At 33.7% G+C, this 71,288-nt stretch overlaps 9 protein-coding genes across 11 annotated transcripts in view; 6 read left to right on the top strand and 3 right to left on the bottom strand.

Annotated features, from left to right (window-relative positions):
- The window catches only part of LOC107855633 (phosphatidylinositol 4-kinase alpha 1), a 37,513-nt gene extending 27,268 nt beyond the window's left edge, over positions 1-10,245 (top strand). For both annotated transcript variants that reach the window (XM_047401259.1, XM_047401258.1), the window contains exons 25-26: positions 9,420-9,581; positions 9,670-10,245. In XM_047401259.1, the coding sequence (XP_047257215.1) occupies positions 9,420-9,581; positions 9,670-9,928 (421 nt within the window). In that variant the 3' untranslated portion in view covers positions 9,929-10,245. The remainder of the gene's footprint in view (positions 1-9,419; positions 9,582-9,669) is intronic.
- An 8,919-nt stretch (positions 10,246-19,164) lies between these two features.
- On the top strand, positions 19,165-19,756 carry LOC107850301 (ARGOS-like protein). The gene has a single exon (XM_047401257.1). It carries the CDS (start codon positions 19,306-19,308, stop codon positions 19,669-19,671), a length of 366 nt encoding a protein of 121 aa, XP_047257213.1. The 5' UTR covers positions 19,165-19,305; the 3' UTR covers positions 19,672-19,756.
- Positions 19,757-22,073: 2,317 nt separating this feature from the next.
- Positions 22,074-28,845, bottom strand: LOC107850302 (apyrase 2). Its single transcript, XM_016694722.2, has 9 exons — positions 28,264-28,845; positions 26,330-26,458; positions 26,181-26,237; positions 25,970-26,062; positions 23,651-23,856; positions 23,338-23,429; positions 22,838-23,055; positions 22,562-22,751; positions 22,074-22,466 (listed from the first exon to the last, which is right to left on the bottom strand). The coding sequence occupies exons 1-9, from the start codon at positions 28,594-28,596 to the stop codon at positions 22,357-22,359; spliced, it is 1,428 nt and encodes a 475-aa protein (XP_016550208.2). The 5' UTR covers positions 28,597-28,845; the 3' UTR covers positions 22,074-22,356.
- A 2,932-nt stretch (positions 28,846-31,777) lies between these two features.
- LOC107850303 (protein TIC 55, chloroplastic) lies at positions 31,778-36,107 on the top strand. Its single transcript, XM_016694724.2, is given in 4 exon segments — positions 31,778-31,902; positions 31,904-32,328; positions 34,441-34,543; positions 34,632-36,107. Coding segments are annotated over 4 exon segments (1,689 nt in total). The 5' UTR covers positions 31,778-31,875; the 3' UTR covers positions 35,766-36,107.
- Positions 36,108-37,861: 1,754 nt separating this feature from the next.
- LOC107851135 (40S ribosomal protein S10-1) lies at positions 37,862-41,858 on the top strand. 2 transcript variants are annotated; one of them, XM_016696061.2, is made up of 5 exons: positions 37,862-38,016; positions 40,265-40,313; positions 40,420-40,699; positions 40,793-40,928; positions 41,673-41,858. In XM_016696061.2, the coding sequence occupies exons 1-5, from the start codon at positions 38,014-38,016 to the stop codon at positions 41,754-41,756; spliced, it is 552 nt and encodes a 183-aa protein (XP_016551547.2). In that variant the 5' UTR covers positions 37,862-38,013; the 3' UTR covers positions 41,757-41,858. The 2 variants fall into 2 exon arrangements, with proteins under 2 accessions (XP_016551547.2, XP_047257212.1); XM_047401256.1 differs by lacking the exon at positions 37,862-38,016 and adding an exon at positions 39,993-40,149.
- Positions 41,859-42,267: 409 nt separating this feature from the next.
- On the bottom strand, positions 42,268-42,822 carry LOC107848845 (SAP30-binding protein). Its single transcript, XM_016693579.2, has one exon. The coding sequence runs from the start codon at positions 42,820-42,822 to the stop codon at positions 42,268-42,270; it is 555 nt and encodes a 184-aa protein (XP_016549065.2).
- A 4,514-nt stretch (positions 42,823-47,336) lies between these two features.
- LOC107849622 (peroxidase 46) lies at positions 47,337-51,561 on the top strand. Its single transcript, XM_016694177.2, has 4 exons — positions 47,337-47,702; positions 48,893-49,072; positions 49,627-49,792; positions 50,883-51,561. The coding sequence occupies exons 1-4, from the start codon at positions 47,445-47,447 to the stop codon at positions 51,296-51,298; spliced, it is 1,020 nt and encodes a 339-aa protein (XP_016549663.1). The 5' UTR covers positions 47,337-47,444; the 3' UTR covers positions 51,299-51,561.
- Positions 51,562-59,212: 7,651 nt separating this feature from the next.
- Positions 59,213-66,074, top strand: LOC107850922 (probable protein phosphatase 2C 59). Its single transcript, XM_047401255.1, has 9 exons — positions 59,213-59,528; positions 59,623-59,774; positions 61,897-62,024; positions 63,525-63,623; positions 63,715-63,873; positions 64,836-64,922; positions 65,011-65,102; positions 65,470-65,544; positions 65,692-66,074. Exons 2-9 carry the CDS (start codon positions 59,692-59,694, stop codon positions 65,848-65,850), a joined length of 882 nt encoding a protein of 293 aa, XP_047257211.1. The 5' UTR covers positions 59,213-59,528; positions 59,623-59,691; the 3' UTR covers positions 65,851-66,074.
- A 34-nt stretch (positions 66,075-66,108) lies between these two features.
- On the bottom strand, positions 66,109-68,358 carry LOC107850921 (pentatricopeptide repeat-containing protein At5g66520). The gene has a single exon (XM_016695758.2). It carries the CDS (start codon positions 68,241-68,243, stop codon positions 66,372-66,374), a length of 1,872 nt encoding a protein of 623 aa, XP_016551244.2. The 5' UTR covers positions 68,244-68,358; the 3' UTR covers positions 66,109-66,371.
- Between the last annotated feature and the right edge of the window lie 2,930 nt (positions 68,359-71,288).

Below are 71,288 nucleotides of genomic sequence, written 5' to 3'. Positions count from 1 at the left end.
ATTTTCTCATTAGTTCATTCCGATATTTGGGGTCCTAGTAGAGTCAGTTCACCAGTAGGATTTTGTTACTTTGTTACTTCCATCGATGATTTTTCAAGATGTACTTGGGTTTACTTAATGAAAGATTGTTCTGAGTTATTCTCTATATTCAAAAGTTTTTGTGCTGAAATACAAAATCAATTTGGTGTTTCTATTCGTGCTTTTCGTAGTGATAGTGTCTTAGAATACTTATCCTCCCAGTTTCAGGAGTTTATGACTCATCAAGGAATCATTCACCAAACATCATGTCCATACACCCCTAAGCAAAATGGTATAGCAGAAAGAAAAAATAGGCATCTCATTGAGACTGCTCGCACTCTTCTCATTGAATCCCATGTTCCACTGCGTTTTTGGGGCGATGCAGTCCTCACATCTTGCTATCTCATTAACAAAATGCCATCATCTTCGATCCAGAATAAGGTTCCCCATTCCATACTATTTCCTCAATCACGTCTCTACTCTATTCCGCCTCGTGTTTTTGGGAGCACATGTTTTGTTCATAACTTAGCCCCAGGAAAAGATAAATTAGCCCCTTGTGCTCTCAAATGTGTCTTCCTTGGTTACTCTTTTGTTCAAAAAGGGTATTGATGCTATTCACCTGATCTGGGTCGCTACTCTTTTGAATCTCAACCTTACTATACATCTTCTGATCATCTTAATATCTCTAAGGTTTTACCCATACCTCCAGTCTTACCCACACCAATCTTTGAGGAATCTACGGTTACTTCATCTCCAGCCACAGTGCCACCACTTTTGACTTATCACTGGCGCCCATGTCCAGTATCAGTCCCAGATGATTCATGTCCTGCGCCTGACGCTTCCCCTATTGCGGACCTGTCTCTTCCTAGGTAATCAGTTGCACTTCAAAAAGGTATAAGATCCACTCCTAATACTAATCCACATTATACTTTCTTGAGTTATCATCGTTTGTCATCACCCTATTATGCTTTTATATCATCTTTGTCCTCTATTTCCATTCCTAAGACTACAGGTGAAGCACTTTCCCATTCAGGATGGAAACATGCTATGATTGATGAGATGTCTGTTTTACGTACGAGTGGTACTCGGGAGCTTGTTTCCCTTCCTATAGGTAAATCTACTGTTGGTTGTCATTGGGTTTATACAGTCAAAGTTGGTCCAGATGGTCAAGTTGATCGGCTGAAGGCTCGCCTTGTTGCCAAAGAATATACACAGATATTTAGGCTTGATTATAGTGACACTTTCTCTCCCGTGGCTAAAATAGCATCAGTCCGTTTTTTTCTCTTTATGGCTGGCGTTCGTCATTCGCCTCTTTATCAGTTGGACATTAAAAATGTTTTTCTGCATGGTGATCTTGGGAAAGAAGTTTATATGGAGCAACCACCTGGTTTTGTTGCTCAGGGGGAGTTTAGTAGCCTTGTAAGTCGATTGTGCAAGTCACTCTATGGTTTGAAACAATCCCCTCGAACCTGGTTTGGAAAATTTAGCACAGTTATTCAGGAGTTTGGCATGATTCGTAGTGGAGCTGATCATTCAGTGTTTTATCGCCATTCTGAACCAAATCTGTGTATTTATTTGGTAGTTTATGTTGACGATATTGTTATCACCGGCAATAATCAAGATGGTATCACTAACTTGAAGCAACATCTCTTTCAGCATTTTCAGACTAAAGACCTTGGCAGATAGAAATACTTTCTAGGGATTGAGGTTGCTCAGTCCAGCTCAGGTATTGTTATTTCTCGACGCAAGTATACTTTAGACATTCTTAGGGAAACTGGAATGATGGGATGTCGACCCATTGACACTCCTATGGATCTAAATGCTAAACTTCTGCCAGGACAGGGGGAGCCACTCAGTGATCCTGGAAGGTATAGGCGGTTGGTTGGAAAGTTGAATTATCTCATAGTGACTAGACCTGACATCTCTTTTTCTGTGAGTGTTGTAAGTCAGTTTATGACTTCCCCCTGCGATAGTCATTGGGATGCATTTGTTCGGATTTTGCGATATATAAAGTCATCTCCAGGTAAAGGACTACTCTTCGAGGATCGAGGCCATGAGCATATCATTGGATATACAAATGTTGATTGGGCAGGATCACCCTCTTATAGACGTTCTACATCTGGATATTGTGTTTTAGTAGAAAGTAATTTGGTATCCTGGAAGAGTAAGAAACAGAGTATGGTTGCTCGATCTAGTGCCGAAGTAGAGTATCGAGCAATGGCTGCAGCAACTTGCGAGCTAGTTTGGATCAAGCAATTGCTGAGAGAATTAAAATTTGAAGAAACTGGTAAGATGGAACTTGTATGTGATAATCAGGCATTCCTTCATATTGCATCTAATCCAGTGTTCCATGAGAGGACCAAGCACATAGAGCTTGATTGTCACTTTGTCATAGAAAAGATACTTTAGGGAGATACTATTACAAAATTTGTGAAGTCAAGTGATCAACTTGCAGATATCTTCACCAAGTCCCTCACCAGTTCTCATATTAATTACATTTGTGACAAGCTTGGTACGTATGACTTGTATACACCAGCTTGAGGGGGAGTGTTAGAATATGAATAGGAATAACATATTGAATTCTACTTGGAAAGGGATTGTAATGTAGTGTCCTATTAGGAATTGGATTGGAATGTAGTGTCTATAAATAGGGTCTCAATGTAATAATTTAGAGACAACAATTCAATAATATTTTTCTCCATTATTTCTCGCTGTAGGTTTTTCGGAGATACATAGTAAACATTAGAGATTTTGCCACTTCGAACAAATGTCATTTTTTCTTCATCAACCCGCACTAGTGTAGTGACAGCTAGTGTGATGGGATATCTGTAATTATTCTTAGATCAGTGCTTGACTCTTAACAATAAGCTATACACTGAATAACTAAAAGCAGCAGAAGAAGAAGAAGAACAAAAGAATAACAGAGAAAAAGAAGATGTTTTGGAAGAGTAGAATGAGAGATTTCTGTATATTCAACTTGTTTCCATCAATAGTACATTGTTAGGTATTTATAGGAGAATCAACTGCTCCTATTTCTAACTCCTTCAACTAGCCGTTAACAATGAGTAACTAACTGTTTCAAGAAAACAGTTATAACAGAACTTCAACTTCCTAGATGTAGCAAACTTTTTTAGACTCTTCCATATTTTGTGATTTTCCTTTGTACTCAACACTTCCCCTCAAGCTAAGAAGGTGAAAAATTGTCACACATTCCTAGCTTGTGATTTAAATGCACTTGTTGAGCCTTGGTGAGACCTTTGGTTAGCATATCTGCAGGCTGATCTTGTTAGCAATGTAGTTTGTACTGATCATCCCTTGGCTTATCTTTTCTCTTATGAAAAAGCAGTCAATGCCAATGTGTTTAGTTTTTTCATGGTAAACTGGATTGACAGCTATTTGAATAGCTGATTTGTTGTCACTGAACACCTTGACCGGCAGTTTTACTTCCATTCCAATCTCCTTTAGTAATCCTAGTATCCAAACCAACTCAGTTGTTACAGCTGCTAAACTTCTGAATTCTGCCTCGGCTAAACTTCTGGAAATAGTTGCTTGTTTCTTTGACTTCCAACATACAACTGACTTCCCAATCCTTACAAAGTAACTAGTTACTGATCTCCTGGTTTAAGGACATGATGCCCAATATGCATCACAGTCTCACTCACCTGATCACTTGGTTCACTAGATAGTAAAACACTCTGACCAGGTTGATCTTTAACCTATCTTACAACTCTGATTGCAGCATCCATGTGAGACTTCTTTGGTTCTTGTAGAAATTGACTTAGTGTCTATACACTAAATGCAATATCAGGTCTAGTCATGGTAAGTATAGCAACTTGTCAATCAGTTTTTGATATGCACCTTGATCTGCAAGAGGGTCATCAGTAGGTTGTAACTATTTGATATGATCATCAAATTGTTTTGAGGTCAGTTTGACATTGTAGTCCATAGGAGTGACCACTGGTTTAGCTGCTGTCAACCCCAACTCTGATAGTAGTTCTAGAGTGTACTTCATCTGGTGCATTAGTTTCCCTTCGCTTGACCTTGCAAATTCTATGCCAAGGAAGAACCTTAACTCACCTAGATCCTTCATTTTGAAGCTTTGTTGTAGAATAACCTTTGCATCTTCTATCAATTTCAAGCTATCACCAATGATTAGCATGTCATCAACATACACAAGTACCAAAATGATTCCTTCTTATGTTCTTCTTATATACAGAGACAGATCATATTGGCTTTGAACAAACTAGGACCTCAGTAAGACTTCGGATAACTTTGTGTTCCATTGTCTTGGTGCTTGCTTTAAGCCATAAAGGGATTTGGTCAGTCTGCATACTAAATTCCCTCTGACTGGCAAATCCCTGAGGCAATTCCATGTACACTTCATCAGTGAAGTCACCATTTAAAAATGCATTGAACAGTTTTTCTTTGCAGCAGTAGCAAGTAGCAAGAACAGTTCTTAGTGTTTTCATCTTCACAACTGGTGAGAATGTTTCTTTGTAATCAATCCCTTCTTTTTGTCCATAGCTCTTTGCTACAAGTCTGGTTTTAAACCTCTCAACTTCACCTGAAGCCTTATATTTCACCACATATATCCACCTGTAACCAATAGCCTTCTTACCTTCAGGCAAGGGAACAATCTCCCAAGTGATTGGAATTCAAGGCTTCTATTTCATTTTTCATTGCTTCCACCCATCTAGGATCTTTGCAGGCCATGAGGCTTTCAATGCATAGCTCTTATAGGACTGAGGCAGTTTATCATATGACACATGATTAGCAATAGCATGAGGTACCTTCTTTGTATTTTTAGAGACAAAGTCATTCATCCATGCTGGTGACTTCCTTTGATCCTGAGATGAGAAGGTTGAGTTACAGCTTGTGTAGTATTAGGAACCCTCTGTAGTTGTTGTTCTTGTTGAGTAACCCCTTGACCTCTATTTGATCTTTTTTGATATACCTTGGTTTTTTGGACTGTCTAGGAGTAGGCACACTAGGGTGTAGCTGCTCTTGCTGGTGAACTGTGTTAGGAACCTCTTGAGATGAGACAGTTATAGGAGCCTGCAGAGGTGCCATAGCATCACTTGCTACTGGATATTGATCTTTTAATGGGAATACATGATAGTGAGTCTGGTCATCAACTGTTTCAAGCTTGAAAGGAAACACATCTTCCCTGAATGACACATCCCTACTAACAAAGAAAACATTAGTAGATATGTCATATAAGACATATCCCTTCTTAGTACTAGAATGGCCCATCAAAACGGTTGCTCTTGATCTTGGCATAAGCTTGTCAGACTCATTTAACACCTTAGCATAACAGAGACACCCTATTACTCTTAAGTGCTCACAGGACGGTTTAGTACCATACAACTTCTCATAGAGAGTGTAATAGGCAATACTGAGCTAGGTAACCTGTTTATGAGATAAACAACAGCTAGAACACAATGTCCCCCGAACTTAACAGGTATTGTTGCTTGAAACCTCAAGGCTCTTGTAACCTCCAGGATGTGTCTGTGCTTTCTCAGCCACACCATTTTGTTGAGGTGAATAAACACATAAGGTCTGATGTACAATACCCTTTGTTGCAAACAAACTACTGCACAATGAGTTTACATATTCAATTCCACGTCAGTTCTAATCATTCTCACAGTTTTGTCAAATTGAGTCTTAACATACTCAAGAAACTGTTGTATCTAAATGTACACATCTGACTTAAGTTTCAATAAGAACAACCAAGTGAATCTGGAACAATCATCAACCACTGTTAAGAAAAATCTGTTACCATTCATAGTTGGAACCTTATAAGGACCCCATAGATCCAGATATATGAGATCAAAACAACATACAGACTGAGTATTACGAGTATTACTTGTAAGGAAAGAAATTCTAGTTTGCTTGGCACAAGGACAGGCAATACACTTTTTTACTCTATCTTCTACTACATGAGAATCACTAGGAAGTAATTTTTAAAGTATATTAGAAGAGGCATGACCTAATCTTCTATGCCGCTAATCAACCTCAGCTTGAACCTTACTCTCATCAACTTTAGTAGAGACTTTTGTTGCTGCTGCAACCTTCCTTTCTTGAGACTTCACTAAGAGATACAGACCTCCATCAAGCTTACCAATCCCCCTCACCTTTCTAGTACAGAGATCCTAGAAAACATAGAAATCAGGGAAGGAGGAAGAAATCACTGAGCATTTCCATTCTTAGTTAGTTGAGACACTGAAAGCAAGCTGCATGTAAACTGAGGAATATGATACACATTTGTAATGCTGTTTTCAGCTGACAAATAACTAGATCCCACATGTGTAACCTCAGTCAGATCACCATTAGGTTATACACCTTCCTTGGTTTATCTAGTTGTGTGATTGACTCATCCATTAGTAAGTCTAACTTTTCAACCATATGATTTATGGCTACGGTATCAATTGTCCAATTTTTTGACTCATATGAGGCTAAAAATACACTAATACCTGCATTTGCAGCATTTGTTGTCTCAGTAGAAGTGTGTAGAAGTGTTAGCACAACTGTTTTTGTTGATCATGTTCAGGATTTGATCATATTGTTCCTTAGTAAAAGTAGTTGTTCTCATTTGACCTAGTTGATCCAGCTATAGTTCAGAATCTTCTTGATGACTTCCATCATTGAACCAGTGCTTTGGACAGATCTTGAATGAGAGCCTTTCCTTGTAGTTACTTCTGCAGTATCTTGAGACTCAGTAGTCACTTTGTATGCTGCATTTGTTCCTTCAGACCTGAACCTCTTTTTGAACTTGTGATCTTGAGGGTATCCAATTAATTTCCAACAATTCTCCTTAGTATGACCTTTTAGCTTACAAAAATCACACTGCATATTGTGTAGTTCTTGAATTTATGTCCCATTTCTTGTAAACATGGCTAAGTCAAGATTTCTACCAAAACCTGCAGGACCAGACCTTAGCACACCTGCATGAGTAGCTACAGCTTTGTGACTTTCATCACTAATTATCCTCTAGCTTGTGTATATGTTTCATTAAGTCCCATGAGAAACTGAAACAACTTCAGTTTTTGGAGATGTAGGACATACTCCTTGGATATTTCACAATCACATCCAGGAGTTGGCACAAGTGCATGCACAAGTGCCTCAAATTAAAAAAAAATGACAGCCCAGTGCACTAAAGCTACCGCTATGCACGGTGTCTGGGGCACAAGTGCCTCAAATTTTCCCCATAAATCCTTCAGTTTTGAGAAATAGCAGGACACAGAAGTTGTTCCTTGAGATAATGTTGCAATCTCCTTGTGCAGATTGAAAGTTCTAGCACCATCTACTTAATTGAACCTTTCAAACAACTCATTCCACACAACACTTGCAACTGATGCATACATGATTCCACCTAGTAACTCTTTTGATGCAAAGTTCATAATCCATGATAACACAATAGCATTCACTCTTTCCCGGTGATTGCCCAGTTCAGAAGAAAACTTTTCTTTAGTGTAAGAACCATCAACCTATCCTAACTTATTTCTTCCTAACAGGGCTATGCGCATAGATCTAAACCAGATAGAGAAATTTTCCACACCTGTCAACTGGAAAGAGATGATGTAAGAGATGATATGTATACCACTAACATCTAACATCTGATGGACTAAGAAAGAGTGGATGATTGTAATCCATTGCAGTTACAGCTCCTGCTCTTCTGGTTGATCCACCATCAATTTTGACACCACTAACACCATTTGCCATGACTTGAACCTTCAAATCTCGACTCAAGAACTCCTTCAAGAATCTGAGAAATCCAGATTTTGTGATTGAACACTTTCTTCAACTACAGAATCGACTGAGGTGGCTAGTTTTAGTCTAGCCAACCTGTCTCTGATACCATGTAATTATTCTTAGATCAATGCTTGACTCTTAACAATGAGAGCTATGCACTGAATAGCCAGAAGCAGAAGAAGAAGAAGATGTTTTGGAAGAGTAGAATGAGAGATTTCTGTATATTCAACTTATTCACATCAATAGTACATTGTTAGGTATTTATAGGAGAATCAACTACTATTTCTAACTCCTCCAACTAGCCGTTAAAAATGAGTAACTAACTGTTTCAAGAAAACAGTTATAACAGAATTTCAACTTCCTAGATGTAGCAAACTCTTCTAGACTCTTCCACAGCCTGTGATTTCCCTTTGTACTCAACAATATCTCATTGAATTTCAGATAAACACAAAATCTTTCCATGTATTATGTGTCATTGTCAGTTCACGAGATCTTTATCTTAACTCAAATTGAGTTCAAATTATCTTATGAAAGGACTGAAAATAAGAGGAGACCTCACTTTGGCCTTTAACAGATACACCCCAAGTCATCTAAGTGCAACAATGAATAAAGGTAATAATCCATCAATTTTCAAAAAAAAAATCAATGAGTAGGATCACATACATCAAAATGAATAATCATGAAAGCACAACTATTTTTATCATCACTCAAAGGGTAAGAGTTTCTAATATACTTGGAATAGACATTTAGCCCAACTCAACCCTAAAAGATAGCGGATGAGGTGAAGATTGCCCAAGACCATAAAATATGACCAAGAAACTTACCAACACCCGCACATGCCCAGGCTTGCAAACTGGAGCCTGGACAACATAATGTGGGGGTCAACATCAGAAACCAAGAACTGGGATGAAGCCAACTCTTTTAAGATTTTTAGAAGAAAGACTTTTTTGTGCTCTTTTTTAAAAAACTAATAATCCATTGATAAGTGGTTTCACCCGGACTTTATGATTCATGTATATCTTTACATCACCTGCGAAAGGATATTTATACAATAAATCCTGTAACTAATTATAGAAAGACGACCACGTATGACAAAAGGAAATTTTCTATTCCTGTAATTTCTTTAGAAAAAATAAAGTCATCTAAAATCATGCAATTAATTGGGAGAGTCAACAGTTTCCTCACTGTGCATTCCAGCTTGCATGTCAATGATGTGTCCGACAGTCTGGTTCTATTTTGATATTATTTGAAGATTTTATGAAGGCTGAGATTAAGAAAACATAGGAACTCAAAACATTTGTCTACTGTAAGATTGCTGATACACATTCGTTGATGATTAATGATAGTTGGTTGGGTAATATTGAGTCATCTTACGGGGTAGTGATATTATTTGAAGATTTGTATGAAGGCTGAGATTAAGAAAACATAGGAACTCAAACATTTGTCTACTGTAAGATTGCTGATACACATTCGTTGATGATTAATGATAGTTGGTTGGGTAATATTGGGTCATCTTACAGGGTAGTGGTAAGGTCTGCGTACACTCTATCCTCCCCAGACCTCTCTCACTTGTGGGATTTCACTAGGTAAGTTGTTGTTGTAGTAATGTTGAGTCATCTTACGAATTTCCTTTTTATATTGTTCTGCAGTGCTGGTAGGCTTGTCCATATTGATTTTGGTTTTATCTTGGAAATTTCTCCTGGTGGAAATATGAGATTTGAAAGCGCTCACTTCAAGCTGAGTCATGAGATGACCCAATTAATTGACCCATCCGGAGCAATGAAAAGTGAGACATGGTACCTCTTCGTAAGGTCAGCGATCTTCTTTGGGCCATTTGCTCTCTCCTTTTGGTATGAACTACTTTTTTCTTATGCTAAGGCTGGATTCGTTGTCTTTCAGTTTGTGTGTCAAGGGTTACCTTGCTGCACGTCGCTACATGGATGGGATAATAAATACAGTTTTGATGATGTTAGATAGCGGATTGCCTTGCTTTAGCAGGGGTGATCCTATAGGAAATCTTCGAAAGAGATTTCATCCTGAGATGACCGAGCGTGAAGCAGCTAATTACATGATTCGCGCATGTAGTGATGCATACAACAAGTGGACAACTGCTGGCTATGATTTGATACAATATATGCAGCAGGGCATTGAAAAGTGAGGGAGTCAGTTGCAGAGTTTCTCAGAAGCTGTATATTATGTTTACTTGTATTATATGAAAATGCAAATGTCTGTATCACATATATGTAATTCATTTTTTTCCGGGGCTGGGGTCTCTGTGTGGTAGAAGCGCGAATCTGCAAGCGACTCTCTAGTAAAATTTCAAAGTGTCGCGGAGATGAGTTGCTAGTGAATATTTTTGGTTTAGTATATACACTAATTAGCGTGTAAAAGCTAACGAAAGACATCTGTTTGTAATTTGTTGAGCGCGGTGATATTCTGGAAAAGGTAATTATTGTAATATAGTCAGTTAAATTACACTGGTACTATGTGTACTCTTTGATTTTAGATTTGACATACAACAGCTTGTAGACCTGTTTATTGACATGCTAGTTAAAATTTTCTGTGCTACACTTCAATTCTGGTGTAAAATGAAATGCAGACACTTTCCTTTTAATATTTAGTAACAATTTAACTTTAAAATAAAATGATTTATAGTCACAGAAACACGTAGACCATAAAAACACGTATATTTCTTAAACTTCCTGTCCGATCAAATAATCGAATGATGCCCGTGCTACTATTTGTGTTGTAGATTAGGTGAGGACGGAATTCTTTAGGGCAAACAACATAGATCTCAACAATTTGGAGCTTAATTACAAAAAAAAAAAATAAAAATTGACATTTTGCGTAATTATTGAAAATCTCGATTTTGGATCTGTCGAGATACATAATTAGCTCCCGATATATTCAACGAAGATATATTTTTTCCTATGTAAAGATACATAATTAGCTAGCTTTCAATACATTTTTCTGATATTGAGTCTGTCGTGATACATAATACATCCAATGAAGATATATTTTTTTCTTGTAAAGATACATAATTAGCTCCTAATACATTTTTTCTGACTTTGAGTCTTGTCAAGATACATAATTAGCTCCCCGATACATCCAAGGAAGATATATAATTAGTTGAGATTTTTATAATTACTTTGTAAGGGTATAGATTTGTGTAAATATGACAAGTCAATATCTATATTTATGTTATTTTCTCAATTCTTTATTACTAAGTAGTGGCAATTCATGCAAAGGAGTCATATTTGGGCCTATGCTCAAAATTGGAGCCCATTATTTAATGGTCTTTGGGCTAATGGTTTTCGAGTTCGTTTAAGAATAAGGCTTTTGCTCGGGCCAACCCACAACTCTTTTAGGGTTAGGCTTACAATTTTAAAGTACATCTAATTGGCGGGCCAATTCGCTGCAACTTATCTCCAAGGCCCGCGAGATTGAGCCGACCCATATTGACAGATCTACTCAAACTCTCGATGTTCAACTTGGAAGATTGAGATTGATCGATGCTCGTTTTCTTGCCTCATATTCGTTGATATCCGACCTCAATCTTTCTTCTTATGAACTACTAGATCAAGCTCGATCATGTATGCTTTGTACATGTACCAACAATAAGTAATATATATCAGCATAATATATCTAATCGATAACAGCAACAACAATATTCAAATAGTTAGTTATTAATTGCAATCGTCAATCAGAGATTTGAGCCACTGAGAATGAAAAAAAAAATGTTGGGAGCGGTGCCCCTACATATCATATATATGTCCTGCAAAGCGTGAATCTGAATTTAGTCAGACCTTAATACGAATACTGACCAACAGAAAAAAAAAAGTTAATTGCGATCTAAATTTGGTTCATGAACAATTGAAAACATATAGAGTATCATCAAGCTCATGTACACATTCACTTCATTCCTAAATTTAGGTTTCCCTTTATTCATTTGACTAATACTAGTTGTTTTCAAGAGGTTTGCCTAAGTTTAGGTATTCCTTTATCAAGAAAATCCTTTTTATGAAAAATCATGTCTTTTATGAAAAGTATTTTGTTGAAAAATCTGAAAATAAATAAATATTTTTAAAGATTAAAATTTTATTAGCAAATTGGAGAATGTTTTGATGATACTTTTGAGTGCTAGAGATTAATATTAATGTCTAAATGTTGAAAGTTATAATACATGAAAAATGACTTCCATCCATATGAGGAAATTAAAGTCATTTTAACTTATTTCACCAAAAGACATTTTTCTAAGAGCCAAATGTTAGAAATGACTTTTTTTTTGTTATGCAAAACTTTTCCGTAATTGCTAGTGGTTCGGGTTGTTTCCTTTTCGACGATGAAATTCATTTTGGATATTATCTCACTATCAAACTTTGTTTTTCTGTTATTTTGAGGTTATATCGCACTCTTGACTCGTATCAAAATGCAAATATGAGATTTCGAAGAAAACCAACTAGCTTTGAATGTGAGTTGCATTTCTCGCTTAAACATAATTAACTTATTGATTTTTCAACATAAGTCGTTCAGATCTCCACTTATAATTAGTTCACTCAAACTTTACTTTGACAACATTAGATTTTTATTCTAATTTTCTTATCAAATTTAAGGGTTTTTCCGTCTTAAAGAAAAAGTCAAAGCAGTACCATAATTAATTACTTTAAAAATATAATTATTTTCCATATTTTGCTAACTTCTTTCTTCGAAGAAGGGTTTTGTACCTCAAAATAAATTGAGGATCGCTCTTCTTGTTCCATAATACAATAACATCTACAATGTAGTCGTTTAAGAGTCTTGTTTATGGAAAGATTTTTTTCTCTCATAGTTTCTTTGATATTTTTATATTAGTTTTTATATACAGGTCAATTGACCAAATCATATAATAATTATACTTTTAGTATATTTTTCTTTATCGTCTGGATTATCATTTCTATAATTTACAAACTATAATCTTCCACCTGACGCCCTCTCAATTTCAAACCTAAGAGCATAGATAATTGCTAGATCACCTAAATTCAAATTCATAAGCAACAATAATTGTCTTGTAAGACTCGTTTTCACAATAACTTTAGTCATTAGTAAAGTTAATGCCTAAATGCATGTCATGAGCATGTTCTTGCATAGACATATACTGTAGGAAAATATAAAAGTTTTGCAAAAAATATATACATGCATCTCTTAAAAGGGTTGTAAAGAAGAGATGATTTAAAATTGGAATATTAAAAACTTATTCCCTCCGTTCATCTCTATTTGTATAGTATACTAAAAATTTGAAGCGGAGCTAGCCTAGTAAAGAGAGATTTGGACGAACACCGTTCGATAGAAAATTACATTATTAATATATGGTTAAAATAATTTTTATGTCTATATTATGAATGTTGAACCTCCTTTGATGAGTGTTTCTTCAGATTTTGAACCTCCTGATCAGCAGAAATTTTGATTCCGCATCTGCTAAAAATAGATGTACAATAATCTTTGTTACTATTTATTTTTATTTTATCCTTGTTATTAAATATTCATTATTCAATGCATGTCCCAAAAGCATCAAAAGTTATTAAATTTAAAAGATGATACAGTAAAATTACACGTATTATTCATTGTTTCTTAAAATGTATGTTTACAAAGGAATTTATTAACTGCTTGATAGGCTGCTTCTTGATTCAATATTTATATTTGATTTTTTTCTGATTTAATATACTTACGCATAGAAAATGTGACACAAAGTCATAGCGACTAACTCTTCTCTCCATTTTGAAAATCAGACATCGAAATATCTTGTGCTCACATGCATTTCTTCAATAGTTGATAAGTAAAGATGAACCGAAAAATACTATAGAAAAATATAAAAATTGCAAAGAGATATACATGCATCTCTTAAAAGGGCTTGTAAAGTAAAGACAAATTAAAATTTTCAATTATATATTATAAGTTTATATTATTATTTTAAATCAATTACTCCCTCCGTTTTATTTTATCCGTCTCAAATTTTTTAATTTGATGTCCTATTTTACTTGTCCTATTTTACTTATCAAGACAAGACAACTTTTTTTTCAATTATACCCTTAGTCTAATTGATTAGTCCTTATTATTAGCATTCTTGAAAAATGTTGCAAGGAGGAGTACCATTAAAAATATAAATTGTGCTTTGGAATTAGTCATCCATCAATATTGGAACTAATAATAAGACACAATTAAAAAGGACAAAATGATAAAGTTATATTACCAATCATTATTTTCTTAATAACTATATCATCCCAATTTAAGACGAATAAAATAAAACGGAGAAAGTATATAGTAATAATTAAATTAAATAAATATAAATTGGAATAAATTCATAAATTACATGTAATTCCGTCTATATCGCAAAAGCCAAGTGCATGAAATTTAATGCAACTTTGTACGAGGAAGAAATTAAAATCATTTAATTGGTTCATAGGTTTTGAATTAAAATTCATTGAATCAAAGGCCGGTCATGCACATGTTTTATTATAAATTTCTCTTTCCGTTTTACTTCGTTCGTCTTAAATTATCCGTCGTATTTTTATTCGATTTCTTAAAATATAATATCTCTTTATATGAGTAAAATATTTATATTATTTATAGGTCATAATTAAAATATTTATAGTCTTCAAAAATAACTACATATCATTTCCTTCATTCAATTTTATTTATCCCTTTTTCTAGATTAATTTATCTTGAGCAGAGGACAAAAACGGATCTAAAACTAATTTTAGAATATTTCGACACTCGTTAAATTCGGCACAAATTAGATTTAATTATATAAAATATGTATAAAAATTAGTATAAGACTTAGAAAAACACTCAATAAATTAAGAAGATCGATAGGCGCTTCAGTTTTCAGGCAGAAATTTTAAGTTTTAGGGGTCAATACGTGTGTTCAGACCTCCTGAGCACCCACAATTCCTAAATTCCTAAATTCTGAGTCCGTCACTGGTCGAGGATATATAGGAAACAACCTCTCTATCTCACCTCTGAAATAGTGGTATGAACTGCGTGCACTCACACTCGATCTTCAAACTCCACTTAATAAAAATATACTGAGTATATTATTTTTGTAGTTGTTGCTGCACTCTTATTTATCCAGTTTAGGCTTTACGCTTTTCTTAAGAAATAATGATTAACATTATATTTTCTATAATATTTATATTAAATTAATTTCATTCTCAAGTCTTAGAAAATGAATCAAAGAAAAAGTAATTAATGTTTAAAGTAAGAAATGGAAGAAAAAAAATTCCCTTGATATTTTAAATGTGAAAAAAAAAAAGTAAAAATATATATAAATAGTATAATGGATATAAATAAAAACAAATGAAATAAAAAAAAAATTATTTTTATAATTATTTTTTAAGAAGTAACCGTAGACAAATAAAAATGGAGTGAGAGAATATTATTTTTACTTTTAGTCTTGGTTGGCAACTATAAGGTCAATAGAGATTAATTTTAAATTAATGGATAGACATTATAATAATCAAGTGAAACATGGCAAACATGTAAAATAAGAAAGACTATTATTGCTTTTATTCTTTGTTCCAAAGTCCAATTCATTGTTTCCAAGTCAAAGGACAAATTCATTTTGATTGCATTAACCTTACACACTGATCCTTCTTTTGAATTTTCATTAGCCAAATAGGGGTGTTCATCGATAGGTTCGATTCGATTTTACGTATTATTGATTTGATTTATTGATTTTTGATTTTTGAATATGTAAAACCAATAACCAACTAATAAGATATTTTCTTATCGGTTTCGGTTTATCAATTTTTGATCCTTAACGGTTCGATTTTCGATTTCACCAATAAGAAAATACTTATAAAATAGAAATAGTAACAACTAACATAAAAAAAATGAAATCTTAATTACCGCCAAAACCTACGCAATGCATTTTAGTTTACAAAAATCTTCAAACTTGAACTGAATGTTAGTTAGGAAAAAATTGAATCCTAATTGTTGGAAGCTATAAATGCTTCAAGTTTTTTAGTACGATAATAGCCGAACTTTATATTGTATGCCTTTGTTGCCCTGAATATGTTAATACTTTGTGAATCACTGAAATATGAATTAGCAGTGCATATAATCTATATATATACATATCTCTCTCTATATATATAGAGAGAGAGATAGATAAAGAGAGAGATATTTAAATATATAATATAAATAGAGATAAAACAATAACTTAGTGTATCCTTATTGGGTTATCGGTTTAACCGATTACCCAATAAGCTAAAATCGATACCGAACCATTTACGCAATAATTTTTTTTATAAAATCACTAAAAAATCGTTAACCCGAAAACCCAATACCAATAACCCAATAACATTTTTATCAGTTCGATTTATCGGTCGATTCGATTTTTGCACAGCACTAAATAGAATTAACTAATCTTTTTTCATTTACCACTATAATTAATAGTATTTATTAAATATGAACAATTACAATTTCAATGTCCATTTTTTTGACCAATAACTATCATTAATATGAGTAAAGAGTAAAATAGTAAAATTCATCATTCAATTTATGAGTTTTAAATTCTCGTATAAAATAAAATGTGCCCAGCTAAAATGGAACGGAGGAAGTAAATGATTAGAAACTATAAAAATGTTGAAGATTTATAGTTGATTTTGTTAAGTTTTAGGAAGCTAAAATTTTTTATTTTTAATAAAAATGTTTATTAGGAAAATATAAGCATTATTGAGTAGTAATATAAGTTGTTTTTTAGAAGATAAAAAAAGTAATTTTTTAGTATAAGTATTTTTATAACTTTAACTAAATATAAATTGCTTCTTTAATATTAATAAAAGTACTTTTTAAATTGATTAACTAAACATAAAATATCATTTTTTTCGAATTATTTTTCCAGAAAACACTTATTATACAATAAATAATTTTATAAAAATAAGTAGTTTATGAAAATTTTATTAAACAGACTAATTCATTCCTTCAATTTTATTTGTCACATCGCAGCTTAGCAGTCATTAATAAAATAATTATTGACATAATTATTTTAATTTATTACCCCGATTAATTAATATTTACTATTGTCCTGAAATTAATTTGAAGAATAATCAATTAATGTTAGAGGTAAAACAGAAAGCAATATTATCTTTTCTTAATTATGTACAAAATAACAACAATGAAAAAATATCAAGTAATTTTGAACAAATTAGGGGGTATTAAATGATTTGGAATTAATTTACCAAGATGTGAGGTAGGATGGTTGAGACTAGGATTTCGATATTAAAGAAGAAAAGTCTGTTTATTTTATTTACTTGTTTTTTGTGGTAAAAATTTATGTTTCATTTTATTTGTTCAAATCAATAAATTAAGAAAATTTGTTATTTTTTTTATGATATCTTTAGTATTAAATAATTACATAGAATAACAGTAATCAAATTTAAAATTTTAAAACTTCACTTAATAAGATAAATTTAATAAAATATATCTCTAATTACATTAAAACTCTGGTAAAGTGTGTGTCAGGTTCACAAGGATGAAGTAATATGAAACAGAGTGAGTATAAATTGCGATAGAGAACTTGTCTAGCATCCTAAAATAGTTGTTCACCTTTACTTTTTCAATTTAAAAAATTAAGAGATAATTTATCATTTTATATTTATTTTAATCTTTATCATTGTTATTAATCCAACTCTTGAATTTCAACTCTCCACATCACATATTTAAGATCACAAGATTAAAATGTAATTTGGTATATTTGACATAACTTTAGATTACAAGATTCAAAAAATCTTACTTCCTTCGTTTCATTTTATGTGTTGTCTTTTGACCGAACACGAAGTTTAAGAAATGAGTGAAGACTTTGTAAGGTTTACAAAATTGTCCATTTTAAAATTACTTTAGTATTTACTTTTTAGTTATTTTTTTTATTAAGTGGGATTCATTAAGGATAAAATGAGGTTGACATCATTAAATAATAAGACGAAGAGAGTATTTATTTTCTTTAACTTTATATTAAATCAAAATTGTTCATTCATTTTAAAATGAAAGAAATATTTTTTTTTTAAAATGTGTCCAGTCAAATACTTCTTCTGTTCCATTTTACTCGTCTCAATTTGACATTGCACGTTAATTAAGAAAAATAGTACTCCTTCCATTTAAAAAAGAATGACCTTTTTTCTTTTTTGGCAATACTTTATTTTCAACTTTCCACGTGACATGTTTATAACCACAAGATTAAAGAACATTTTGGTACATTTAACACAACTTTAATTTAAGGCTACAAGATTTAAAAGTTTTCTTTAATTTCTTAAAAAATTTGTGTCAAGTTGTAGGTCGTTCATTTTTAAACGGAGAGAGTAATTAATAACATGACTAATTTACCATAATAACCCTATTAAATGATGTTTACATTTTAATTTGAAGAAAAACAATTAATACTAAGAATAAAAAAGAAAAAAGAAATTATCCCGTCTCGAAAAATTAAATTAAAAAATTTAAAACGACTAAAATGGGACGAGAGTAGTATTTTTAAAAACAAGATCAATTAGATTATCAAATGAGACTAGGAATAGGTAAAGATGTACAGATAAAATGAAGTGTATTTGAAGCAAATACATCATTTGAAATTGAAACAAGTAAGTCCTGTTTTTCTTTCTTAATTAAAAAGACAAGTGGAAAGTGTGGGGGTGAAGAGACATGTTGTCTAGGGGTGAAGAACCTTGGACAGTGTGACAATCCCTTGTTTTACCAGAAAACAATCAACATGCAAATCATCTTGCCCCACTTGGTTTTTCTAATTCACTGAATCCACCCAAATTCCCAACACCCCCTCACCCCACCCCTCCTATAATAATACTATAATTAGGCATACTATATAATATAAGCAAAAATCAAATCATATTGATATATGAGTGTAACAACTATAGATCCATCAAAATCTCATACCAAATGCTAATATATCACACAATCCCCCTAAAACCAAGAAATATCATTGTCAAATAACCCTATATACAATCCCCTAAAACCAAGAAACATCAAGTTCAAAAGATCAACCATTTATAAATCAAAGAAATTTTTTCACCTTTCTCATTCCAAAATCTTCATTTCTTTTTTCTCCCTTTAAAATCACACCCTTTAGAGAGAAAACAACATACAACACCAATAATATATCTTCTCAATTGTGATTTCATTTTCAAGATTCTTGTTCTTGCTAAAGATTGGACTTTTTGGAGTGGTTATCTTCCGGTGTCCGATATCTGCATACAAATTTGAGTGTTATTTCAAAGGTGAAGTGCTCTTCAGGGCGGTTTCATACTCAGGACTTGAATCTGAAACCTCAAAGACAGAGAGTTTTAGGAAAGCACAAGATTGAACATCAAATTTTGAAGAGCTTGGCTCTTGTCCAAGAAGTTTCTTCATTCTCCGGAATTGGAATTAAAAACTCGAGACATCTGATTAAGAGAAAAAACAGACTTTCTTGAACACCACTTCCTTCAAGGTTGAAACCCGAGATCTCTGATTAAGAGTTTACTGGCTACTACTGTAATTCAAATAAACATGGACATGGAATCATCAAAGGCAAAGTTAAGACCATCCAACAACTTCATAAATTTGGATCAACATCATCAATATTTCAACAACATTATGGATTTGAAAACAATGAAGAATTCTGGTGGTGAGTATAACAGATCATTTACACAAGGACAAGGCAAAAAGATGTTATCAAAGAGTTATTTCAGCTTGGAGTCAATAATTTTACTGCTTGGTCTAACAGCATCTTTGTTACTTTTGCCATTAATACTTCCACCATTGCCACCACCACCATTTATGTTGTTGTTAGTACCAATTTTCATTCTTGTTGTTCTTATGGTCTTAGCTTTTATGCCTTCTAATGTTAGAAATGTGACTTACTCATATCTTTGATTGTAGTTAATTTAGAGAGATTATGAAGATAGTTTCTGTTGTTTTGACATAATGATAAATGAAATACATTTTTTCATCTCTCATACATCTATTTTTTTATTTTTTTTTTGATTAATTGTTATCTTTCATCGGCACAAATATCGAGTAATTTTTTCTATTAACGGTTTGGGTATTTTAATACGATCGTCAAGACTATAAGTGGTTATTATACACAATCTTATCTAACAACATTTTTGTGGTAGAATTGTTTTCAAGGCTCAAATTGATGATCTGATTAATGGCAATAATTTTAATATTTTTGTCTTTGCTGATTTAAACCTAAAATTTTATAATCGTAAATTCACTTTATTAATCAATAGACAATCTCCAATATTTTCATCTATTTTATCATCAATCTAGTGTGGTTTATTTGACGAGAGGGAATTGGTCGGATGATAATCATATTTCATCTAGTGTGGTTTATTTGACAAGAGGGAGTTGGTCGACCAAGAAAGTAAAAAGGATGGGAATTCTTGGTGGCTGTGAATTCGAGTTATCAAGAAAGACTATGAATTTGAGTCATCAAGAAAGTAAAAGGGACCGGCCGTAAGTTCGAGTTACCAAGAATGGTGTCGTGCATTCGAATTATCAAGAAAGTAAAAGGGACGGGAATTCTTGGTGGCTCGAGTCATCAAGAAAGAAAAAGGAACCGGAGTTCTAGTGGCTGTGAATTCGAGTTACCAAAAAAGTAAAAGGAGCGAGAGTTCCTAGTGAGGGATAAAAAGAAATTTTAAAAATAAAAATTTAGTGTAGTTTATTTACATTTTATTCTAATTTGTACACAATCTTATCTAATATTTTTAGGGAAGATTATTTTTACGACTCGAACTCATAATTTAATTAGTGGCAATAATTTTAATCTTTTTGTCTTTTCTGATTTAAACCTAAAATTTTATAATTCTAAATCCACTTTATTAATCAATAGGCAATCTCCAATATTTTCAGCTATTTTACCTGCAATTTAGTGTGGTTTATTTGACAAGAGGGAATTGGTCGGAAGGTAATCATATCTCACCTCCAATCTGGAGGTTGTGAAAATGATTGGAGGTTGTGAATTCAAGTTATAAAGAATGTAAAAGGAATGGGAGTTTCTAGCGAGGGATAAAAGAAAATAAAAAGTAGTGTAGTTTATTTACATTCTAATCAACTCCCTTTTTGTTTAAAATAGAATGATCTACTTCTATTTTTAGTCCATTTTAAAAGAATGACTTTTTTTCTTTTTTAATAATACTTTAATTTCAACTTTCTACATGACACGTTTAGGACCACAAAATTGAAGAATATTTTGATACATTTAACACAACTTTAATTTAAGGCCATAAGATTAATTCTTTATTTTCTTAAATTTTGTGTAAGTCAAAGTAAATTTTTTTATTTTTTTTTTTGAAATGGAGGGAGTAATTTGTTCCTCAAATTTGTGAGGTTTATGGTAAAAGGAAGAGGTATTAGAAAATTATCAAGTTTCTTTGGATTAAGGGTGTCCCTCCAATTTGCTTAAAGTAGAGCATCAAGAACCAAATCTTTAAGGCCATATTCAATATGGTGAAATATTCTTGTCTCAATATATCAAGTTTTCTTGGCCTCGTGTATTTTACAAGAATATCAGGTAACTCTAATTAATCGAGAAAAAAGCACCTAGTATTGTTATCTTAATTAATCGAGAAAAAAGCACCTAGTATTGTTATCTTCTGTCTATATGTGCCGATCACAACAATTTTACATAAATATCAGAAAAAAACCACCTAGTATTGAATCGATTAGAGGTAGACCTGATGAAAGAGCTACAGGTTCATTCAATCTAGTATTTTGGCTTAGATCTTGTATATGTAATTTTAAAACTCGCTAAATAAGCATAAATAATAAATTTTTGAATTTGATAAATTATAATTCTGAATTCGAACTCAACAAGTTTAAATTATGGATCCCTTTGAATCTGCCTTGGCCTCAAGGACATAATAAGGAAACCAAGCTCTAACCACAGATAGATACTTAAAGAGTTTAATGTTTACACCAAAATTAACCTTATTAGATAAAATTCAATGTGAGAAAACCTTAGTCTTAGTTAATCATAGTTAAGTGATAAATAGGTGTAACCAGTACACTTGAATTAAATTTATTGATTTGGTGTAAAGATCCGATCTGAGTAAGTTTCTACCATTTGGAACTATCTAACCAAAGTTGGGAAACAAGTTATCCCGATGTAGGATAAAAATAACATTACAATTCCAAAATAACTAATCCCGGGATAAGTTATCCCCACATTTCATCCCAACCAAACATAGGTTAAGTTCATCCGAAAATTAATCTTCAGATTAGTTATCCCTTATCCCTTGTACCAAACGAGCCCTGTTATGTAATTTGTGTGGGAACCCAAAAAATGATCTCACTTATATGGTGCATAATTCTCATAATACATGATTACAAACAGATTTATCACTATTGTTAATTCCCTTTAATGAAAGGGAAACACAAAGAATTATCAACCAGCTTGGACTTTGGCACCCAAGTAGCATCTTTCTGTTCCAGAACATTAAGCTCAATAGGCTTATCCATAGCTGCAGGTCAAAAATATATAGTTGAAAATCATAAGCTATTAAAACCCAAAATTGCACGAACGGATCGTGTCGATTTCCCAGTTAAGCTAACTCAGTATGATGCAACTTCAATGGCACTGCCTAATGGCCATGCGGCTTCAACAAGGGAATTCTTGTATTCGACTTTTTTCACCAATGTGATTTCTTGCTGAGGGTCAAGTCCTGCTCGGTTAAAAAAGAACAGCGGTGAATCACTCAAAACGTATTGAATGAATGTTGCGTAAACTTACTGAAATGTGAATCTAGTTTTTACTCACCGAAGCCATCTACAAGTAGAGTGTACTGATAAACGAGATCCATGCATAGGTATGGCAAGTTGTCGGTCTGTACATGAGGAAATTCAGATTTGGCACGCTCTAGTCCGGTTCCACAAGCATGCTTAGCTGCACTTTCGTAGTCAGCTGGGTGAACTTTTGCAACAGCTAAACTTGGATTAATAATACCAACCTATGCCCACAACATATAACATTTATGTCAGAGACACGGGGAAGAGAACAAATTAGAATACTTTTCTAACTCGTTAGATTTTATACCTCAGCAGCTCTGTCAAAGAAGAATGAAGCAACAAACATGTTTTTCTGGCCATCTCCGCCTCCACCATTCCACACGCCACCAAAGGTGCATTTCATGTGAGTACATGCTGGTTCATTAATTTTCAGAGCCTTTACTGTTACGTCCCTACAACTACTCATGCTTGAACCTTGAGGCAGAGCCGATGCTGGGTGTTCTGCTCCTGCATATTTGTATGACCCTACAAAAACACATTGTTCATCTTCAATGATCTACTTGCTAATACAGGAGAATAAGTACATATCTTCCAAATTAGTATAACAGGGTCAATGTAACTTAAGGATAGCTTGCTACTACTTTCTGCATCTTATCTGTGAATACGACAAGATATGAAGATCCAGGTCACGGAAGGAGGAAGTCGTATCTCTTGTCAACCTCTTTTTTTACTTATTACAGAGAGAAATGATGCCTAGTCAAGCATAGAATGATCATTGCATTGCACAAGGAGAGAAATAGTAAATACCATGATAGCCTCCCAAGATGCAAGGATTTCCAGATTCACCGGTCACCTTCAAGATCTCAGCTCGAGCTGCTAGTAAGCCATAGTGTAAATAGCTGTAAACAACATACATAGATCAAATTAAGCTTTTACAGAATAAAGATGAGATAAGCCGACTATGAACAATAAGTGAAATATGTTCTTGCTTAAAGTTGGATCAGAGATTCATCCTGATAAAAGGTTGGATCAAAGATTCAACGAATAATTTGGAGAGCAGAAATATGCACGGAATTTCTTTAATACCATCACATAATTCTGTATCGAGTATGAGAATGACCTGTGGACGTAAAGGTAGTATTTTGTCCCCTTCAAATACATTTGCTGGACGTATGTATCCTCTCCATCTGATACCTTTGGAGCCTTTTGGGCATCTGACTCTGAGATGGCATACGCCATCTGCACAGATCCACCTCCAAGATCAACCACTCCAACTGTATCAGAATATTTCTTTCCCAATTTGCCTAATAAATAATTAATGGTTACCTGCATTGATACCGTACACAAAAAGTCAGCTAGCTATACAATTAGTTGACCCATATATCAGACTGTAACACGAGGTGACACAAATCATATGATCCATATGATTGGGTCAAACATCAAGAATGAGTTCTTTTTAATGGTTCAGAAAGTTTTTTTAAACATTATTTCTATCGGAGAACTCCAAAGTCCGATACCTCTCTAGTGTTTCAAAAGAGAAAAAGTGAAAGGGAGACTGATTGGTTTGCTTTTCGTCAAGCAGGATTAGTACAACACAACTATGCCTTAACCCCAAGCAAAATAAGGCTAGCAATATGAATCCTCAAGGATCATGTCACTCCTTTCAAACTCACATCGGAGAAAAGTTACTCTTTCCATTTCATTTTATATGCCTTAGTCTAACTAGGCACGGAGTTTAAAAAATAAAGAAATTTATCTTATGGTCTTAAACTAAAGATGTGTATAATTTACCAAAATGCCCTTTGAATTTTATGGTCTTAAACGTGCCGGGTAGAATATTGGAGTTAAAGAGTTGCTAAATGCAGAAAGTGACACTCTTCTGACTAAAAGAAAAGTATAAAGACACAAATTGAAACATAGGAAGTACAAAATAGAAATAAATATAGGGCTAAAAGACTCCTAGAAAACAAAGGAGTTAAAGTAAACATACTTAACATGACTAAAACACATTTCCAACTAATTGATATCACATATATAGCTCTTTTCTTTCCATTATATCCTACTTTTTGCTAAGTTAGCATGGATCCAAGAAATGTAGATCTTTCGAAATAACTTTCTTTCGTTTGATTTTAGGTCTACCTTGTCCGTCTTTAACAACCTCACTCTGTGGTTTCACACTTATGGGTTGGTGTTTCTTATGTAGGATTACTAGTGTATCACCAAAATGGCCTAAGGCAATGTTTAATTGCATAGGATTGACTCACACTTACAGGCTGGTGCTTTTCATGCAGTATACTAGCAACACCAAAAAGGCCTAATTAGACAATGTTCAATTGCATAGAGATTTAATAGCGAAATTCATTCTATTTGCTTATTCTATCTTTTAATTCAAACAATATAGGGTAGAAAATACGATAAAATTAAAAATTATTCTACTTTATCCCGACCCTTTAGGATGGATAATTATCCAATCTCCTTAATTTCTCACACAAATAGGATAACAAAGCCACCTTTAAGATTGGATGAACTACACATGTAATCCTATATTGATGTATTAAGTGCCAAAGGCTTCTAACACCTGAACTTGAGGAAAACGGTAGCTTAATAGCTAAGTTTTTCATGGGATAGAGGTCAAGAAATACGTGAACCACTTGCCAATTCATTGTCCGGTAGCGCACCAACTGTTTGGATTATGTTTGGTATTAAGTGGATTATCAGCTTTTGCCAAGATTTCTCCTAATATGGGTCGTTGGAAATAACCCTGTGGTACTTGAATGGAAGAACTTCAAAGAAGGAATCAGAGAGATTTTGAAGGGGTTGAAAAATCTATTGTACATATTAGAGGGTTACTTAAGTTTCATGTACATATTTGGAGCACCATTACTGGTACTTTTTCTTTATAGAGAATCACATTTTTATCTATGCTCTCTACTTCTGTATATAGCATGTAAATCAAATAGACGAAAGATGTCCAAAAAGCATGTAGCAAAAAGCATGTAGGATAGGAGAGCGTAATACTTCTACCAGAAACCAAGGTTGGAAAATGGAAGTCACGAGAAGAAAGCATTCGGATGGAGAACGAAACTCCTTAGTTGTATTATGTCAATGTAGTGCTTCCTTTTGCTTAAAGAGAGAGAAGAATATCTACTTTGTCATCCATTTCTTGAACTTGAGCTAAAATTCAATCTTTTATCATACTGATAATGTTAAATCTTAGCCAAAAGATCCACTAATCTTGACTTAATTAATCAACAACACATCAGACATCAGAGGGGACTACAGTTACGACTAGCAGAAAATGAACTCAAGACCATCACAACCATTTTGCCTTTTTCTAAATCTAAAAAGAGCTCAATTAAACTAAGGAAGCAACTCCACTGTTGAACAGTAGTTTAATCTATAAAGAAGTTCATAACAGTTTGAAGTTCAAATAACATACCCACTGGTAAGCACCCTCCTGATTTCCATCAAGAACAGTGACCGCATCCGCTTTTGCATTGAAGCTGCTTTTGCTCTTCAGAAAATCCCTCACCTTCAAAACACATTATTTGTTCTTAAGTACTGGCAAATGTAAGTAGAAAAAGCCACTTAAACTTGTAACATAAGACATGCCCAAATAGATGAAGGTCTAGGATGTGAATCAATCTTACCGCTTGAAGAATCCTGTCAGATGCATCACCTTCCAACTGCCTCAAACCTGCAGTGGCCTAGACAGACTGCCTATCAATATTGAGCACATGGGCAGGCTAAAAAGTTTGAACTTGAATACGAAATTACTTTAATAACAATGTTCACTAACCCCAACTCTCACTGGTGTATTACTGCGCAAATTGCGTGGAACTACATTCTCTGCATCCTTTAGAAGTGGTAGAAGAGAAGCAGCAGCAGCCTCAGGATCACTAGCAAATGCACTCAAACCTGGTTTATTCTGTGGTAAGGAAGGCAATTATAGATGAGAATTTGCCTCGAATAGAAAGCATTTACACAAAATCTAGGAAGCCATAAGTGACAAACTAGAAAGAGGCGAACAGATAGCATGTTTGCAGAGCATTATGGATCTCATTTGAGATGCATTTCAATCAATCAAACAACTATATTTCAATCAAAAACTAATCAACAGATACAAGATTTAGACCGACGGTATTAGGAATTCCACCATCAATCTATGACTTTTCTAAGACCTCTCTAATCAGCCTTGCACTTTTTCATTCATAAAGACGAAACCCCGGACATAGAAAAATCATCCCCAACATTTTACTAAACCATGCAGAAACTAGAGTAGTTACCCAGAGAAATTGAGTTGTCATGTTCCATCAGTCATGTTTGATTTAACACCTAGGTAAGCTAGTCATTCCAATAGCTTGTTTAGCACAAATTTTAGCTCTTTTCCACAGTAAACTCTAAATTAAACTGATGTAGAATCTCTCATAGTCACCAATTACCACTGTGTTTTTGAAGCAGTGGGTTTGTCTATATGCGTGTACTTACTTTCATTTCCACATATATGTAACTATAAGATCTGCATCAGACAGTCAGACGCAATAGATTCAACTCTTTATATACAGAGAAAGACTTACTTTATTCCTTATCAAAATATGGAGTACTTTTTATTTTTTCCAACTTATATATAAGGTCTGAGCCACACACAATAGGTATGGTGCTCGTAGTTTCTTCTTGAGTCAATTTGACTTAGTTTCAAAGCTAAATTAGATTAGATTAATTTAATTTTTTAAAATTAAAATTGAGATATTCAAAAACTACATGAAAAGTACTATAAACTACAATTTTCTTTTTTTCAATTTGATTAAGAAATACATCCCAAAATGTTGGTCACAGTTTGTATGGTTTGACTCTAAAAAAGAAAAGGGAGCAATTAAAAAGTAATGGAGGGAGTAGTTTCTTACTTTATCACGATCACTTCAATGCCTATAATCTGAGAGATAAGAGGAAAGCCCTCATCTAAATTCGGAGATGTAACACAAATAATGAATCTCTTCGCTAGGACAACTCGTTAAATCCAAACTAGATTCTATTGGGATCAATAATATATATCATCGTTAACGAGCTATAGCTCAAATTTTACCTTGCTTGCCTAGTAAACTTTGAATCGTACTAAAGCCTATATCACTATATAGTCTATTGTTATTGTTGTGTCGCTTCATTGCCTTTTTTATGTGTAGTGAATCGTTGAGCTGTGACTCCAAAAGCTCGACTGCCGAGGGTGATCGGTATTGGATCTCGCTGTTATCACAAAAAAGAGCCACCACTATCGTATTTCTTATTTTTATTGAAACGGAACACATGAACTCTATTACCGAAACATTTGACTAATAACTTTGCATCTTATTAATATTATATATACATATACTGCCTTCAATTAAAATTTGATTTTACACCATTGTTCATTGCTGCCACTGGGAACAAGATCCAACTTCTCATCAACACAAAACACATGAACTCTACTCCTGAAACTTCCAGCATCAAATATAACCGCATACGTCATAGATCCTCCTCCGACACTCACATAACTCCTCATCGTCGGCATTACAAAGGGCACGAGAGAAACCCGGAATAACGGAACAAAAATCACAAGTATTACGTCTTTATACCTATGGATCTTATTCTTATCAGAGAAAGACTATCCAGCACTCTCCGCTATCTTAATGTCTATTCTCATTGAAATAAACTTTGTTACTCAAATTGAAATTTGACTTACGAACCAAAGAAAGTTACCTGAGCGAAAAGTTCGAGCTCGTTGCCAATGGGAACGAGATCCAACTTGTCATCAAAACAGAAGACGTGAACTCTACTCCCAGAACTTCCAGCATCAAAAATAACCGCATACCTCAACGATCCTCCTCCAACACTGGGCGAGAACTTCCGGTTAAGAGATTCAACCGAATCATAACTGGTCCTCGTCGTCGGCATTGCATAGAGCACGAGAGAAACTAGAAGCAACGGAACACAGATCACAAGTATAACACCTTTATATCTCCGGATCTTATCGTAAAAAGATTCAGTGTAAAAAAGTCTGTTGTTATTCCTCTTTAAAGATGATTTGTCCATTTGGAGTGAATTATTATCGTTGTCGAGCTGTGACTCTAAAAGCTCAGCTGCCGAGGGTGATCGGTATCGGATCTTGCCGTTTCCCGGCGCCGGAGTCTCCTGGGTCTCCAGCTCGAATTGCTCGATCCGACAGTACAGGATAATAAAGCAAATGGGAAATTTAACCGGGAAGGAGAGAAGGTAATGGTTGATAGTCTAAGAGAAATTATAATAGGTGGTTAAACCGGACGTGCTAGTAATTTAATTACTCAATTACTCCCTCCCTACCAAATTCCATAATTTTATTTTTTATTTTACTTATTTTTTTATTAATAAAAAAGAGATAAATTTTTTTTCATATTTTATTCTTTCCATTAATTATTTTTTCTTCAAATTAAAATTTAAACATCGTTTAATAGGGGTATTATGATAAACTAGTCATATTATTAATTATTTTTCTTAATTAACGTGTCATCTCAATTTAAGACGAGGGAGTATTCATTTTTACTAAATGCATCTTTTTAGGTTGCTCATCCAATGTCCCGTGCCCGCATTGGAGACTCAACTAATATGGATCGCGCATTGCAGGGCTTATTAAGGTGCCAGCGCTCCCAATTTATTTAATGCATTTATTCTTACACTGTATTAATACCTCTCTTATATTTATAATTTAGCATAAAAGTGGAATAATTAATTATGCATAAATTTTATGAAATGAAAAGCACTATAAAAAAAAAATATTTTTAATAAGGATGATAACTAATTTGGGACGCAATGAGTAATTTGATTAGAGCGATGAAATTATACTTAGCATAAAAGTGTAGGATCTTAAATTTTTATTCCCTAATTATTAGATTTCGAATTTTTGTCTCTTACTTATTTGATCTTGAATATTTGTTCACTACAGTGTGTGTCTTGAATTTATGATCTGCTAAATAAATCCTAAAGTTTGTGTATAAGGCAGATTTTTTTATTGGTTTATATACATTTATCCTATTGAAATGTTATGAATGATTGTTTTATAGCTTATAGGCATGAGTTTAAACATTTTTCTTATCAATGATAAGTTTAAGTTTTAACTTTTCCATCTAAGGTATAATTTTTGATCAATTGTACAAATTCATTGTTTTTTAAAAAATCATGAACATCGATTTATAAGCAACAGTTAGAAAGTCTATCATATGAATAAGAGTTAATTAAGGAGGATCAAAAAATAAAGATTAATTTTTACGGATGTTATTTTTATTATGAAGAATAAAATATCAAGAAAATTTTATTTTAGGATCATTTTGAAATTACCTTTGATTAAAGTTGTTAATACGAGATGACGCAACCCATTAGAAATAGCTCACACGGATTTTGAAATTTGACGGGCTGACCCAAACGCTCCTTACTATCAGTAGTGGAGCCAAAATTTTCATTAAGGGGGTTCAAAATCAAAAGAAGTAGGCACACGAACTAGCCGAAGGGGGTTCAACATCAATGATATATACAAAAAAAATAATTTTAATCATGTATAAATAGTATAATTTTCCATCAAAAGGATTTGGGTGAATCCCTAAACATGAGTTGGCTCCGGCCCTGCTTACTACTGCTATTTAAAGTGATTAATATATTTCAATACAATTTGGTTGAAAGCTGGGGGTCTATCGGAAACAACCTCTCTACTTCTCCTGAGGTAGTGTTATGGTCTGCGTACACTCGACTCTTCCCAGACCCCACTAGGTGGGAATACATTAGGTATGTTGTTGTTGTTGTTTGGTTGAAAGCGAACTAGTCAATGTTAAGATTGCGCTCCCTCCATCTCATTTTACCCGTCTTAAATTGAGATAGCACGGCTATTAAGAAAACAATGATTGATAATGTAACTTTACCATTTGACCCTCTTAATTGTGTCTTACTATTTGTTCCAATATTGATGGATGACTAATACCAAAACACCATTTATATTTTTAATGATGTATTTTTAATGGTACTTCTCTTTACAACATTTTTTAAGAATACTAATAACAAGGAGTAATCAATTACACTAAGGGTATAATGGGAAAAAAAATTATCTTGTCTTGATAAATAAAATAGGACAAGTAAAATGGGACATCAAATTAGAAAATGTGAGACGAGTAAAATGGGATGGACGGAGTATTAAAGATAAATGCATTAAAGTCACACATCTCCTTCTACTCTTGATTTGGCATATTTATTATAAAAAATAATTAATACTATGATAATTTTATCATAGTATTTTTATTAAATATTATTTATATTGCATGTTAAAATTAATTTGAAGAAAAATAATTAATATTCAGGGTAAAAGAGGAAAATTGAAATTATTTTTTCTTGACATATCAAAAATGATAAATAAAAATACAATTAAAAATTTGGAATAAGTAAAAATGAACGGAGGAAACAGTTTAGAACTAGCTAGAAAGATTGAGCCTAACTTTTTTTGTATAGCTAAGATTTTCTCATTAATAAAAATGATTGCTAAACGTACAAGGTATAGCCAATAACTCCTCCAAAATCCAAATTGGCGTGGTTAACCCTCTTTTAACCTTTATTAGCATGATGACAACTAGAATTATTGACACATTTTTATTTTTTTTTGTTCAAACCAGAAAAATTTCATTTAACCAAGTAAACCATTTAAAAAGGAAAAAACATAAATATTCCTCAAACTATTAATATTTTTTCAATTACAATTTTTTGTGAAAATTCTATTACCTTTAGATTATTTAAAAGTAAATTATTATGAAAAAAAAGTCATCTTAGGTCCTCAATTCGTCTTTATTTTGTCAATTGAATACCCTAACTTACAAAATAATCATCTAGATATCTTCAAATTTTTTGTGCAGTGGCGAAGTCAGAATTTCAACTAAAGGGGTTCAATATTCGAAGAAAACCTAGCCGAGGGGGTTCAACACCTACTATAAATACATAAAAATAATTTTAACCATGTATAAATGGTGTATTTTTCTGTCGAAGGCCGATCCCCCTAACACAAGGCCTGGCTCCGCTCCTCGTTTTGTGTCACACTCGCCTTGAATGTCTACTAAATACAATCATTTGAGACCAAGTTAAAGATAATTAAATATACACTTTCAAAATTGAAATACAAGTTTGATTGCATGTACCATGCCTTTTGGAAATATGGGGGAATGAGACATAAATATACTTCCATTTTTAATATTCTTGAAAATCTTTCTTGTATTTGTGTGGCTCTCATTGGTTTCATTCAACAAGAAGCAACACAAGTCTTCTAGTACTACAACATTTCAACAAAAAACTACATGTGTCTCTCTAATGCATCCCACACCTACATATACACCAATCAACACCAAAATCATTCACAAAAATGGCATTACGACAACCATTTCTCTTTGAATTACTCCACTCAACAACTTCATTAACTCCAAGAACTCCTTTTGTTTCACTACAAATACCTCAAATTTACCTTCATAATAATAAGCAAATCAAGAAACATGGGAGAAGTTGTTATGCAATAGCAGGGAATGTTGGAGCTGAAGTTGATGGTGAGGATCAAAGTGTGGTTTTGCAAGATACAAGCTTAGAGGAATTGAGAGGACAAAGGGAAATTGTTGGTTATGATTGGACTGAAGAATGGTATCCTTTGTATTTGACTAAGAATATACCTGATGATGCACCTTTGGGTCTTACTGTGTTTGATAAACAAGTTGTTTTGTATAAGGATGGTAGTGGTCAACTCAGATGCTTTGAAGATAGATGCCCACACAGGTAAAACAAATATGTTTGTGATATTATTTAAGTTTTAATTATGTTTTCATTGTCCTTAATGTGCCGGGCCGGGGCGTATACTTTATTAGTCTATTGGAAATAATCTCTACTTCATGTGAGGTAGTGGTATGGACTGCCTACACTTTACCCTTCCCATATCTTACTTTGTGGGAATACACTGGACATGTTGTTGTTGTTGTCCTTAATGTGTTAAAAGGGCAGTTCGGTGCATAAAGCATTCCGTGTTCACGCGGGATCTTGAAGGGCTGGTAATGATATAGATAGCCTATCTTTGTGTAAGTATTAGTGATTGTTTTCACAGCTTGAACCAGTGACCTAGAGAGCACGTGGAGATAACTTTATTGTCCTTAATGAGTATTCTTGAAATAATATCCACAGGAAATAACAGCCTATGGCAGAAATGCAAGATAAAGTTGCGTAGAATACACCCTTATGGTGGGTCCTTCCTCAGGCACTGTACATAGCGGGAGCTATAGTGCACCAGGCTGCCCTTAGTATTCGTAGGTATGCTGGGTACTAACACAATCGGAGATCAAGATTTAGGATTTTAGCATGATCTTATTATGCATAGACATTTCAAAATTTTTCTTTTTGCATATTGAAGGGGAGCCTTGGAGTAATTGTTAAAGTTGCTGTCCTATGATCAGAAGGTCACGGGTTCTGGCAGAAATGCACGCTAAGGTTGTGTACAATACACCTTTGTGGTGAGGCCCTTCCCCGGATCCGACGTGTCGCGGGTGCTTTAGTGCACTGGACTGCCCTTTTTTTTATACCCCTTTTATGTGTCCCTTATTGAATTGGCAATTCCCTAATTAATTACTACTACTCCATTTAATAGAGGTTTGTTTTACAAAATTACCTTTATTAATTATGCTTTGGAAAACATCCAAGTTTGATCAACACTTTATGACTTATGTAGTTACTTAATGACAAGTGTAATATTGAAAGAAATAATAAATTTCTCATGATTAACTACCCTGAACAAGTGAAAGTAAAATCCCTTGTTCGCATAAGTGACAAGTAAAAGGGAACTTAGGGAATATTTAGTGTTTCGCGTTAATAATACTCCCTCCGTCCCATTTTACCCGTTCCAAATTAGGATGACACATCTATTAAGAAAATAATGATTGGTAATGTAACTTTATCATTTTGCCCCTCTTAATTGTGTCTTGTTATTAGTTTCAATATTGATGGATGACCAAAGCATGATTTATATTTTTAATGGTACTCCTCTTTGCAACATTTTTCAAGAATGCTAATAACAAGGAGTAATCAATTACACTAAGGTATAATGGAAAAAAAAATTGTTTTGTCTTGATAAGTAAAATAGGACAACTAAAATGAGACATCAAATTAGAAAATTTGGGACAGGTAAAATTGGTCGGAGGGAGTAGTTTAACAGCCTTAGGGGTTTCTCCTTGTTGAAGCAAATTTGCAGCAACCACCGGTTGAGTTATCAGTCATTGGCAATCCTCAAAAGTTATAATGATGTATTTATATGTTATAAATAAGATTTACGATTACGAGGATGACAAGTTAAGGATCTAGTTAGCACCTCTTATGGGTGAACCCGATGTAATAGCATTTTCCAATGGTATACATAGTTGAGTCGAAAGAAACAAGTTCAAGAAGAATTCACCCTGCCATAACCTCATAGTGAAATATGATATTTACTAGAAGTATTTAGTACAAGCATGTTATATATTGTCATGAATGAAGCTTGATATACGTTGGATTCGTGATATGGTATCACTGTCAGTCTGTTATGTTTTAATTCTCCAAATCTGTTGATAACGTGGGAAATAATCCTCCTTTAGTGCACATTTCCCGTCCTACACTCTCCCTGGCATGTATCTTTTGTCTATCTATGTTTTTTTCATTTATTTTGATGGAGTGGAAAAGGGCAGAATCTCAGTTGTTCGTGATAGTAAGGCCACTATGTCACTTACAATACCCCGCGCTGTCTGTCTATTAGTTAAGGATTCAACTAAATTGCCTTCCAGATTGTCGGGGGATCACTTCTTTCGGCTTTACTTCTATGCATTTCCAAAAAGTAACTATTGAATCGTGACAAATTCCTCCTCAATTCAGGTTAGCCAAACTCTCTGAAGGACAGCTGTATGATGGCAAATTGGAATGTCTGTATCATGGTTGGCAGTTCGATGGAGATGGTAAATGTGTGAAGATACCACAGGTTGGTTTTATGCATCTTTCGTTTTGTGTTTCATGTTGCAAATGTTATACTCCATTTTCATTCTCGTCTTTGATTTTGCTCCGGACAGCTACCTGAAAATGCTAAAATTCCTCGATCAGCTTGTGCTAAGACATATGAAGTTAGGGATTCCCAGGGAGTAGTCTGGATATGGATGTCTCACAGAACACCACCTAATATTAACAAAATCCCCTGGTTCGAAAACTTTGAGAGGAAAGGTTTTCGAGATAATTCTACAACTCATGTGCTCCCATATGATCACTCTATTCTTTTGGAAAACCTCATGGATCCTGCTCATGTCCCGATATCACATGATAGGACAGATTTTACAGCTAAAAGGGAAGATGCTGGACCACTCTTTTTCGAGGTGACAGAAAGGAGTAACCGAGGCTTTGCAGGTTGGTGGGGTAAGGAAAAGGATCAAGGGAAAGCAAACTATACTCCGAACTTCTTACGTTTTGAAGCTCCTTGTGTTCTTCACAATAGTAGAGAAATTGTTGATGAGAATGGGGAGAAGCACTACTTTTCAGGTCTCTTTCTTTGTAGACCATCTGGTCAAGGGAAATCCATGCTTATCGTTCGGTTTGGGACCACAAGAAAAAGTACCGGGATCCTGAAATTTATCCCAAACTGGTTCATTCATCAGAATGCAAGCAAGGTCTTCGAGCAGGATATGGGGTTCCTTTCGTCCCAAAACGAAATCCTAATGAAAGAAGGGGTTCCAACCAAGAGACTCTACTTGAACCTAAAGTCGTCGGATACATGGGTAACTGAGTACAGGAAGTGGATGGACAAAGTCGGCCATGGAATGCCTTATCATTTCGGTCACAACACCATTTTCCTGCCTCAACAACCTGCTGTAGTCGAGCACGCCCCTGCTGGTTTCGTTGCCAATTTTTCAGCTTCTCAGCCAGCTAAAGGAGGAATCGGAGAAATGTATGCTCCTAACCCCGCCAACAGATACTTCAGGCATGTAGTCCATTGCAGGGAATGTAGCAATGTCGTTAAAGCTTTTGAGACTTGGAAAAAAGCCCTCTGTGTCATCGCTCTCCTGTCAACTGCATTCGCGATTCTAGTGTCTGGAAGACAGTGGAAGGCTGTTTTTTTGCTTTCAACATCCCTATGTTTGGCTGGAGCATACGCCTGCTCAAAAGTCATTGCAATGAATACAATTAACTTCATAAGGACTCATAGAAGATTGTAAACCCGAAGTTCTGAAATATTCATTGGCCTATTCAGTATGTTTTCCTTTCATTTCCCTTGTGGTTCGGCCCTTCCTTGGACCCCGCGCATAGGGGGTGCTCAGTGCATCGGGCTGTTGTTTTTAATACTCTTCTTAGAACTAGAAATTTGTGGACACTCTCAGTTCCTTCATGGTGTTAAAGTGTGTCTATATAATAGCTATACTCAAATTGATGTTTTTCATGTAAAATTAGGATCCAGGCTTATATGTTTTTTATACATATTACTCCCTCTCCCTCTGTCCCAATTTATGTGTCATTGTTTGACATGGTACTTATAAGTAAACCTCATATTTTGTCTGCTATGCTTGATTGATCCGTACGCTTCTTAAGTAAATTGAATGATCGCGGGATGTTGCTGCAACTAACTACCTGGACTAGGTGCGTCCAAGCTAGTCCGAACACTACTGTCATAAAGGAAAATAAGTGTTGGATGACTACTTTGATGGGCAGAGTTACTCGGTATATGCGCTGGTGGGAGAAAATAATGCCCCATCGAAGTTAAGGTGTGCAAGTTGACGGGAATACCATCATTGTAATGACATTTGGGCATATTGCTACATCTTTAAAATCACGGTACTGTATTTGTTCTTTTGTCTCAGAAGTGAGGTAGAGAGGCTGTAGTTTCCGTTAGACCTCGGCTTAAGGCAAAATACAATTCAGAAAAAGATGTAATAGAGTAGTACTTATTAAGCAAACGAATACAATGTGGTTCATCATTGTTATGCCCATGGATATACTGTATTCCGCTATAGAGATATTATAGACATGTGTATACACTTATAATGAGTATCATACAATATATTTCACTATTATGAATATATTGCATTGTTATTATGTGTGCTGATACAATGTATTTCGTTATATTTTGAAATAAAAATTCTAGTACCAAATCTCATGCGTAAAATTTTGAGATCTTTCTTAAATTTGGATGCAAATAACACTATTTATGGAAGTTTGTGGGTCGTTTGGTATGTCGACCAAATCATCCCAATCTTGTAGGCCTGGGACGTCCTAGACTAATTTATATCACATTGGAGGTTGTATAAAATAATCCTACGTTGGATAGAATAAGATGGGATATCTAAGACTAAATTTGGTGTATGTTTAGTCGATGCCATAAATTAGTTCCGATATAAATTTATACCAACCAAATTTATCCATAGATATCTCATGTCATTTGGGAAACCAAACATTAATGAAATAGTCAAACATAAGGGCGCTAGTTATAAAAACTCTCTTAGCATTAAATTAATTACAAAATATAATGGGTAAAGAAAAATTGTGTGTATCTTAGGTCTGTGTATTCCAGATACACGTGCATTGATATACCCGACCCTGTGTATCTAGACTTTTTAAAAGCTATTTATCTGAGTTGTGTATCCCAAATACACCTGAAATTTGTTTTGCGTATCTGTGCAGTTACTTCAATATGTAATAGCCATGTATCTCAGATACAACCAAAATTTCTATTGTGTATCTAAGCAATTACTTCAAATCTAATAGTTGTTTATCTCAAATACACTCAAAATTTATACTGCGTATCTAGGTCAATTACTTCGGGTACATCTTGTAATTAGGGATCAAGCCTCCTACATTTCTGTTGTGTGCCCAAAAGTATAGGAAAAATAACATAAATATACACCTTAATTTATCATATTCACACAAATCCCTACGTAATTACAAAAATCTCAACTAATTATATATCTTCATTGGATGTATCAGGGAACTAATTAGGTATCTCGATAGACCCAAAATCAGAAAAAAAATATCTAAATATAATTATTTATCTTTAAAAGGAAAAAATGTACCTTCGTTAGATGTATTATGTATCTCAATAGACTCCAAATCGAAAAAAATGTATTGAGAGCTAATTGTATATCTTTACAAAGGAAAAATATATATCTTCGTTGGATGTATCAAGAGCTAATTATATATCTCGACAGATCTAAAATTGAGATTTCAGTAATTACGTAAAATATCAATTTTTTTTGTAATTAAGCTCCAAACTATCGGAATTTATGTATTTATCCAGAAGGATAGCCTTTCTCCAAGCCCAAATACCTAGTGAGTTGGTTGAACTAAATTAGAGCCCAAATCCAAAAAGCCCAAATCTCTACCAAACCCTAATTTGTTCCTTCGTATTATATTCATTCTCTTTTCTCCCCCAAAAAACTCTTCACCTCTCTTTCTCTCCAACGAAAAATCAAAATGGTATGTTTCTGTTTATCTCTAATTAATCCAACAAAATTAATCTTTTTTGTTTTTTACTATTAATGTTGTTTCAATTGTTAGTTAATTAGTTAATAATAATTTGTTTTTCTTTAATTTGTCAATTTAATTATTAATTATTAGTGTTTTTTACTAGTTAATATATGTTATATTTTCTTCCCATGTTATTTCATTTTATGTTACTATTTACTGTTTTTAGTACTTTGATTATCCTATTATTTTGTGGCAGTGATGATTGTGGTCTGGCCCTTAACTGAGCCCATGCACAGTGGGAGCTTTAGTGCATTATGCTTTTTTTTTTGTTTTTTTTTAGTGACTGTTATGTTTTAGTGTATGTCTTCTTGTGCTTTTTTAAGTATTTTGTTTTGGTTTCTTCACTTCCGTGGTTTCTTTTTTCTGAGCTGTTTTGTAATGGTTTTACTTGAGCCGAGTGGATATTGGGAATAACCTTTCTACCTTGTAGGGGTAAGATATGAGTATACGCTATCCTCGCTAGAATTTACTTGTGGGATTACATTGGGTATGTTGTTGTTGTTATTGTTTGGTAGTAGCTCTAAGTTCTCCCGACTCCATCTGTGGGATTACACTAGGTGTGTTTTTGTTGTTGTTGTCGGCGGCAGAGCTAGAATTTTTAACTAAGGGGGTTCAAAATTGAAAGAAGTAAGCACACGGACTAGCCGAAGGGAAGGGGGGGTGGGGGGTCAACGTCAACTATATATACATAAAAAATAATTTTAAACATGTATAAATAGTGTAATTTTTCGTCGAAGGGGGTTCGGCACCCCCTAGCCGTAAGGTGGCTCTTTCCCTGGTTGTTGTTTGGTAGTAGATCAAAATTCCCCGACCCCATCTGGAGAGTTACGCTGGGTATGTTGTTGTTGTTGTTGTTTGGTAGTAGCTCAAAATTTCCCGACCCCATCTGTAGGATTACACTGGGTATGTTGTTGTTGTTGTTGTTGTTTGGTAGTAGCTCTAAGTACCCTGATTCCGTCTAGTTGGATTACACTGGATACGTTGTTTGGTAGTAGCTCAAAATTCCCCGACCCCATCATTGGGATTACACTGGGTATGTTGTTATTGTTGTTTGGTAATAGCTCAAAGTGCCCTGATTCCATCTGGTTGGATTACATTGGTTATGTTGTTGTTTGGTAGTAGCTCAAAAATTCCCCGACCGCATCTGTAGGATTACACTGGTATGTTGTTGTTGTTGTTGTTTGGTAATAGCTCAAAGTGCAATCTAGTTGGATTACACGGAATATGTTGTTGTTTGGTAATAGCTCAAAAATTCCCCGACTCCATCTCTGGGATTACACCGGGTGGTAGTAGTGCAAAGTGCCCTGACTCCATCTAGTTGGATTACACTGAATATGTTGTTGTTTGGTAGTAGCTCAAAAGTTCCCCGACCCCATCTTTGGGATTACACTGGTTATGTTGTTGTTGTTGGTGGTGCTTGGTAGTAGCTCAAAATGCCCTGATTCCATCTAGTTGGATTACACTGGATACATTGTTTGGTAGTAGCTCAAAATTCCCCTACCCCATCTTTGGGGATTACATTGGGTATGTTGTTGTTTTTTGGTAGTAGCTCAAAGTGCCCTGACTCCATCTAGTTGGATTACACTGGATATGTTAATGATTGGTAGTAGCTCAAAAATTCCCCGACCCGAATCTTTGGGATTACACTGGGTATGTTTTTGTTGTTTGGTAATAGCTCAAAATTCCTACCCCACCTTTGGGATTTCAGTGCTCAGACCCCATTTTTGGGATTACACTATGTTGTTGTTTGGTAGTAGCTCAAAATTCCTACACCTACCTGTATGATTACTATTGGCTTGTTGTTGTTGTTGGTGGTAATAGTTCAAAAGTGTGATGAAATAGAGGTACTAGTTTGTGTTTAAGAATTAAATCTGTTTTTTACAAAAATCTAAATGGCTAATTACTAGAAAAATAATTCGATGAAGTGGGTTGAGCTGCGGGGTCTCAGGTTTAAAACCCGGGCGAGGTAAAAGACTTGATTTTTCCCCATCTGTTAGAGCTTTGGAGGAGGATAGTGTTACCAGGGTCGCTGAATCCAAAAAAGTACTCAATTCTCTCAGAAGTTCTTATTATCTCTACGAGGTATAGGTTAGGTCTACATACACCTTATCCGCGCCTAACCGCGTGGGATTGCACTAGGTTTGTTGTTATTTTTGTCCCAGAATTTCTTATGCATTTCATGAAAATGTTTTTTCAGATTATCCCAGAGAAGAACCGGAGAGAGATCTCCAAGTACCTCTTCCAAGGTTTGGTTTCATTATTTCTTTCTGTTTTTTATGTATTAGATGCTTTCAAAGATTAGTTGAAATGACGTTGGTATTTATTGTGAATTTTACATTTACGGCATTGTAGAGGGAGTATGCTTTGCGAAGAAGGACTACAATTTGGCGAAACATCCCAACATTGATGTGCCAAACTTACAAGTGATTAAGCTGATGCAAAGCTTTAAGTCGAAGGAGTACGTGCGCGAGACCTTTGCTTGGATGCACTACTACTGGTATCTTACCAATGATGGCATCGAGTTTCTCAGGACTTACCTCAATCTTCCTTCTGAAATTGTCCCTGCCACATTGAAGAAGTCTGCCAAGCCCCTTGGTCGTCCCATGGGTGGACCTCCAGGCGATAGACCCCGGTAACCTTTTCACCAACAATTTATGTAGCTTAAATGAAATAAAGTATCTCGAGTGATTGAATTGATTTTGATGTCTTCCTTCGTATTTTGCAGTGGACCACCTAGGTTTGAGGGTGATAGGCCAAGGTTTGGTGATAGGGATGGGTATCGTGCTGGTCCAAGAGGTCCACCTGGTGAATTTGGAGGCGAGAAGGGTGGAGCTCCAGCAGACTACCAGCCTGCATTCAGGGTATGTCGAAATAAGCTTCCTTTATTTAGTGTCTACTTTTTAGAGCAAGTTTTGTATTGAGACTTTGAAGGGAATGAAATAGGAATTATTTTTGATTAAGGCATCATGTCCTTATGTTTTCAATCCATTTATATTTTCACTATGGCATGAGGCTTACCAATTTCTGTCACTTTTTACTGTTCAAGTAATGTCACTTTCCTACATTTTAGAGGAATTGAAATGGAGAAAACATACCATAGTAAAATGTTCTTGTCATTCTCTGATGCCAATGTGCCATTTTACTTGCTGAATTGTAAAATCCTGGTATTGTTATTATCTTTTTTCCCTCTTGATGCATTGTTTACTTGCTTACCAATTACTGTAAGGAGCCTATTGCACTGTAGTGTATTTCATTAAGATGTCCCTGTTTTAGTTGTCTTATGCTGAACTTCCCATTGGACATATCATTTTGGTTCTTCCCATCCCTCTATAGAAGTGGAATAGTGCATTTCAGGATGTTGATTTTTGCGTCCCTTGGTACATCTTTGTCCGTCTTCTTTAATTGACCTATATGTGATCCGCATGTCAATTGATGTGGTTGAAATGTTACCTGTTAAACGAATTCGTTCAGTGGGCACTAATGTCTGATATTATGGTTTCCGTTGGTGGACAATCTAATTTTGCGCATCTTACTCGTGATTTTAGGCTACCTACTCATTGTTACATTGTGTCGATTAAATCTAAACTATAATTTTGTACTTGTAGGGTGGTGGTGGAGGTGGAAGACCTGGATTTGGGCGTGGAGCTGGAGGTTTCGGTGGTGCACCCCCTAGTTCAAACTTCTCTTAGGTTGCTATTGTTTTGTGTTATTTAGCCAAATTTTGATCTTCAGATGTTGGAATTGACTTAATCTATCTTGGATCTTTAATGAACTGCTACATTTTCTGGTCATTGTGTTACATGGCACAACAGAACACTTGCAACATGTTTTATTTCAGAGTAAAATAGCCTCCCCAAAGAATGATAGATCATTCGTCTTCTCTACCGCCCTCACCGTAATCCTACAAGTGAGGGCTAAGAGGGTGGTGTGTACGCGACCTTATCCCTACTGTTTCGTTTTTCAAGTTTATCTGCCTCAACTCAATTGTGCATGAAGCTTACATATTTGCTCCTAAAGTTTGGCTTGTCAAAGTTTAATTCCAGACAATTTGAAAGCAGACAAACTTTTGTATTTCAGACATTTTTCGAAAACATAAGTTGTATTTCATAAAGAATAAGGAAAAATATAATCATTAACCCAGAGTCCATAACCTCATTCATAAGGATCACTTCCATGCCAAACTAGATTGTCAAGATCTATCTATCTAATTGGCTTCTTGTCATTAGGTTGCTTAGTGTAATTTTTTGCCGAGGGGTTTGGGTGAACACCTTGGCGTTGTAGCCCCTGGTCCTGGCGTTTTTGTTGCACGAATGCAGCATAACCAGCACCAGCATGTGCACCAACAGTAGAGACAGGGTTCACCTTGTCCCACTTCGACTTTTTCTTCTGTCTACCATCCCCAGCTGCCCACGGTGGTATGATGACAACCTTTGCACTCGTCCTCTGACGCTCCTGCTCTCTTCTGATCTCCACTTCACGCGCCTGTGCCTCTATTTCATCGTAAAAATCACCTTTATTATATCCATGCAGATCGAATACATCTTTACTGAAACAAGATCCAATTTGATCAATCTTATGAAAATTCACTAAATGCTCCAACAAATCTGGATTTCTATATCCCTTGTTGCTACGTAAGTCTGCATTAAAACTTCTCCCAGTTTTCGTCCTTTCATCGAGGAATTTCTCTACCGCTGCTTGCAATTCCATTGAACACTTCTCCTTTGGTGGAGGATGAAGAAAAAAATTCTCCAACATATCTACTTCTTTTTGTTCTTCTGGATGAACAACAACATTAACAAATTCTACTACTACTTGTTTTTCATGTTGTTTGTCTTCGTCTTGTTCTTCTGCATGAACAACAACGTTAACAAATTCTTCTTCTTTTTCATGTTGTTCTTCTTCGTCGTCGTCGTCGTCGTCACCGTAGACAGCCAGTTGAGCTATGCTGCCTTCCAATTCTTTCTTATGTGATGCCATTGTGATCAAGAAAAATTTATATTCGTAAACTCAAATAATTCTCCACAAATAATTTTGGCTACTAGCACCCCTATTTATAGTAGTGTAAAACCTAATGTAGATGGAACGAGAAATCCTGGTCCGATATTATTCATACTAAAATAAGATATATATATATATATATACAGCCATTAAATTGCATTATTTAAAGTGTTGCTTAGGCAGGAAGCAAATAAATTAACCTAAATTAATCTAGTCTAATTTGTAGGCAAAAAATTCCTAGTCACAAACTCTTCTAAATGGAACTACAAGTTTGCTTAGCCGCATTAACAACTTAATTAAATCATATTCCATAAATTAAACCCTATAACATTTTTATTAACCTAATCACATTCTTCTTATTTTTTCTGCAATTTCCTTAATTTCCTTAATTTGTAGTTTGTTATTTTGTTCATGAAGGGAAATAAAGTATCCATGGGCATCCATTAGGGTTTTTAGAAGGTTATAATATAGAATTGATTCATCAAATGTTCAAGAATAAAATACCAAAGGTTATAATATTTTAGTAATTTCTTAAAATTTTAGTGTCTACGTAAATTAAGAAATACATTTTTTTTTTTTAATTTGAAGCATCGCCTGGTCTTGCTTTTGTTGCCACTCTTTTGACTTTAAAATTAATTACTTAATTGATCAATATTCATGACACCTGGATTTGCTGTATTTGAGTCGAGAATATTTTGAAAATAATCGCTCTATCTTCACAAGGTAGTGGTAAGATATGTGTACACTCTACCCTCTCACAAGGTAGTGGTCGTAAAATATGTATATACTCTATCCTCTCAGACATTGTGTATGTTGTTGAAGATTAATGATTAATATTGATGACATGTGATTCTTATGTATAACATTATTTCAAATTATTATGAATGGAACTTGTGAATATATATATATATATATGTGGTTGATGATCACTAACTTTGAGCAATGATAAAGTTATTTTCCAATGCTTACATCAAAGGTAATTGCCTATATTACACTGCATGGGGTGCAGTGCTCTTAATTGGATCTTCTATAAATGCGAAATGTTTCGTACACTGAGGGTCAAAATCTTAAGTATTGTGGTTCATATATATTTTCAGTATGATACTTTCAGAGCATTGTTTTATTTATTTATATTTTCTAGTATCTTTTAGGGAGTTACGGAATAAATAATTGATGTTTGCATCAGGACAAACTGTCTTATGGTGTGGCTCTCCCAAATTTCACATGAACATGAAATATTTTGTGCCCCAAAATATCTCTTTTTTATAAATTCAGAGAAGGAAATAAGGTGGTAGATGCAATGTGTGTTGAAGGTATTTTCAATACTCCCTTCATTCGGTTTTACCTGTCACATTTTGAGTTGACATATCCATTAAGAAAATAATTAATAACATGATTATTTTATCATAATATTCCTATTAAGTGATGCTTACATTGTATCTTGAAATTAATTTGGAAAAAAAGCAATTAATGTTAAAAATAAAATAGGAAAAAAGAAACTGTTTTCTTTTGATATGTCAAAAATAACAAGTAAAAATAAAAATTCAATTAGAAAATGAATGACAAGTAAAAGCGAACAGCGGGAGTAATTTGATTGCCTTGATCATATGTGCATGTAGATAAATGGATATATTCACAATATTGGGGAGTTTCTATAAGGGTGTAATGGAGTGTTATACCTTAAAAAAAAGTATGGGAGAAATAACACTAGTAAATGCAAGAATATAGAGCTTATAAAACATTAAAAATAGGCAGCAATATTGACCTTTATCCATTAATGAAGGGGATGAAAATCACACGAATGTCATTGAAGTTTAAAATTTTCGTAATGATAAAAAATATTACTTCCTCCGTTTTATTTTAGTTGGCCCTTTTTCTAAAAATATTTATTTCAATTTAGTTGTCAATTTGATGAAATCAAGAGGATTTATTATGTATGTTCTTCCAATATTATCCTCAATAATAAATAATTAAATAAAGTGTATTTACTCAAATTCATATTTTCAATGTATAATTAATAAGGTTATTTTAGTAAAATAAGTCTCTATTAAATAATTTCTTAAAGGGTGTGCCAAGTCAATAAGGATCAACTAAAATGAAACGGAGCGAGTAGAGAATTTCTCCTCATCTACATAAATTATGAAGAAAAGTTATCCCAATACTCGTGTTAAAATAAGAACTTATAAAACATTTAAGATAGGCAGATCCGTTAACCAACATGGGTTATATTGCAGTGGATAAGGCTGTTACACCCCTAATCGAAGGTCGAGGGTTCGACTCTGGGTACGAAGAAAACTCTATTGGAAGCGCTGCCACCTTAATGGGCTCTGCAGTGCGCGATCCGAATTAGTCGAGACTCCAATGCAGGCACCGAACACTAAAAAGCTAGATCCGTTAATGAAGGGGATGAAAATCACTTGCTCGTATCAAGGTTCAAATTTTAGTAAGGACTAAAATGCTAGGGAATTTTTTCACATTTACATAAGTTAGGAAGAGAAATTACCTAAATATCGGTGCATATTGGAAGTAAATCATACTTGAGAAAATAGTCAACGTGGGCGTAAGCTGGCCATATTTTTTAGATGAAAAGGATAGCTCGATTCACTAAAACTTATATTATGTGCAGAGTTCAAACTATAGATAAGAAACTAATCATAAGAATTTATTATACACAATCTACACAATCTTATGATGTATTTTTATAAAAAGAAAAACTTTCACCGCTTAAAATTCACGACCTCGTAATCACGTAACAACTTATATTTATATTTACCAGTTGACTAGTATTTAAAACTCATCTGTTTTCCACTTTGTCAGAAATGAGTAATAATCATTGATATACTCCCATGACCAAACCAAATAATAGAAAAAATTACATAAGCTTATCTGTATATACTACCTAGCCATAATGTATATATGGAGAGAGGCGGAGTCAGCTTAGTAATAGGAGTTTCGTTCAAATCTTTTTCGATGAAAAGTTATATTATTAATACATGATTAATAATTTTAGGATTGTGTCCATAAATGGGGGTCGTACTTTACGGATGCCATATTTCTTATCTCTTGTTTCATATTGCGCTTATTTATCTTATTTCGTATTGCTCTGATTTTTATTTTATTTTTAGTATGTCTTATTCCTTTTATGTTATGCCACCCACCATGCTTAATGGTGCATTACGCTCTTACTTACTATTCTTTATCTTGAGCCGGGGGTCTATTGTAAACAACCTCTCTACTTCTTTGGAGGTAGCGGTATGGACTGCGTACATTCTATCATCCCCAGACCTCACTTTATGGGAATAAACTGGGTTTGTTGTTGAATACATAATTAAAATAATTTTTATATATATATTATAGATGTTGAACCTCCTTCGATGAATTTCTCTTCAAATTTTAAACCCCGCAAAAATTCTGATTCTGCGAGAAACTGCAAAGTATAACTCAACCAGGTCTTAAAAAAATGTGATAAAAGGTATTGACAACACTGTGACCCACAGGACAGAGCCATGTACGTGAGGGGTGTCAACCGATCGGCACCTTCTTCATCAGGAAATTATGCTGTGGATATACACTACATATTGATATCTTTTGGCTTTTTCGTGAATTTACTTCTTTATATTTTGATATTTCTTAATGAAAATTCTAGTTGGTTGAGCATGAAATCTCTCAGGTTCGAAACCCCTTCCTACTTTCTCGATTGAGCTTATAGCACAGGAAATTCTCATGTATGATTTGTAAGTTATCAAATTGAAGCGAAATTTATCTTGTACACATTTGAAGGATAGCGACCGCATGCAGATTTCTCCTCATTAGAAAGAAAGAAAGAAAAAAATAATACTAGCACATGGAATCTCTCAAATGGGAGATCTTAGGTTCAACACCCCTTCCTACTTTCTCGATCGAGCTTATAGCACATAAAATTCTCCCGTGTAATTTACGAGTTATTAAATTAAAATCAAATTTATCTTGTAGATATTTGAAGGATAGCGACCACATGTTACTCCAAATAAAAAAAATATTAATATAGCTACTTATAACAATATGGGTAGCTAGCTTCTAAATGGGGTTAGATTAATGTTACACATTAAAAAGTATGGAACAAAATCATACATAGAACATGCAACTATGCAAGCATTAACATTTCACAAAACAAAAAAAAATTATTTTAGGCTTCACTATTTTCCACTCTTTGTCAGAAAATAATTAAAATCATTTACTATACCCCTACCAGATTAACCAAACCAAATAAATGCACCCCCATAAATTAAATACTCAACCTTCAACTTCCTCCTCTTCAACTTTTTCATTTTTATTCCTTCATTTTACTGGGCAACAAACTGAAAACACAAAAGAAATTAAGCACTTTATACCAAAAATATATGGAGAAACTAAAAATATATTTGAGCCAAAAATTATGTCCATATAAATATTACTACAAAGTTTTATTTCTTGTTATATTTTGTTTATTAACACATTTTCCAAATACTTCTTGTTCAACACTTTCATTTAATTTTTATGGACTTTCTTGTCCTTCAGCTGAATTTATAGTGAAAAATACAGTGAGATCAGCTTCTTCTATGGATCCAACTCTACCTGCAAAACTCCTTCGTCTTTTTTTTCATGATTGCTTCGTTGAGGTAAATATTTGATCGTATATATAAAAGAATTTTTATATTATCAGTGTAATTTAACGTAATATATTTACGACTTTCTCTAAATATATATAACATATATATATATGTTAGAGTTTGTGACCCAAATTCTGTTGATCCGGCCTAGAAAAGTTCGCGGTGCGACCCATGTTTGTGATTTTTTGTGAGGTCTAGGATTTATTTGTATGCATGTATTATATAAGTGCGTTTAGTGGATCGTTTTGGACGTTTTAAATACGTCATTATATTCTCCTCATTGTATTCTCTATCCATCATAGTGAATTTCTCCTCCTTTGCCTGTGGTTTTTCTCGTCAAAGATTTTCACGTAAATCTGTGTATTCATCTTATTTTCTTTTGCTTGTGGTTTGCTTATTGTTGTCCGATTTATATATATATATATACACACAATTTTTTTAGTGTACATACATCATAATTTTCTATATACTTGCTACTATTTTTTTTTTTTTAATGAAGAGTATTTATTGTATGGCGACGTAACACTCAATATAAAATAACTTAATGATTATGAGCAATTACTTATGGTTTACACCAGTCAATTATGTGTCTTTTATATACACTTTATATCACTTAATTACAATTAAGTAGTTTTTTCATTCGCTTTTACTTTTTACTTGTGAGTAATTTACTTATTGAATTTCTACTTTTACTTATTAGGTTTGACATATTAAGAGGGACAACTTCTTTTTTTCTATTTTACCCTTAACATTAATTTTTTTTTTCAAATTAATTACAAGATATAATGTAAGCATCATTTAATAGGTGTATTATGGTAAAATGGCCATATTATTAATTATTTTTCTTAATAGATGTGTCAACTCAAAAAAAGACAAGTAAAATCGAACGAAGAGAGTATACTAGTTAGGGTCTAGGAGTATGTAAGTTCACTATAATTTACACTCTATGGTAAACTTCATCGGTCTGATGTAAACACCGAATAAATAAATTTTAAATAAATAAGTTCAATGAAATTCTTCCTCTAATATTACTTCTTTCGTCTCAATTTATATCACACAAATTCTTTTTTTTCTGAACAAGTTAGGAAGAAAAATATGTCATATAAATTAAGACAGATGACGTGTTCTTTAAGTTTAGTATATGAAAAATTGACCAAAAAAATATTGGCGAAAATTTTAATTTTTTTTTTTTTAATCAGGGTTGTGATGCATCAATACTATTAGAAGGAAATGCAACAGAGAGAAGTGATCCAGCAAATAAATCAGTTGGAGGATTTTCAGTTATTGACAATGCTAAAAGGGTGTTGGAAATATTTTGTCCAGCTACTGTTTCTTGTGCTGATATTGTTGCATTGGCTGCTAGAGATGCTGTTGAATTTGTATGCTCCAAAAACTTATCCTCTTTTTTTTTTATTTTTTTTTATTGAGATAACTATTCAGTACCTCCGGAATTATGGTCAAAGTTGCTATGACACACTTTAACTTTATCGGGGTCCTATTATCCCCTAAACTCAGTAGCCGTTTGGCCATGAAAATTATTTTCTTTTTTTTTTTGAAAAATTATCTCACTTTAGTGAAAAAAGTGAAAACTCACTTTAGCCCTCCAAAAATTGTTTAGTTTGTCACATATAAAAATCTGATGTTTAAATGGAGAAGGGTATAAGAGTAGACTCTTTATCAATCGAGTTTTGACTAGTGGATTAGCTGCCCAAAAAATAATTGTACTTGTGATCAGGAGGTCACAGGTTCAAGTTCCACAAACAGTCTTCTTTAGATTGTTTTCACGTCTTCTAAGCAATGGACTTGCTTTAGATTACGCTCCTTTAACGACTCGAACTCACAGTTTAAGAGTTGAAAGTGAAAGATATCCTTATCATCCGAGCAACTCCCTCTTATCGATTAAGGTGTGTTAATTTTGATGATAACAAAACAGGCAGGAGGTCCAAGTGTTCAAATTCCAACAGGAAGAAGAGATGGAAGAGTTAGTTTGGCAACAAATGTGAGACCAAATATAGTGGACACAAGTTTCACAATGGATCAAATGATTAATATTTTTTCCACTAAGGGACTTTCGTTAGATGATCTTGTTATCCTATCAGGTATATCTATTTATATATACTTCTTTAATTTCTTTCATAAACTCATTTAATATGATTAAATTTTTAATTAGGCATTAGAGGTACAAACATAAATTTAGGAAAAAGAGCAAGAAAAATATATCTAAACTTTGGCGAAATTTGTTGTAACACGCCTTAACTTTGTGGGGGGTCTTATGTCCCCCTCGACTATTTATTACTGCATTTCTGTGACCTATATTCTCCAGCTGGACCATTCAAACCCTTACGCGCTCAATGCGCGCGTATTCACGCAGTGGTTCAGCTGGACAAATATATATTATAGAAATCGGTAATAAATAATCGAGAGGATCATAGAACCCCACAAAGTTAAGGCGCGTTACAGCAAATTTCATCAGAATTTAGGTATATTTTAAAACATTTTCCCTAAATTTTATAAGTAATTTTACCAAATTATAAAGATGCCAATAATTTCGAAGATGAGAAGACTAGCAACAGTGTTTGTGTGGACAAAAACTTTATGAGTTAATAGTACTGTAATTTAAGTAGGTCACAAGAATTTAAAGCTATTTATTCCTCACACCTGGTTACGCGTATTCACAATTCTAAATGACATAATATAACAAGAAATTTCGATCAAAATAAATTATTTTTAAAATAGGAATCTTTCTGATAGTAACGTTTTTGGTTTAAAATATTACCAACAGTAACGAGACTCTACAACTCTGCCACATGCACTCTGCCAATTATCAAACTCTACAGAGTTTGATGTGGCAGACTTGCAGAGTCTCGTCGTCATTGGTAATGTTTTAAGCCAAAAACGTTAATGTCGGTAACGATTCCTACTTTAATGCCGTTTTGGTCTGTTAATTTTTTGAAAACCTAATATGTTGCTGCGAACAACGTTTATATTCTAGTTTTGTAAGGTTTTCAAAAAACATATTACTTTTGGTGAATTAATTTTAAAAAATAACTTATTTTGGTCATAAATTCCTTATTTACAATCATATATTGCCGCTTTTAGTCCACTCATTTAATTTAATATGTGAAATTTGTATCTTTTAAGTTTTATTTTGTCAATTTTGACTAACAACTTGTATGCCAAAAATTGTAGGTGCACATACAATAGGATCAGCACATTGCAATGCATTTAGTGCTCGTTTTAGAGTGGACTCAAAGGGCAATTTAACACTAATTGACCCTTCATTAGACACAACATATGCAGCTGAGTTAACAAAACAATGTCCAGCAGGTGCAGCAACTTCCTCTATTACTGTCAAGAATGATCCTACAACACCTCAAATCTTTGACAATCAATATTACAAAGATTTGTTAGCACATAAGGGGCTTTTTCAGTCTGATTCAGTTTTGTTTAGTGATCGAAGAACTAAGGAAAGAGTCCTGGAGTTCGCGAATGATGAAAATGGATTTTTTCAGAGTTGGAGTCAGTCTTTTGTGAAGCTTTCTGTGCTTGGAGTTAAGACCGGAGATGTTGGAGAGGTCAGAGCTTCTTGTTCGGTCGTTAATTGATGTGAGATAGAGTTGCGTATGCAGAACTTTGTGTAAGTTTGTGTGGAATTATAGTGTCTCGAGTTGATATTTTACATATAGGTGGTGTGTTAATTGCTACAGGGTTTATTGTCATAATTTGGGCTTGTAAGTATGTTTTGAGTTTAGTGTTAAGTTGGTTTGTCTCAAATTGATACATACTTTGTATTATCTTTAATAAACATCGACCTATTGTATATTCATATTTTTTCGGAGTTGGAGTCAGTCTTTTGTGAGGCTTTCTATGTTTGGAGTTAAGACTGGAGATGTTGGAGAGATTAGAGCTTCTTGTTTGGTTGTTAATTAATGCATAATAGAGAGGCGTATGCAGAATTTTATATAAGTTGTGTGAGATTATAGTGTCACGAGTTGATACTTTGTTATTTACAACATTTTCGGGTACAAGAATCTGTATATACATGCAACAATAATTTCAACACAAGTTCAAGTCTAAGACTAGAACATTTATGAAGTTCCTTAACACCTTCAACACTAGATTATAAATAATATATCCAAGAAGTGTGTTAACTTTCAAAAATGAGATGAAACAGAATTTTAAGGTCAAGTCCCCCGACTTCACAAAGTGTCCTAAGGAATAATTTCCCTCATTGTACCCAAGGTTATGTAATTTTCCTTCCAGGATAAAATGACCTTCAATCCGAACAATAGCGGTACCTCAAATTGTTGGATTCTTCGAACTCACTCAACAGCTTAATGATCACACAGAGTTTTTGTATAGAAGAAGAGTGTTTTTGCTATAAAAAAACATGCAAATACCGAAGGATTATATCAGGTATTTATAGCCTTTAATGTATCCTTTTGGAAAGGATGCATTGGTTCAACAGAAAGACACCTTTTCAGCAGCAGTCACGTCCCTGCGCTCAGTGTGCTGGACATGCGCCTGTTCTGCGGCCGCAGGTGACGTTTGGCATATTCCAGTAGTTTCTGCGCTACATCTGCGCCCATAGGTCACCCTACAACGCAAAACAGTGTGCCTTTTCCCTCAAAGGGTTGCATCCTTTCGTGATGCGTTGCGTATGCGTCTGCATGGCATCAAAAATGCGCCCGCACTAGGAGAAAAATAATACTATCAAATTTTGAATTAAAAATTTCACTTGCAAACAAATCATTTTCCAAAGTCGAAGCCGAGCAAGCACCGACAACGATAGCGGCGTGAGGTACCACCTTGCTCTTGTCTTACTATCCATGTGGAGTTGGTATTTCTCATTATAAACACTTACAAGTTCTCTTCTCCCACCAATGTGGGAGAATTAGTGAACCTTCCTTTAAAAAGAGTACTTTTCAATTTGAGAGTACACTTTCTAAATTGGTGTCTCTCTTCCCTCCACCATTTTCCTCCATTTTCCATTCACATATACACCTTGAACCCAACATATTTTACATATAAGTGGTGTTTTATAGGATTTATTTTCATAATTTGGGCTTGTATGTTTGAGTTTAGTGTTAAATTGGCTTGTCACAAATTGATACGTACTTTGTATTATCTCTAATAAACATTGATCTGTTACATATTTATATTTTTTTGGAGTTGGAGTTAGTTTTTTTTGTGAGGCTTTCTATGCTTGGAGTTGAGACTGGAGATGTTGGAGAGGTCAGAACTTCTTGTTCAGTTGTTAATTGATGTGAGATAGATTGGCCTACGTAGAATTTTATGTAAGTTCGTGTGAAATTAGTGTGTCGAGTTGATATTTTACATATAGGTGGTGTGTTATAGGATTTATTGTCATTATTTGGGCTTGTAAGTATGTTTGAGTTTAGTGTTAAATTGGTTTGTTTCTAATTGATACATACTTTGTATTATTCTTAATAAACATCGACCTATTACGTATTCATATTTTTTTGGAGTTGGAGTTAGTCTTTTGTGAGGCTTTAATTCTATGCTTGGAGTTAAGACTGGAGATGGTGGAGAGGTTAGAGCTTCTTGTTTGGATGTTAATTAATGCGTAATAGAGAGGTATACGTAGAATTTTACGTAAGTTTGTATGAAATTATAGTGTGTCGGGTTGATATTTTACATATTGGTGGTGTGTTATAATGTTTATTGTTATAATTTGGGCTTATAAGTATGTTTGAGTTGATTAGTGGTAAATTGGTTTGTCTCAAATTAATACACACTTTGTATTATCTTTAATACATCGACCTATTACATATTCATATTTTCTTAGAGTTGGAGTCGGTTTTTTGTGCAGATGCTGGAGAGGTTAGAGCTACTTGTTCAGTCGTTAATTAATGTGTGATATAGAGTGGCGTACACAGAATTTTATGTAAGTTTGTGTGAAATTATCGTGTCTCGAGTTGATATTATATATATAAGCGGTGTGTTATAGGGTTTATTGTCATAATTTGTTTGAGTTTAGTATTAAATTGGTTTGTCTCAAATAGATACGTGCTTTGTATTATCTTTAATAAACATCGACCTATTACATATTCATATTTTTTCAGAGTTAGAGTCAGTCTAACTTTCTATGCTTGGAATTAAGACGGGAGATGATAAAAAGGTTAGAGCTTCTTGCTCAGTTGTTAATTAATGTGTGATATAGAGTGGCTTACGCAAAATCTTATGTAAATTTGTGTAAAATTATACTGTCTCGAGTTTATATGGTACATGGGTGGTGTGTTATAAGGCTTATTGTAATATTTGGGGTTGTAAGTATTTTTGAGTTTAGTGTTAAATTTGTTTGTCTCAAACTGATACTACTTTGTATTTTCTATTATATAGAAGAGGTGGTTTCGAGCACCTCTTTCAATTACCAAAAAACCTAATTATTTCCACATAATTAGATACCATGCCCTAATATATAATAATTTTATTATTTTATCATAATGATTTAAATATTTAATGTATTTTATTAATTTATATTAATTAACCATAACTACATATTGAAAGTAAAATTTATTTATTTATTTAATTATCTATCATATTCAAAATTAATTTGTTGCCACAAATCACAATAATTAATAACTTAAAATATTTAAAAGACATATAGAAATTTTATTGACTCTTACCAAAAAAACCTCTACTCCCACTTAATTACATACCATGCCCCAATATATAATAATTCCATTGTTTCATCATAATGATTTAAATATTTAATATATTCTATTAATTTATATTAATTAACTATAATACATATTGGAAGTAAAAAAAATTATTTATTTAATTGGCTATCATGTTCAAAATTAATTTGTTACCACAAATCACAATAATTAATAAATTAAAATATTTAAAAGACATATAAAAATTTTATTGACTCTCATTATTTTAGCAATACCACATAAATTGAGATAAAAGAAAAAGTACTGCAAATCATAATAATTAACAACTTAAAATATTTAAAAGATATATAAAAATTTTAGTTGACTCTCAAAATTGTATTGAAGCCACATAAATTGGGACACAAGGAGTAAATATATTATTTGATAATTATGTAAAAATTATTATAAATCACAATAATTAACAAGTTAAAATGTTTTTTTAAAAATAGATAAAAGTTCTATTCAACTCTCAAAATTTTATCGGCGCAGCATAAATTATGACAAAATAAAAAATTATCTTAATTAATTGAAACTAAATATTTAAAGTAAATAAATTTTATTATTTTAATTGAATTTTACATAAAAAATAATCTTTTTATTTATTTATTTTAGAAAATTTAAATTTTAAAATTACTTTTTCCTTATATAGAAATACTAATATTTAAAATTAACTTTAAATTTTTAAATTACAAAATTAATAAATTTAATTTAATAAATAAATTTCTAATGAATATTTCCTTAGAATTTGTGTTGGGTCAATATGTATCAAGTTAAAAAGAAATAAAGAAAAATATATAGTAAAATTTTATTATTGTGAAAGATAAATATAATGCACTATCCAATAATGTTTAATAATATCATATTTTGCAGATGCAAATATAGTATCCCGTATTTAATTAATATACTATTCCGGTGAATTATCGATGATTACTTTTGGATATATAAAATTATATTATTTTTTATAGTAATAACATAATTAATCGCTCTTAAGTAATTATTATGAGTCGTCTAGGTATTAAGAAAATAAATAACATTTAATGAAAAATAAAATAGACATAAAATACGAAATTAACTCTTAATGTTTTAAATTAAATTTTCGTCTTTCGAATGATGATTTTACTATATCACTCCTTATTATAAGTCATTTATGTATTAGAAAAATAAGAATAACAAAATGATATGTAAACATAAAGTATTTAATTGACTATCAAAATTATATTAGTGTCACAAAAATTGGGACGGGACAGAAGAAGATATAAAACAACATATATTATTTGAAAATGAAATAAAAAGTACTGTAAATAACAATAATTAACAAAACAAATTAAAAATTGATTGATTTCTATTTCAGCTGCTTCAGTCGTGATTTTACTATATCACCCCTAATTAATTATTATGGTCATTTAAGCATTGTGCCACATAAGTTGAGATAGAAAAAATATTATAAATCACAATGATAAAAAATTTAAATTATTTTTAAAATATAATTGGCTGTCGTCGACACAAAATTCTGGACAAGGAGAGTAGCATATATTATTCAAAAATTGCATAAAAAGTATTATAAATTACAATTGTTAACAACTTAAAATATCTAAAAATAATTTAATATGTTATATATTTCAAAAAAATCACATGAAAAATACTAGAAATCACAATAATTAACAAATTAAAAAATTTAAAAGATATAAAATATTTGGTCGACTCTTGAAATTCTATTAGTGTCACTGAAATTGGAATAGAAGAAAAGTATTATAAATCACAATAATTAAAAACTTACATTATTTTTAAAATATAATTGACTATCAATGTCACAATAATTTGGACAAGAAAATTAACGTATATTAATTTGAAAATCACATAAAAAATATTATAAATTAAAATAGTTAACAACTTAAATTATCTAAATACGTATTAAAATAACATATGTTGAACTCATGCTAGATTCCGGATGAATCCTAGAAAACATATGCAATCCTTTTATTAAAAAAATTTATTTAAATATATCACGATTGAAAAGATAAATAAATATCTTAATGTTGGGCCCGTGCTGACACGGGTCATGCTCTTCTAGTATTCTTAATAAACATCAACTTATTACGTAATCATATTTTTTCGAAGTTGGAGTCAGTCTTTTGTGAAGCTTTTTGTGCTTGGAGTTAAGATTGAAGATATTGGAGAAGTTAGAGCTTCTTGTTCCATTGTTAATTAATTTAAATTTCTAATTATATTTTTTTTTTATGTGTGCATGCGTTACTTCATTCATTGAAATGAATTGTATTTTTACACAAATAGTCAATCAGACTAGATCACTGTCTACTTTTTTTTAATCAGTATATACATGTAATATATGAGTATATACATATTATACTTGAATTATACATATATTATATATCGGTTGAGTGACTATTTAGGTATACATTTGACGAGTGAAATTGCACTAAGTGATTAAAAGCTAACAAAGTAAGTTGATTCTTCTTTTAATTGATAAAAATTATATAAGATGTGATGCGATAAGTATAAATTTATCTTAATACGAATGTCAGGTTGTATAGTTTGATATGTTGATCATCTCAGATAAATAATAAAAATATACTACTTCATATTTCTTACGTACAGTTCAAGGTACGTTGTCATATGACTAGATGATAGTACAATTTTCTAAAAATATGTTGAGTTCATACATTCATAACTCTGGAGGTACCTAAAATAATTAATTTTCTATTTCACGCGATCAAGTTAACATATACATAATAATTATTGATCGAATATCAGTATATTATCTTTCAAAGGTTCAAAAATGACCTCGATTTGCGATTGATCGATTTAAAGCCCAAATTGGTGAGTCCATACTTTGTTTAAGCCAAACTCAATAGAAAAGTTTGTAGTATAATTTTAGAAATTGAGAAAAAGAGGTGTCCATAGTTTTAAGTGACGTATAGGTTATAAATTTATAATTCTTCTAAATTACTAAAAGTTAAAAAATGATGTGTTATTTGATGACTCAGCTAAAGTTCTAATTATAGTATTAATTAAAGAAGAATAATTAAAAGGAAAAAACAATATAGAGTAGACAACCAAATACTAAAGTTTAAAAATGGCACACATCATCATTGATTTTAAAATAATGTCCACTTGCATTCCTTTATTTGTTTATACTCACAATAATTATTTTTCAATCTCAAATAAGTCAGAATCGACTAATGACTATATAAAGTCATCAATTATTAAGTTATGAAATAGAAGGGAAGCTTATAGTAGCTGATAAACACTTTACTGATTATGATATAGTGCTTACACATATCGATATATTTAGATGTTGACGTAGAAAAAAATATTTTATTTTAAATATTTTAATCAATATATCAAATAAGATCATTTAATATTATCTAACACAATCATTCTTGCATGTGACACTCACCATATCCAATCCTCAACCAAAAACCAAACTAATTTAAAAGATAATTGCCATGAAAAATATAAAACACAAACTAATCAATGTGGATCAATCATTGAATTAGTGATAGACCATAAAATATTGATTTGTAATATATATTTTAGAGTTGTATACACCTCAATGCTCTATGGATTGCCAACATGCCAAGTGTTTGGCAACCTTAATTATAGTTTCATTTGGACAAGTAATTTTAGTAATTTTGTTGTTGTCTTGTTGACCAATTCTCTATCTTCACACTACCTCATTTTTAGGTCATTGCTTTGTTAGCTTGGTCCCCAATCTTTGACATCACTCCAACAACCCAAACCCCCACCCAAAATAAAAATAATAATAGCACCTTTGATCCCTCTATTATGATATATATATATTTTTTTTTTCATTCGGTGTTCAGTATTTACATTGAAGTTTAATTAATTTAAATTCTTATCGGATAGAGTTCAGGAATAGCGTTCCCTACCAAGAATTTTTTTAGACTCAAGACTCAAACCCGAGACCTTTGATTAAGAGGGAGGCAACCCATTCACTACATTATATTTTATGATGGTGTCTATTATGATAAGTTGTTGATTTTGATCCTCCTAATACATAACTCCAAAAATTGAACCTTTAATTAATTAAAAATTAAATATGTTCTTTTGATTCTTTTAGAAGGAAATGCATTATATTTGGACACCATAGCAAAAATAACAATAATATCATATTTAATGTGATCTCATGGCTTAAATTTGAAGAAGGTAAAATGTATGGAGATCTTATCTTTGTAAATTGAGCAGTGTTTCTAATGGACCTCAACTCAAAAATTATATGATCTTTCTGATATTTTTAAAGCTATATCACCATCAAATTCAGTTTTAGTACAAATTTTAACATAACAGATAACCAACGTTTCTTTTTGTGATGTGCGGTCAACTTTTATGTATCTCAACTAATTTCATGAGATATCTATCATCTCCCATCAACAATATGTATCATATAACTCTATCCATCAAAACAAAAACAGATGATAAGAAATTACTTACACAGCACATAGTCAACTAGTGCTTCTTTGGATTGATTTTTGGCCTTTGACTTATAAGTCATAAGTCAGAAATTCTAACTTATAGCTTTTGACTTATTTTAAACATTTTAAGCGAAACGTCATAAGTTAAGATTTCTCACTTATGACTTTTAACTTATTTTTAGCATTTTAGCTTAAAATTAAATGCTTATAAATGCTTTTTAAATTTACCCAAACACTTTAAAAATGTTTAAAAGTTAATTTTGACTTAAAAACACTTAAAATAAGTCGATCCAAATGGGGAATAAATAGTGAAACAATTTATAATTATACTAAATTTGTGAACACATTTCCAAATAAATGGATCAAAACTTTATCTCAAATAATTAAAATTAACCTATTATCCCCCAAAAAACAATTTAAAATCATATTCCTTTTTTTTTTCTTGAATATTTGAGACAAAATATAACCACCCCAAATCTTAGCTTTGACATAATTTTTTCTTATACCCTTAATTACAATCATTTACCTAACTAATCATCGAAAAATAAAAATAAAAAATTAACAACCCCCACCTCACCCTTTTCTTTCTTTGACATTTTCCTCTTTCTTTTTTCTCTCTAAAATTCATTTCCTTTTTTTTTCTTTTTTTCTTTTTTTCCTCTCTAATGGTTTATTTTCCTCTTTTATTTCTCTTTCACTAGGTAATTAAACACATGTTAATTATGTTTAATTTTCATGATTAATTATCAATTTAACATTAGATCTGTGTTTAATTAATTTTTAATTTTTTTGCAGGTTATTAATTGATGATTTTGGTGATTTGAAATGAATTTTGGTGAAAATTAATACAAAGGAATTGCTATAATGGGTTATTTGAATTCGGTATTGTCATCTTCTTCTAATCAAATTCATGCTGATGATGCCCCTGTTAGTGGTGGTGGATTAAGGTGATTTTGATTAATCTTCCCTTTTTTTGTTTTATATATTTATTCATTTATTTTTTATGGAATTAATAAATTTTTTATTAAATACGAGCGGATCCAGAATTTTGAGTTTATGAGTTTTAGATTCCAGAAAATGCATGTTATTGGTTAGGTGCAAGTTGACTCGGACACCAAAGTGATAAAAAACAAATACAACATTTATTTATTTTCCCTCTTTGCTTTACAGATTTATTTATTTATTTTTGATGGAAATAATAATTTTTTATGTTAATTGTAAGCAGATCTAGAATTTTGAGTTTATGAATTTTGGATTCTAGAAAATGCATGTTATTGGTGATTTCTTAGTGATTTGTTCCCATATATCCTCGCTTTGGTAGATAGAGTTAGCTGATATTTGTTGCCGGTGGGAAGTGGGAGGTATCTTCTAGAATTAGTTGAGATGCGTGCAAGCTGGTTTGGACACCACAGTTATTAAAAAAATTACATTTGTTTATTTTCCCTCGTTGCTTTATAGATTTATTTTATTTTTATTAATTAGATTGGAAAATTGGAGGCGGATTCAGAATTTTGTGTTTTGGATTTTAGAAAATGCATGTTATTGGGTTCTGAATGAATTATTTATAGATATTAAAAATAAATTCTGAGTGATTTATTCGTATCTGTGTTAGCCTTGGTTGGCAAATTTACCTGGTACCTGTTGCCGGTTGGAGGTGGTAGCTGGTATGTGTGCGAATTAGTCGAGGTGCGTGTAAACTGGCCTGAACAACATGGTTAATTGAAAAGAAAATTACAAAATTTTTGCCAAAGCTACCGGTTCTTCCGAACCCAAAACTTAGAACTCTAGCTATGACAGTGATATAAATTTGATGGGAAAATCAGGCGTACATGATGTAAAATGGACATATAAATCAGAGGCGGATTTAGGATTTTGAGTTTATGAGTTTTGGATTCTAGAAAAAGGATGGTGTTATTGGGTTCTGTATGAATTATTTTTAGATATTAAGTAGAGTTCTTAATACAAATAAAAAGTTTTGGCCAAGACTGTCGATTTTGTCGAACCTGTAAACTCTAGCTCCATCCCTGATATAAATAACACCCAATCAAGTCTCTACTCGTGTTTAATTCTTTATGGAAGTTGAAATTCTGTCGGCTGGTTTCCGTTAGCTATTTATGGATTGTCTTTTCCTCACTTATGTGATATTTGTTTGATTCATTTTCCTCTTGGGTGATGGATGCACGTGCACGTCTTGTTTTAGTTGTCGTTACCATTTATTTGAGTAATTTGTCGTTGAGCTAAAGTTTTTTCTGCGCTGAAGTCTGACTAGATCTGACATTTGGATTTGCTCAGTCGGTTAGGAAACTAAGAGAAAAGGGAGTCGGATAAAGAGAGAGACCGAGATAGTTGGGTAAACCTTAGAGAAAAAAGGACATGATTGGACTTGGTGGATTGGTGTTGTTCGTTCTTCTGCTGGAATGTGGTTATGAGTTTGTCTTTGCGAATGAAATGTGCATTCTGTATCGTGATGTCAGCTCTTACTTGAATTAGTTAATGAATGTTCGTCATAAATATTCTATATATTTGTTATTGAAATGGTTCCGATTCATATTTGCTATTGAAACAAGTGTTCAAACACGTGTAGTCTAATAAAGTAGTTTCCATTTTACATAATTTCCTAGTGTATCATGCCTGAATAGGTATTCCAAATTCAGCTTTTAAATTGGCTACCGTATAATCCATGTCAGTATCCATACGAAGGTTCTACTTTAAAAAGTGGGGTGTAGATCATATTACATTACCGTCGGATCCATTTTATTCAAGTTCTGGTCACAATATTATTTGACTGGATTCGACAAATACTAGTTTTGAATCTTGAGTAGAAAGTTGATAAAACCATCTTCAGTTGGGAAAGAAAGAAATTGAGATCTATAGCTAGGTGATTCAGGTTATATGCAGTTTTTTTAATTCCGGATATTTTAACAATTATATTATGACTGATCTTTTCCAAATTCCATTATATCATTGAATTCAAATTGCTGTCATCGTGATTGTTTGAGCTTTAATGGAGATCTATATAATACGACCAATGTTACAAAGCTACAGTCTAACAAGTGTTATGCTTTGCAGTCAGAACGGGAAGTTTAGCTATGGATATGCTAGCTCCCCGGGGAAAAGGTCCTCCATGGAGGATTTCTACGAGACAAGAATTGATGGCGTTGATGGAGAGGTTGTTGGTCTCTTTGGAGTTTTTGATGGTAACTCTTCTTTCCCTATAACTTTTATCTGACCGGAATAAAGTGCATGAACTGGAATAAATGAGAAACGACAGATCTTCATTTGTTTTTTATGTTTACGCATTTCTGTGTCATTTCAGATTTGGCAAGTAGTAAAACATCCAAACTGATGACTATGAAAATGTCTTATATTTGCAGTTGAGTTACTGCTGTTTGATACTTCATAGATCCTTATATTTTTTCTATATATATTGGGTTTTAAGGGCTAGGCTTGAGGATTGCTGCCCTTGTCTTCTCCAAGCATTATCTTTTCTGGCCAAATACATAGACAGCCCCCGTAAACTAGTCTGGAAATTCCATCTAGCCACTTGAATTAAACTTGTTTCCATTTGAACACTGAATCTCTATTCAAACTGTGCCATTTAGACACGTTTTTCCCAACATCCTACTAAGTAAGATGCGTGTGCTTGCACGCGCTGACATGGTGAAACAGCCAATTAAGCAACACAACATGATTTTTAAACCCAAAATTAAATTTTTAGGAAAAGATTTTGATTAAAGGAAAAAAGCTAGCCTCCGATAGACCAATGCCACATGGATTTCTTACCCAAAATAATTTTTTTTACCGAAAATAAAGGCTAGACTCCAACAAAACACCTTTTCAACAAACTTCATCTCCTTCACGCATACACTGCTTCTCTCCGTTAACACCATCTTGTCCATTTAACAATCACCATCTGCACCTTAATAAATTCATCAAGTTAATAATCCCTAATTACCCTAAAGAATATCTAAGGAGGGTTAATGTCACCATTAGGTGGCGGCACAACCCGGTGGTTGAGGACGACGGGGGTTGAAGGAGGCTTTTGGTGTATCTTTTTGCAGTTTTTTGGTTTATTCTTCTGGCTTTTCATGCTTTCTTAATTTTGTGGGTAGTCCGGTAAATTAGTGAAGCTTAATTGGTTGTCTATGATTGTGGCGGCTGCTGGGTTAATGGCTTATTGGTTGAAAAATACGAATTTTGAATCCATCATCCATCTCCAAAGATTCTTTGCTTTCTTCTATAGTTGTCTCTTACCTGTAATACTAGAGCCAGGCTGAAGCAATATCAAAGCAACGATGGTCAAATCAGCATTGTAAAAACGTTTATGGCTTCTCACACAAACCTACTAAGATCAGTGCGCTAGAATTTGTGTGCGCTTTTGTCAATTCCTAGTGATGGCACGGTATCTAGAGTGCAAAAATGGGTATTATTTTCATTATTCATTGTTACCACTCATTGGCCGGGCATGCTTCATATGCAGCAGGAAGCTGAGGGAGCTCAATTGGCATATGAGCTGTAATGTAAAAGGGATTGCACTAGGATACCTATCACTTTATTTACCATTTTGTATATCATTGTTATTTGTTCTTTTTTCTTGCTGCTTAAAGAAAATAATTGACAGTTCATATTTCATGCCAAGTTGGTCAAATGTTTTCCAATTGGGTATGATGTTTACCTGCATTTTGGTCTTATTTCAGGTCATGGAGGTGCTAGGGCTGCAGAATATGTGAAGCACAACCTTTTCAGCAACCTGATAAGGCATCCGAAATTTATCTCTGACACCAAATCAGCCATAGGTATCTTGATGTACTGTGAAGTTTAGTTGCTATATTCCTTTTAACAAACAACTTATCTATATCTTTGTCATTAATATATTTGTTTCTGCAGCTGATGCATACAGCCATACAGACTCTGAGTTTCTGAAATCAGAAAACAATCAGCACAAAGATGCTGGATCGACTGCTTCCACTGCCATACTTGTTGGCGATCGTCTACTGGTTGCAAATGTTGGCGATTCTAGAGCCGTTATCTGCAGGGGTGGCACAGGTAAGGCTTAGGCGATTTGATTACTTCTTATTTGGCATGCTTATTCTTGGTGGTTGTCGTACTAAATGCGTCTAAAGGTAAGCTGACCTCTAAGGCTCCAACTATGGTACACCCCAGGACTTCTATGTTAGAAGTGAGACAATCAAACTAACGAGTGCTGAAACGCTTCATATGAATTTGTGCCCACAGCTTTATTGACCAAATGCTCTCACAGTGATTGTTATTCTTATTTTAGTTTTACTTTTCTAATTACTCGGTCCTAACACGGTGACCTGTTTTCATCATGCTGCACTGTAAAAGTAAGGTTCCACTGCTCTTTGAAGTCAGGAGAACAAGATGAGGATACTTTATTTTTTGTTTTAGAGAGAACGGGGTAAAATAAAAATTGCATTTGCATATTGATGGTACGTCCTGAAATATTGTGGGAATATGGAAGATGTCATGTTACCACTTTCAAATAATGCATATTTCTTAATCCAAAAAGAAGGCGTTCTTTTGCATTGCACTTCATGTCTTGGTTCACCATTGTTTTGAATAAGTCAGGTAGTTTATCAAGAAACCGCTGCCACAGATTAAACTTAAAGAAATTGGAAATTGGTGATAATTCGTTTCTTCTCTTTCTTTGCTGTTGTTACTTGCTAATGCGATGTGGTAATACGTATAGTCCTTCTATGCTATCTTGGCAAATGAATGCAATGGTAAAAGTTTCTGCTGCGTGACAAGGAGATCATGGGTTCAAGCTACAAAAATAACATCTTCAAGAAATGCAAAATAAGGTTGCGAACATAAGACCCGATGTGTTTCGGTCCTTCACTGGACCCTGTGTATACCATGAACTTAGTATACCAGGCTGCCCCCTTTTTATTGTTTGTTACAGTACGGTATAATCTTTGATTACTAATCAGTTACGACCCGGTAGTTTTTCTCGGTCACCTGATTGGGGATGCTAATTTCATTCTCAGCTATTGCTGTTTCTCGAGACCACAAGCCCGACCAAACAGATGAGCGACAACGCATTGAAGATGCCGGAGGTTTTGTGATGTGGGCAGGTAAGCCATCACTTTTGATGGTCCTTTTTAGTCAGTTGAATTTTCTTTAAGTGTAGTGCAATTCCAAACATAACGTATTGTGTTTCAGGTACCTGGAGAGTGGGAGGTGTACTTGCTGTTTCTCGTGCTTTTGGCGACAGACTCTTAAAGCAGTACGTTGTTGCTGATCCTGAAATACAGGTAACTTGAAGTACTTGATTAAATAGATGAACAAGGACAAAGAGGAATGGTCACGTTTTGCAATGTATATCAAATGTTCTGTTTAAGTTTTTTGTATTTTTCAACCTATTCTCTAGATGTATATTTTGGTGCGTTTCTGGAATTGTTCAATTGTTGGTCCTCATTGTATCACATTCCCATCCTACTTGATTGCATTTGTCCATCTCATAATAATTTTAAGACATGTCTAACTTATCGATAGCAGCCGATAGCATGTCTCTTGTGGAAGACCCTTTGATTGAATGTGTACTGCTCTTTATATTTTTCGCTTCTTATATACCTTAATATTTTTGATGTATTTGTGGACAATTTTCTGTTCAAAATACAGGAGGAGAAGGTTGATGGCTCTCTTGAATTTCTTATCCTTGCAAGTGATGGACTCTGGGATGTTGTAACGAATGACGTAAATACTTCTTCCTTTTTTCTTTTAAGAACCAAGAAATCATCACTCATTCTGAGCTATATATCCAATGCATCTCGATGGTTTTACTTCAAATATCGAGTAGTTTATAGTTGATTATCATTTTGATCATTACGAATACATTTGCAGGAAGCTGTCTCCATGGTTAAGCCGATCCAGGATCCCGAGGAAGCAGCAAAGAGGCTGATGCAAGAAGCATATCAAAGAGGCAGTGCAGACAACATCACCATCGTGGTTGTCCGTTTTCTGGGTAACCAAGAAGGTTCATCACGTGGAGTCTCGGCTTAAGAAGTAATTCAATTGCCACCACTTCTAACTCGTGGTAGTTAGAAGACAAGAAAACCCCATAGGATGTTACGTAAATATTGAATATAGATAGACTTATGGGATTATATGATGTAAGGAATGTTTAGAATTGAACATTGTCAAACCTTTTCTCTAACTTGTAAGAAATGTTCCAAGAGTGAATCTGGTAGAGTCAATCCAAATATTTGTTGGTGTTCTGTGTTCAATTTAACATCGCGTTTTCACAGTGGCTTGCTATGAATGAATGTAGAATGGTTTATTGCATTTTGATTCAGCACTGTATAATAACATACGTGTTCTATCTGTATATGAATAGAATAGAACAAGTACATACCGTCTGACTTTTCTATAACAATCATAGTGTTCTGTGGAACTGATCGTTCGTGTTATGTTATACTATACGTTCTCTATAACAGCACTCCGCTATAGCAACTAAATGACGTCATTATAAAGAGGTTTGAGTCTACTTTTTTCTGATCATTGCATTAGTTCACACCAAAACTTTACCAGTAGTCTTTACAAGAGCATTCTCCACCTTTAAAATGGTGAAACCTGTTCCTATCTCTCACGATGATTTCGCGGTCATAAACCTTTGAGATCAACTTGCTTGCTCGATGACAGTCTTTACAAACGCGTAAATTCTTGGTGATACGAAGAATTTCCCCAGGTTTACTCTTCAATAACCCGAAAGCAATAGCCAGTTTCTCACTATGATAATACAAAGGATTCTCTGTTTCCTCCTCATCGATATCCTGTTGCATTCCATCAGAATCTGGAATGTAGCCTGCAGATTTTATACGGTCCAGCATTTCGGTAACCTTTGCATATATCTCTTTGGCTTGAGGATGAGTTCTTCCTCCTGCAATGAACTCGTTAACCGCGCCTTCTAGTTCAACAATGGAGAAGCCCGGGGCCTTTTTCACTCCCCTATCATTCATCAACTTTCGTATACTGGCAACATCTTCCCATCTACCGGCATAGGCATATAAATTAGCTAACAACACATATCGACCGCTGTTCTGAGGTTCTAACTCGATCACCTGCTTTCCTATCATTTCACCGAGCTCTATGTTCTTGTGAATCCTACACGCACCCAGAAGAGCGCCCAATACACCTACATCGGGACTCATAGGCATTTCGCTAATGACCCTTCTTGCTTCCACCAGTAATCCAGCTCTTCCGAGCAAATCAACCAAGCACCCGTAATGCTCCATGCCCGGTTCAATCCCATACGCTTCTTTCATGTAACAAAAATAGTGTTTTCCTTCTTCAACCAACCCCGAATGAGCACAAGCACTAAGTAGATTCACGAACGTAATGTAGTCTGGAGCTACTCTTTCCCTCTCCATTTCCTTCAAAAGCTCAATAGCAGCCTCACCTTTACCGTGCATCGCTAACCCTCCAATCATACAATTCCATGACGATATTCCTTTTCTTGACAACCCTTTAAAGAACCGAACACCCTTATCCAAGCAACCACATTTACAATACATATCAATAATCGTAGCAGCCAACTTCGCGTCCAAATCAATTCCCCTCTTCATAACATACTCAACTATCCATTCCCCTTGCTTCAACGCTCCAAGCCGCGTACAAGCAGACAACATACTCGCGGCAAGAAACTTATCCACGACAACATTCTCAACCCTCATCCTTTCAAACAAAGCAAACGCCTCGTCAAACTTGTTGTTCTGCACATAACCGGATATCATAGCATTCCAACAAACACAACTCTTCTCCTCAATCGAATCAAAAACTCGAAAAGCTTCCTCAACATACCCCCATTGAGCATATCCACTAATCAATGTGGTCAAAGAGACTTCATCTCTATCCCGCATTTTATCAAACACCTTTCTAGCTTCATCCAAACAACGTAAATTCACATACATATAAATCAAATTATTCAGCGTAAACCTATCGTCCCCGAACCCAAATTTTAACACATGACCATGTATCTGCTTCCCTTCTTCCACAGCATTTTCGATACAACAAATTCTAATAAGGGGGGGAAACGTGAAGTTATTAGGAACAACCAATTCTAACATGCGCGAATAAAACACAAAGCAATCTATTAACATATGACATTTCAAGAAACCACGAATAACAGTGTTATATATAAATGTATCTGGTTCAGGCATTTTATCGAACACTTTGAGTGCGTAATTTAAATCACATGAATGAGATAGCGCGCACAATTTTATGACTCGACCCATTGCGTCGTTGTCGTTTGATAGACCAAGTTTGATGATTTGGGCATGTAATTGCTTGAGTTGCCACATTGTTGAGCATGATGATAGGCCTTTTAAGGGAGTGCAAAGAGTTTTGTGCGATGATGGAGATTGTGGAGTAGGAATAAGTTGAGCAGTTGAGGCCATATGTTGTAGTAGTAATTTTTGGCTATTGATTAGTACTTTGTGCAATGATATATGGTCTAGATATTTATTTTTGTAGGATGAGATAGGGGAATATCTATTACAGTAGCTATTTTTGGAATAACTCATAAAGTTATTGTCACGTAATTAATTATAAATTTAAGTCGAGAAAATAGATTCTCGTAGAAATACAGAATAAGACTATCGACTCTTGTGATAGTGGGAGCTTAGTACACCGGTGTGTCCCTTTTTTGAAAATATCTATGAGATTACTTGTTATAAATCAAACAGGAGAGCCCAACCCAAAAGATAGTCTAATAGGTGGGAGAACCCATTTGGGTTTCCTCAGCATTTCTTTATTTTTTCAATGTGGGACAATTGGTTCATAATAATCGCCTCCGCTTGAGAACCAATGACCTCGTTGGTCACGACTGAGCTCAGTTGGTCACGGCTGACACCCCTCTTAGGTCCAGCCAACCATTCCTGGCGCACAGGCCACCACTCCGAGTCGTGGCTCCACGCGTGGATCGATCCTCGTTGGTCACGGCTATGCCCAGTTGATCACGGCTGACACCCCTCTTAGGTCCAGGCCATCACTACTAGCACACAAGCCACCACTACGAGTCACGGCCCAACGTGCGACTCCCCACACGTTGATCGATCCTCGTTGGTCACGGCTGGCACCCCTCTTGGATCCAGGCCACCACTCCTAGCGCGCAGGCCACCACTCCGAGTCACGGTCCAACGCGTGGGACTCTCAATGAAAGCACCAATGTTATAAATCAAACGGGAGAGCCCAACCGAAAAGACTAGTCTAATAGGTGGGAGAACCCATTTGGCTTATAATCCCCTTAGCATTTCTCTATTTTTTTAATGTGGGGCAATTGGTTCATAACACTACTACTATAGGACAATGCCCTCCGTCCATAAGCAATAGTTGTCCACTATTGATTTTGACATATATGTTAAAATAGTCAATGATAAGAGTAATTTTATCATACCACCCTTATAGATAAAACAAGGGCGGAGCTGCATGTATGATAGGGGGTGCATCCGAACCCCTTTCGACGAAATTATATTATATATACATGGTTAAATTTATTTTTTATATATATATAGTCGATGTCGAACATCCTTCCATTAGTTCGTATGTTCACTTGTGAACCCCCTTGGTGAAAATCCTGGCTCCGCCACTGAGGTAGAAATGAGTAAATTATGCATTGAGTTTTCAAATTTGATAAGCATTGTTGAACATCTATTTTTATTACTCATGCTAGCACACTCTTTGATAATTCCCAACAAGACTCCGAGGAAATGGGTAAACATAGTCATTTTGAATCTCAGCCTACACGACTTTAAAATGAATCACTAAGACCTAAGACTTATTTTCTTATATAACCAATGTTCTTGTGTTTTGTCGATGTGATATTTGTCTAAAGTGTATCTTATGTGACATCCAGAACAGAGAGCAGATCGCGGAGGACTGATTATAAGATGAATTAAATATTAGAATGGAAAATGAAAGTGAAGATTTCATAAGACATATCACAAGTTCACATTGTATATAAGCTATTGGACTTGATAGTGTGAAGCCCAAGAATAAACAAGTATGTTGAGTCACACCGAATAATACATATCATGAATTTGGATTATGATACTAACACACAGAAACTTTGTGAATACTCAAAAGCCAAGAAGACAATGTCACTACAATTGGTTCTAAAGTGGTCCAAATTGATAAGGTTAAATGGTTTAGCGGATCTTTGCACTATGTCCGTTTTGTAAGTTGGACACTTCTACTTACATGTTTGTCATTTGAACCCCTGAACCCACTAAAAAGCAATTTTTTAAACTCTTTGTCGGTCTACTCAGTTGTGCGTGTTGCACAATGGCGGCCACATCATTAAATATTTGTAAAATAATTTCCACGTATTTAATGACGTGTCTAGAGTATAAATACTAAAATTTGACCAAAAGTTTAGGTCATTTGGACCCTTCTTCTTCGCCCTTCGTCTCTCTCATTCGAAACTCAAAATTACCCCCATTTTAAGTTAATTTAGGCTGATTGTTGTTGAAGGTTCTTGCAATTCGTATAAGTATTTAATGTTTCGGTGTAGTTGTAATATTTGATAGTTTATTTTGAAGCTTCTAGTCGATTTAATGGAGTCCGTTCTAGTGATTTTAGGGTTTTCGCGATTATGAACTTTTTCCTTCAAGTTTTTAGGTGGTTTTGCTCTGTTTCTTATGTAGTGTTGTTGTAGGTAGTATTTGTAGTGGTGACATGCCTTCAATGGCATATATCGGGATTTTGATTAGAATTTAGGATTTTTTCGTAAAATAAAAAATTGGGTCCAAAAATTTTGGGGCTTTTGATTTGTTTGTTTTCTAATGCTACTATTATGGCTATATATTGCAGTTTTATTCCTTCAATGACATTTTTTGTTATTTCGATTATATTTGAGGGTTTTTTGGTAAATTCAGAATTGGGTTCGAAAATTTTGGGGCTTTTGATTTTTTTGTTGTTTAATGCTCCTATTAAACGTGTGTATAGTAGTTTTGCGCCTTCAATGGTATGTTTTGTTATTTCGGTTACATTTTAGGGTTTTTTTTTGCGTAAAATCAGAATTGATTTTTTTATTTCTTTGTTTTTTCATTAAGAATTAGGACTTTGTGGATAATTGACTAATGTATATGTTATCTTCTCATTGTATAGGTTTTCTAAATAAATGGACATAATTGTAACACTTTAATTCACCTATGGGGGTGTCTTTTTGTCAGACCCTGATTTAAGGTATGCAAATGGAGTTCGTATTCCTGATAAAATTAGAGTAGATGTTGATGAACTTCATGTTATGTTGTTTCATAACTTAGCAGGAGATTTTGATGTGGAAAAAATTAAAATCTTTTGGTGTAGAGTAAACAAAAAGGGCTATTATTACAAGTTAGAAAATGATGTTGATGTTTTAAGCCTTATCAGTATTTTAAAAAATGGAGATTTGGTTGATGTATATGTGGTTCACTAAATTAGTGAACCTATAGTTGCTAATG

The sequence above is a fragment of the Capsicum annuum genome, chromosome 12 (genome assembly GCF_002878395.1).
Source record: "Capsicum annuum cultivar UCD-10X-F1 chromosome 12, UCD10Xv1.1, whole genome shotgun sequence".
In the NCBI taxonomy this organism is placed as follows: domain Eukaryota; kingdom Viridiplantae; phylum Streptophyta; class Magnoliopsida; order Solanales; family Solanaceae; genus Capsicum; species Capsicum annuum.
This window is presented reverse-complemented; position numbering and strand designations above follow the sequence as displayed.

What these genes read in the sequence shown, in the direction of transcription:
- LOC107850301 (XM_047401257.1), top strand. Translation starts at nt 19,306, where the DNA reads ATGGACATGGAATCATCAAAGGCAAAGTTAAGACCATCCAACAACTTC.
- LOC107850302 (XM_016694722.2), bottom strand. Translation starts at nt 28,596, where the DNA reads ATGGACAAATCATCTTTAAAGAGGAATAACAACAGACTTTTTTACACT. An exon ending in TCTTTGACAGAGCTGCTGAG is followed by an intron (nt 22,752 to 22,837) that starts GTATAAAATCTA and finishes TTGTGGGCATAG; the next exon opens with GTTGGTATTATTAATCCAAG. An exon ending in TCTACTTGTAGATGGCTTCG is followed by an intron (nt 22,467 to 22,561) that starts GTGAGTAAAAAC and finishes TTAACCGAGCAG; the next exon opens with GACTTGACCCTCAGCAAGAA.
- LOC107851135 (XM_016696061.2), top strand. An exon ending in CCTCCAGGCGATAGACCCCG is followed by an intron (nt 40,700 to 40,792) that starts GTAACCTTTTCA and finishes CGTATTTTGCAG; the next exon opens with TGGACCACCTAGGTTTGAGG. An exon ending in ACTACCAGCCTGCATTCAGG is followed by an intron (nt 40,929 to 41,672) that starts GTATGTCGAAAT and finishes TTGTACTTGTAG; the next exon opens with GGTGGTGGTGGAGGTGGAAG.
- LOC107848845 (XM_016693579.2), bottom strand. Translation starts at nt 42,822, where the DNA reads ATGTTGGAGAATTTTTTTCTTCATCCTCCACCAAAGGAGAAGTGTTCA.
- LOC107849622 (XM_016694177.2), top strand. Translation starts at nt 47,445, where the DNA reads ATGGAGAAACTAAAAATATATTTGAGCCAAAAATTATGTCCATATAAA. An exon ending in CTAGAGATGCTGTTGAATTT is followed by an intron (nt 49,073 to 49,626) that starts GTATGCTCCAAA and finishes ATAACAAAACAG; the next exon opens with GCAGGAGGTCCAAGTGTTCA. An exon ending in TGATCTTGTTATCCTATCAG is followed by an intron (nt 49,793 to 50,882) that starts GTATATCTATTT and finishes CAAAAATTGTAG; the next exon opens with GTGCACATACAATAGGATCA.
- LOC107850922 (XM_047401255.1), top strand. Translation starts at nt 59,692, where the DNA reads ATGGGTTATTTGAATTCGGTATTGTCATCTTCTTCTAATCAAATTCAT. An exon ending in TCTCTTTGGAGTTTTTGATG is followed by an intron (nt 62,025 to 63,524) that starts GTAACTCTTCTT and finishes GTCTTATTTCAG; the next exon opens with GTCATGGAGGTGCTAGGGCT. An exon ending in TATCTGCAGGGGTGGCACAG is followed by an intron (nt 63,874 to 64,835) that starts GTAAGGCTTAGG and finishes TTTCATTCTCAG; the next exon opens with CTATTGCTGTTTCTCGAGAC.
- LOC107850921 (XM_016695758.2), bottom strand. Translation starts at nt 68,243, where the DNA reads ATGGCCTCAACTGCTCAACTTATTCCTACTCCACAATCTCCATCATCG.